General features: G+C 48.9%; 3 protein-coding genes across 9 annotated transcripts; 1 reads left to right on the top strand and 2 right to left on the bottom strand.

Moving 5' to 3' along the window:
- Positions 1-4463: 4463 nt before the first annotated feature.
- Positions 4464-6864, bottom strand: LOC101691098 (antileukoproteinase). The gene is made up of 4 exons (XM_004746359.3): positions 6733-6864; positions 5905-6066; positions 5257-5406; positions 4464-4670 (listed from the first exon to the last, which is right to left on the bottom strand). The coding sequence occupies exons 1-3, from the start codon at positions 6812-6814 to the stop codon at positions 5258-5260; spliced, it is 393 nt and encodes a 130-aa protein (XP_004746416.1). The 5' UTR covers positions 6815-6864; the 3' UTR covers positions 4464-4670; position 5257.
- Positions 6865-39712: 32848 nt separating this feature from the next.
- Positions 39713-52365, bottom strand: MATN4 (matrilin 4). 6 transcript variants are annotated; one of them, XM_013053262.2, is made up of 11 exons: positions 52236-52365; positions 49529-49642; positions 48062-48631; positions 47212-47334; positions 45176-45298; positions 44960-45082; positions 44628-44630; positions 43250-43663; positions 42956-43108; positions 40154-40261; positions 39713-40056 (listed from the first exon to the last, which is right to left on the bottom strand). In XM_013053262.2, the coding sequence occupies exons 2-11, from the start codon at positions 49605-49607 to the stop codon at positions 39998-40000; spliced, it is 1755 nt and encodes a 584-aa protein (XP_012908716.1). In that variant the 5' UTR covers positions 49608-49642; positions 52236-52365; the 3' UTR covers positions 39713-39997. The 6 variants fall into 6 exon arrangements, with proteins under 6 accessions (XP_012908716.1, XP_012908717.1, XP_044938095.1 ...); XM_013053263.2 differs by lacking the exon at positions 52236-52365 and adding an exon at positions 50238-50392; XM_045082160.1 differs by lacking the exon at positions 52236-52365 and adding an exon at positions 49948-49969.
- On the top strand, positions 50498-61409 carry RBPJL (recombination signal binding protein for immunoglobulin kappa J region like). Of its 2 annotated transcripts, XM_004746358.3 has the most exons (12): positions 50498-50711; positions 52204-52312; positions 53643-53768; positions 55146-55216; positions 55387-55502; positions 55752-55926; positions 58039-58176; positions 58548-58657; positions 58957-59109; positions 60510-60665; positions 60786-60889; positions 60977-61409. In XM_004746358.3, exons 1-12 carry the CDS (start codon positions 50651-50653, stop codon positions 61248-61250), a joined length of 1593 nt encoding a protein of 530 aa, XP_004746415.1. In that variant the 5' UTR covers positions 50498-50650; the 3' UTR covers positions 61251-61409. The 2 variants fall into 2 exon arrangements, with proteins under 2 accessions (XP_004746415.1, XP_012908720.1); XM_013053266.2 differs by lacking the exon at positions 52204-52312 and having other exon boundaries at positions 50499-50711.
- The last annotated feature ends 756 nt before the right edge of the window (positions 61410-62165 follow it).

Genomic DNA, 62165 nt, shown 5'->3' with positions numbered 1-62165 from the left:
GGCCCAGGCCCTTCAGGAATGAAGGTTTGGGTCCCCCATCAGGTGATGGAGAACTACAGTCCGTTGAGGTGCTCGTGGAAGGCAAAGGAATATACAGTGGGTGGTAGAAGAGGGTAATTATAAATATCAGCTACAACCACATGACCAGTTACAGAAATGAGGACTGGAATTATTATGACATTTCCTCCTTATGTTGCTCTGAATACATGCATGCGTGTGTTCTTTCTTCCATCTCTCTTATTGCCTTATCATGCAACAGAAGCTGTAGAGACTTTATATCATAGTATTTGTTCATTTTACATTATAGTTACTGGATATCAAGGAGGAGATCAAACATTACTCAAGAACTTTACCTCCTCTCTTGGAAAGAGTTAGTGTGGTTTGGGTTGTAAAAATTATAACTGTCACTTTGGGCAGAATTATGACCTTGTTATTGTCTTTCTTTGGAACGTGAATATGGTTTAAGGAGATTCAAATGGCTGTCAGGTTGACATGGGCTGGGCCTGCCAATTCCTCATCATAAAGGAATGAAAGAAAAGAAAGAGAGAGAGGTGGGGGGAGAGGGAGAGAGAGAGAGAAAGGAAGGAAGGAAAGCAGGCAGGCAGGCGGAAGAAAAGAAAGAAAGAGAGAGAGTCAGGAGAACCATATGTTAACAATTACTATTAAACTCAGTAAAAGTTGTTACTGTGAACTTTAAAAAAAAAAGTCAATTTCAGTATTAGTTTGAGTTTTGCCTTTAATGATTATAAAAATTCCTCCTTATTGGGGCATCTGGGTGGTTCAGTTGGTTTAGCGTCTGACTTCAGCTCAGGTCATGATCTCAGGGGCCGGGGATCAAGCCTCACTTTGAGCTCCCTGCTGACAGGCGAGTCTGCTTCTCCCTCTCCCTCTGCCCCTCCCCACCCCTCATGCTCTTTGTCTCTGTCTCAAATAAATAAAATCTTTAAAAAAAAATTCCTCCTTGTTATACGACAAATTTCCATAAATGCACAGATTTCCTGTCGGACATTCTGTTCTGTTCCATTAGACTATTTGTTTATTTTTGTACCAACATCATATTCCATTAATTATCATAATTAATATAATAAAAAAAAACTTCGATACCTGATCTGGATAACTCTTATTATTGTACTTTTTAAAAAGTGTTCTTGGTTCTTCTGCAAACTTTCTATTAATATAATAATTAGAGGAACACTTTCTCAAGCTGTTTTTGAAAAATCATGTTGGGGGTTTTATTATGGTTACATTGAATTTATAAACGGTGTTTTTAATGAGCTGTAATCTTGGCCTTCTTGAGTCTTCTCAAACATAAACATTGTCTCTCTGTTTATTTAGTTCTTATTTTAGACCTTCAGCAAATTTCTTCTTTAATCCACAAAGGTCTGGCATAATTTTAGGGTTCCTTCCTGGGTGTATTGTAGGATTTGTTTCTCTGATTATCTCTACCTTCTATTATTTCTGATTCATTATGAATAATGTGTAGAAATGCTGTAAAATTGTGTAGACCCAGCAACTCTGATGAAACTTAACTTCATCAACTTTATCGAACGTGTTCACTTGTTATATAGGAAATGATACTATCTGCAAATAATGACAATTTGGTATCTTTCTTTCCACTCTTATGCACCTTATTCCCTGATCTCATTTCGCTGTCTCATACACCCTTGAAAAAAAAGCAGTGATTCTTAGTCTATTTCTGACTTCAGTGATCATATCTCTGACAATTCAACTTGATGTAGGTTTTGCTATAGTTTCAGGTAGATTTTCTGTTGTTGTTGTTTTTTAATTTTTTTTTAATTTATTTATCAGAGAGAGAGAGGGGGAGAGAGTGAGCACAGGCAGACAGAATGGCAGGCAGAGGCAGAGGGAGAAGCAGGCTCCCTGCTGAGCAAGGAGCCCGATGTGGGACTCGATCCCAGGATGCTGGGACCATGACCTGAGCCGAAGGCAGCTGCTTAACCAACTGAGCCACCCAGGCGTCCCTTGTTGTTGTTTTTTAAATTAAATTCTATCCTTTGGTTTCTATCCTTAATTTTAATAAAGAATTCGTGTTGGGAGCACCTGGGGGGCTCAGTCGGTTAAGGGTCTACCTTTGGCTCAGATCATGATCCCAGGGTCCTGAGATCAAGCCCTCTGGAGTAGGGCTCCTTGCTCGGCGGGAAGCCTGCTTCTTCCTCTCTGTCTGCCCTTCCCTTGCTTGTGTTCTCTCTGTCTCAAAAAGATACATTAAATCTTTAAAAAGTTTCACGCTGACCTTCTATGAAAGCTCATTAAGGCTTCATGAATTCTAATTTTAACATTTTACTTAGGGTGTCGTCAGCTTTGTTCAGAGAGGACGACTTCACCTTACAGCGATCTTTTCCCGTCCTGTCCGTTATTTGGTGCCAGTGGCAGACTTTGCTGGCCTCACTGTAACAGGTGTCAGGGGCTGCATACAAATTGCCCCCAAACTTAGCGCCTTACAATCATGAACATCATCTCCCAGCTCGAGGGTCAGGAAGCCAGGAGTAGCTTCCCTGGATGGTTCTGCATCGTGGCCTGTCACCAGGTTATAATCAAGCTGTGTGCAGGGACTGTGCTCCTTTCAAGACTAGGCTGGGCCTGGAATTCTGCCTCCAAAGTCCTTCCGTGTTTGTTGGTGGGGTTCAGTTCCTCACAGGCTGTTGGCGGACCCGTAATCTCCTCACCTGACGGGCCACTCTGCAGATGGCTGAGGGTCCTCCTGACACGGCAGCTGAGTTCTGCCAGAGCAGGTGATCCGAGAGAGGGCCAGGATCCCCAGGTGGAGGGTGTCATCCTTGACTCTTCTCATCTCATCAGGACATAGCTACCTGTCACTCTGCGGTAGCTTCTTGGTCCCGTAGACCCACTGTGCAAAACCGCGGGTGGGCCACACAAGGGCGGGGATCCCAAAAGGTGAGGGTCACGGGGAGGCAGCTCAGAGGATGGCTACCCTATCACCAAATAAATAAAATGCGCTCCCTCTTTTCCCTCTTCCCTCAAACGGTTAATTTAATCCATCCTGGTGCTGCTCTTGTAATATGGTTGAATGTAGTGTGTGGAATGTTTTCTTTAGATCAGTGATATTTTCCAGGAAGGGACTGAATGACGGTTGTGTTTTGTCCTTTTTCTGTGCCACTATCCAATCGAGTTCTCTGCTTCCTTGGGAGTCCGAAGAACGCAGAGAAACGGGGAGCCCGGTTCCCTGCTTGCTCTGGGCTCTGGGAGCCCAGCTCGTACTACTCTGTCTGCCCCATTGACTCAAGACCAGCATCACCCTCGTGTGGTTACTGGCCAGCAGCATGTCATGATGCAACCCACCCCTGCAATCCCCTCATCATGGGGAAGGGCAGCCGCGTGCATGCACTGCCCCCCCACCCCCGCCGCCGCCACTCGGCCGCCTAAGATTGGCCTTGGACCTGGAATACTTCCTTACCAAGAGATGAAGAGCTCACAGGCCTGTGTGGGAGTATCTTTCCCCCCTTCAAGCTTCTCTGTATGTTCCTCTGTTCTGTGCAGATGTGTGTGCCCAGTGGCATCTGAGCAACCCCATTGCTTGCTCTGTTCTCCTCGAGGTGGGAATGGGACCCCCTACTGTGGCCTGAGAGGGATGTGGTTGTGGTGGGGGGGTTGGCAAATTGCCCTGCATTAGCTCCTGGGAGAGACTTGCGGGCCATGGGAAATGGAGGCCCAAGGTAGAAGATGATCTTTCTGGGTTTTTTTCTATGTAATAAAGCATTGTTTGGGGGTGTCTGGGTGGCTCGGTGGGTTAAAGCCTCTGCCTTCAGCTCAGGACATGATCTCAGGGTCCTGGGATCAAGGCCTGCATTGGGCTCTCTGCTCAGCGGGGAGCCTACTTCCTCTCTCTCTGCCTGCCTCTCTGCCTACTTGTGATCTCTGTCTGTCAAATAAATACATAAAATCTTAAAAAAGAATAAAGCATTGTTTTACCCAGTGCTTGACTGCACTGCACTTTCCCTGGGGCCCCCGATACCAAGATGCCATGGGCAGACGTGTTTGGAGTCCTCTTTCAGGACTGATCATCAGTGCATGTGGTTCAGCTCAACACCTACTTTAAGACAGAAGAAATCGTGTCTTGGGAGAGAGAAGAGAAGTAAGAAGCTCCAAATCCCCACGGAAGGGCCAGTATCCACCACTTTTCAAGCCTGCTGTGGCCTAGCAACATTGCTACTCATTTCATACACACTGTATATATATCCCAGTGCTCCAAACACGGGGCCACTTTGTGGGTTAAGAAATGAAGATGTGTGAGATTGAGTCATTTGTCCAAAAATGCAGGGTCTGTATGTTCAGACTCATGATGGAGATTCATGTCTGTCCAGCCCCGAAGCCTCTTCCTCCTACTTTGTATCTGTAGGAGGGGGGCCATAGCCACACATTCCCTCATTACCTCCCACCCAATTCACAGCACCAGCAAACCACAGAAGCAGATGGACAAAAAGAAATGTGCACATTAATTTATTCACTAATCAACGGGCACTCCCTGAAAGCCTACTGTGTGTCAAGCCTTTCCCCAGTGGAGATACTGTGGTAGAACTAAGTCTTGACCACGGAGGGCTGCCCCATTTCTCCAAGACCAGGAGCAGAAAGCAGAATTCCCAGACCACAGAATAGGAATCCAGAGACTCTTCTAAATAGCAGGAATCAGGCTACGAGAGAAAATCAGGTCGGGGCTTCAATACAGGAACCAGCCAAATTATCTCCCCATTCTTCCCCCCAAGAAATCCCCCAACACAGAGAAAATAGCAAGGTAGTGGTTTAATCGAAAAAGTCTTGGTATCAGAAGACTGAGTTCAAGTCTCAATTTTACTGTAGCACTCTAAACTCAGAGCATTGAGCTAGATTGTCCTCGAAATCCATGGCTCCTACGGGTTTTGACCCAAGACAACATGCTGGAGATGATCTTAATAAGACATACTTAGTGCACATGGTGCTTTACAAAGTACTTTAAATTTCATTATGTCCATTTTATAGGTAAGGAAACTGAGACTCAAAGAGCCATATGCTCAGGACCTCACCCAGAGAGGTTGGAATAAAACCAAAGCCATGAGTGATCCTGCAGAAATCCTGGCCCTGGGGCCTGGGGAACAGTGCCCTTGAACCACAAGGGGGCCAGGCAGAGGCTGTTTTGGGAAAGGGATCAGGAGTCCCCCTGCTCATATGCCACAGCTGCCAGAGGCTTGGGACAGAGAGGACTGGTGGGTGGGAGAAGGGTGGACCCAGGCCCCTCCTTACCTTACACAGGGGACACGCAGACTTTCCCGCACATGCCCCTACAACACTTGAAGTCACTCACACACTGGTGGTCTGTCTCACAGTGGTTGGGGGGGTTGAGCATCAGACACTGGCCAGTGACCACGGGACACCTGCCAGGCTTCACCCTAACTGGCAAGAGCAGAGTCACAGGTCAAAGACTTTGTGCCTTCTGTACCACCCCTACTTTCTGGACCCAGCCCCAGCCCCAGCCCAGCCCACCCAGGGAGAATCATCTTTTCTCTATCCCCATGGCTATGTCTTCCTTCCCAAGGCCTCTGTATCCGCTCAAGGCAGGATCCAGGTCTTCTCTCACATTAGGCACCCTTTCCACACAGGTGATCGGTTGTCTAGTCCTGACTGGACAGATGGCTGCCATCTGCCTGCTTATCTGAATGACCAGGTGACTACTGCCCAAAAAACTGACCTCCGGACACACTGGCTGCTTCACCAACCTGGTGAGTAAATTCCTGTCTGGGTCAGTGTGACTCCCTGGCCAGATGACAAACTTGACTAGACAATTCCTAGAAAGGAGGAGACCTGGCAGGGCCAGCACCCAGTCCTGTCCCCCCCACAACATGCTGCATTCTCAGGCTCGCTCCCTCCCCATCAGCCCTTCCCCCTCCTCACTCCGGTTGAAGATGTTAATGGGGTCTTTGCATCTGAATCCGCAAATATCAGAGCAGCATATCTGCCTCTCTGGACACTGCCAGTCACTCTGGCATTCAGGTTCCTCATATCCAGAAAGGCACCGAGAAGATGGTATAAAAGGGCAGGTTCCAGCTTTCAACGCTGTTGAAGAGAATACCACAAGTTAAGGAAGGAGCTGGGTGCTAAGTAGCCATCATGACTCCTGGAACAAAGCACCACTCCTCAGGGGAGACCCTCCCCCAGGTGACTGCCCAAAAAACCCAGAGGGAAATGCCTGTCTGACCTCCATCAAGAGTAGACGGGCTTGAGTAAACCACACACATGGGCAGATCCTGGAAAAGGGCAGAGGGCTCCCAGCCAAGGTTTCCTAACTCAGGGAAAACAAGGCTCCACAAATTCAAAGAGACAGTCTGGGAGTGAGGGAGATGGAGAGAGACAAACAAAGTAAACAGAGCCAACAGGACAGGACAGAGCTAGAGCCAGAGGCAGAGACACAGAGACGGAAGGATGGAAACAGAGAGACGAGGACAGACAGACGACGGCAGATTCACAGGGTGGAGAGAGAGAGAGCAGTAGGACCAGAGGGAGTGGGGCTTGGGCTGACCGGATTCTGGTAAAAGAGCACATCCCAATGCTTGGAAGCCCACAGAGAGACCTTGGAGCCCAGATGGACATGAACCCAGCCTCAGGGAGGTCTCTTGAAACTAAGCTGAGAGATCAGAGCCTCTAGAAGGAGACACCCCCCTCCACCAGGAGCCCTCACTTCTGCCCTGCAACCAACATTGTACCAGGGTGGCTTTAACTCACCTGTTCCAACACCTTCTGCAGGCCCAGGTGCCAGGGTTCCCAGGACAAGAAGCACGAGAGGGAAGAGGCTGTTGGACTGCATGATGAGAGGAGGTGTGGCCCTGAAGGTCAATGCCAAACCTCATTATTTATACTTGCCACCAATGGGTGTGGCCCCAGCAGAATTTCCTTGTTCCCTCCCAGCTGTGATTGCACACACAGGAATGCTAATGCTAATATCAGGGAGACAGCGGCTCTTTCCTGTCCCAGGCAAGACTGGAAGGCTTGACAGTAACTGCCAGGGAAGAAGTGGAAGAGGCTGGCCTGGAAGATGTCACCAGGCTGATAAGGGGCCATCTCAGTAGTGGGCTAGTATCCAAAAATCTATAAAGAACTTATCAAAGTCAGCACCCAAAAACCAAAAAATCCAGTCAAGAAATGGGCAGAAGATATGAACAGACATTTCTCCAAGGTAGACATCCAAATGGCCAACAGACACATGAAAAAGTGCTCAACATCAGTTGGCATCAGGAAACACAAATCAAAGCCACAATGAGATACCACCTCACACCAGTCAGAATGGTTAAAATTAACAAGTCAGGAAACTACAGATGTTGGTGAGGATGCCGAGAAAGGGGAACCCTCCTACACTGTTGGTGGGAATGCAAGCTGATGCAGCCACTCTGGAAAACAGTGTGGAGGTTCCTCAGGAATAGAATTACCCTACAACCCAGCAATTGTAATATTAGGTATTTATTCAAAGAATACAAATATAGTGATTCAAAGGAGCATAAGCACCCCAATGTTTATAGCAGCAATGTCCACAATAGCCAAACAATGGAAAGAGCCCAGATGTCCATTGACAGATGAATGAATAAAGAAGATGGGGTGTGTGTGTGTGTGTGTGTGAGAGAGAGAGAGAGAGAGAGAGAGAGAGAGAGTGTGTGTGTGTGTGTGTGTGTAATGGAATATTACTTGGCCATCAAAAAGAATGAAGTCTTACCATTTGCAACCATGTGGGTAGAACTAGAGGGTATTATGCTAAGTGAAAAAAGTCAGTCAGAGAAAGACAAATTATCAGATGATTTCACTTGTATGTGGAATTTAAGAAACAAAACAGATGAGCATAAGGGAATGGAAGGAAAAATAAGATGAAAACAGAGAAAGACAAACTGTAAGAGACTCAACTCTAGGAAACAAACAGAGTTGCTGGAGGGGAGGTGGGTGGGGAGATGGTGGGTGGGGAGCTGGGGTCACTGGGTGACGGGCATTAAGGAGGGCTTGTGACGGAATGAGCACTGCGTGTTCTATGCAACTGTTGAATCACTAAATTCGACTTCTGAAACTAATGATACAGTATATGTTAATTAAGTTGAATTAAAATTTAAAAAAAAAAAAAAAGGAGACCATCTCATGTGTCCATGTGAACTGTGAATGTCGTGGAGGCCCCAAGCCCATTAGCCTGGTAGGAGGAGAGAGCAAGAAGAGGCCAGGTGCACAGAAGCTCTTCAGATGCAGAGCTGAAATCCCAGATGTGAACTCTCTGCTAAGACCTTGTGCAAGGCCCCCCTAATTCTCACATTCCTGGACTCTCGGGGATTGTGCAACTCACTACTGATTGCTCAAGGCAATTTCCTTCTCAAAAGTTCAGATGACATATCGACATATCAGCCAGCCAGCAGAGAGTTATTTCCCTGAAACATTGACACCATCCTATCTGCAGCGCCTAGTCCATACCTGACGCATGGAAAGTGCTCGCTAACCAACTGTCAAACAGGAGCGCCTGGCCAGCTCAGTCGGTGGAGCATGCGATTCCTGATCTCGGGGTCGTGAGTTCAAGCCCCAGGATGGGTATAGAAGTTACTTTGAAAAAATTAAAAATTAAATTAAATTTTTAAAAAAACAGTTATCAAATAAAAGGGGGCAGAAGAAGAACTCTGCCCACAGCAAACCTCTTTGGAGCTCAGTTTTCCCAACTGCGTAATGGGAGGATACTAACAAATCAGCCCCTCTCAGGGAGTTGTGAGATTAAGCGTGTGGAAGAACTGGATAAAGGACAATTGAATTATATCCCTTACAACTGAAGAACATTGAAACAAATCTGAGAGAAAGGTGCAAAGAGCTCCCTGGCCTCCAGAACCAACATGCATTTGCAGTGTGTAACTGGAGAGGTCAGACGGATGCTTCTACCTACCCCAAAATCCCCTATAGAACTCCCGCATTTAAAAAAAAAATTAATGTTAAGTTCATATGTGACTTATTATAAAATAAGTTTACTCCGTGTGTTACCCCATCTGCGGAGTTGCTTCTAATAATCAAGAAAGCGACCACCAAGTGTCAGATTCAACCCACACTTGTCTAACTGCATAGCCCAAGCCCTTATATCGTGTGACTTCTAGATGCTTGGGATTTCCCCATTCATTCCTCAAAGTGTGGAAATTCAAATAGAGGTGAAAGATTCTGGCGTTACCATGCACCAACGGCTTCAGAGGAGCTGATTTTTTAAGTGTTCTCCAGCAGTCAACTGTCAGCAGATCTGGCTGGACAGAAGTCCCTCAATGGTTTACATTCTGGTGGGGAGAGGGAAGGAAGAAAATTAGCATGCACTGGGTAACTAGTCAACACTAGGTGTCCACTCTTAGCTCGAGCCCAGTAGAGCAAGTAAGAGAGAGATGGAGGGTCTGACTTCCACCCATGGTAATACCAATGTCAGCTCAGACATCCTGGCTTAGGTTCAGGATCTGGGCTCTCGCTTCTGCCCACCCTGGGGGAGAATTTGATTCCTCTCACATGGGGATATGGGAGTGGGAGAAGCTGTCACACTTCTCACTCTCTGTTGCTTCCTCTCTTCCTCAATGCCACACTCAAGAGAGCGTCTGGAGTCTTCTAAGTATTTGTGTCTTAAACGGTGAAGGGGGAATGGTCCAGCTGGAATTCTCCATTTGTGATTGATCGTAAAAGCCAACTCTCTTCCGGTCAGAAAGGAGTCCTGTGATCCATTAGCAATGTCTGCCATGAGCGCCATAAAAGAAGAAAGACATTGTGTGATCATTTCTGTCCTTCATACAATTGGTTCTTAGTCTTTAAATCATAGACTGTTAAAATGAAAAGGGATCTCAGAGCTCCTCTAGACCGGGGGTCAGCAACAGCAGCCACCAGAGTAAATCCAGGCAGCTGCCTGTTTTTCTAAATAAAGTTTTATTGGAACACAGTCATACATTCATTCATTTATGTATTTCTGTGGCTACTTCCCCACTACAAGTGGCAGAGTTGAGTAGTTACAGCAGAGACCTACACTTCCTACAAAGCCTAAAATATTTACTCTCTGGTCCTGCACAGAAAACGTTTGCTGTGCCCTGATCTAGACCAAACATCCAGGTTGCAACAAGGGTCCGAGGCCCTCAGAAGCAGGTACAAGCCCAGAGTTGCATAAGGACTTAGTCACACAGCACCAGACCAAGATTTACTGAAGCTGGTTACTCCCATGCTGATCCCCAGAACCTGTTTGGTGGCGAACACTTCCCCTCCTAGCCCGATCTCAGCCTGGCACTGATTCACTAAACCTGTGTCACACACCCTCTGTTGCCTTCTCCTAAATTCTACAGATTTGTTCATTCATTAAATTCATTCACAGGAGAATTGTTTAACGCATTTTTACTGCACAGCAGGTGCTGTGCTAGGCTCTGAGGCCACAGTGAAGAAGACACACGGACTCCGTACTGAACGGTCACTAAGAACCTAAACAGAGTGGTGCCTGGGTGGCTCAGAGGGTTAAGCCTCTGCTTTCTCAGGGTCATGATCTCAGGGTCCTGGGATGGAGCCCCACACTGGGCTCTCTGCTCGCCAGGGAGCCTGCTTCCCCCTTTCTCTCTACCTGCCTGCTGTGATCGATCTCTCTCTCTCTCTCTCTCTCTCTGTCAAATAAATAAATAAAATCTTTAAAAAACAAAAAAGAACCTAAGCAGAGTCAGAGCCTCGGACTGGAAGAAAGTCACTGAACCTCTCTGAGCCCGCTTCCTCGGGGTAGTACTGGTTTCTTCTACATCACATGGCTGCTGTGGGGGTACTTGGCAAGCACTCAGCACAGCATCTAGTCCACTCGAAAGGGCAGACCTGGTTCTCATTATGGTCAGTACACTGGGCACACAGGGAGCTGGTGGGTTTGAACGACAGCCCCTCACCTTGGCCGGGACCCTGCCTACTCTGCCCCATTAAATGCCCAACTGAGCCTTCAGGACAAGGCTGCTTCTAGGACACCTGGCGGACTGGGCAAATATTTCTCGAGGGCCCTCTGTCTATATAAACAATGTGATTAAAAAATATATTATAAGGGCACCTGGCTGGCTCAGTTGGTAAAGCACATGACTCTCAATCTCGCGGTTGTGAGTTCAAGCCCACATTGGGTGTAGAGATTACTTAAAAATTGGGAGGGAGACAAACCATAAGTGACTCTTAATCTCACAAAAAAAAACTGAGGGTTGCTGGGGGGAGGGGGGTTGGGAGAAGGGGGGTGGGGTTATGGACATTGGGGAAGGTATGTGCTTTGGTGAGTGTTGTGAAGTGTGTAAACCTGGTGATTCACAGACCTGTACCCCTGGGGATAAAAATATATTATATGTTTATAAAAAATTAAAATTAAAAAAAATTTTTTTAAAGCTTAAACATCTATATGTATTTGTAATATTAATTGATTATATATATAGTGTATAATATTAATTAAAATATATTTGTAATATATGTATTTATAATGTATTTGTAATATATATTTATATTTTAATATAATTAGTAATAAATTAAAATTTAATTTTAAATATATTTAATTGTATTTTTCATATATATAATTATATAATTTGTTTTATATATGATATGATTTATGATATATATAAATTATATAAATATAATTTATTTTGTCATATATACATATTATAAAAATCATATATATATTACAAAATACAATATAATATATATTACAAAATTCACTGTGCCTGTGACAGGCACCGTGATTTATCCAGAAAGATTTGGAATAATGAGAGAGGACGCCAGTGTATTTGCCTGTTGTCCAGGGAGAGCATGAGAAGTGTCCTCTCAGGGTCCAGACATCATTCCTTCCTCCACGGGTCCAGAAACCAGCTCTTCATGTTCCTTATGGTCAGAGGTGACTAGCTTCAGATCTCCTAGCACAAGAAAAATGGCAACCCTGTTGTGACTCGGAGCACCAGGCTTTATATCCTCTGTATTAAAACAATGTAGACCTTTGTGATGATTAATTTGCCCTGTTATCTGGTCGAACACCAGTTAGGTATTGCTCTGAAGGCATTTTTTAAGTGTGATTCGACCTTTAAATCAGTAGACTTTGAGCCCAGCAGATTCCCCTTCATAGTGTGAGTGGGCCTCATCTAATCAGTTGAAGGCCTTAAGGGCAAAAACTGGTTTCCAGAAGAAAAGAAGGCTCCTTAAGAGTGAAACCCTGAAAGCCTGCCTGACTCCCCAGCCTGCTGCTCTGTGGAGTTCAGGGGCGAGAGGGCAGCCTGAGCTCTTACTTGATTGTCCAGCCTGCCCCGGGGGGTTCATACTTGTCCAGCCTCAGGATTGCATAAGCCCATTCCCTGAAATAAAATGTCCCATTCTCTCTCTCTCTTTCTCTCTTCCTCCCGCTGTCTGTCTATCTCTCATCTATCATATAATAGTATCATGTATATTATGTATAGACTATGTAATATTATCTATGCTAATATATGCGTATATTATATTGCTTCCGTCTCACCACGGAGCCCTGGCCAGTCCCAGCCCCTTCCCTCTGCATTCCCAAAATCATCTCTTCAATGCCAGTTGCACCACTGTCCTCAGACCGCATCATCCATTCTGCCACAGCTCACTACTGGCTTCCAACTGGTGCTTTGAGGGTTGGTCTTTGATGTTACCACCAGGGCAGCCCGTGGGAAGGGGACCTTGTGACTGGTGGGTCGAGCCTTGTGACTAGACATGCTAGTGCAACAGGGACCCGGGACACCTGTGAGGCTCTGCACCCTTCCTGTCCCTGAGGGGGAACAAGATGATGCAACAAATAAAACCCACCATGACCAATCACAGGAGAAAGGGAAATGAAGAGTGTTTTGTACTGTTAGGGGTATTTTAATGCCTTCAATGGCACTTCCCACCCCCACGCCCCATCTGCCACCTTTAAACAAAGGGCCTATATGCTTCCTTTGCCCTGGGTCCTACAGTTTAAGCTGCCAATTGTGCAGAGGCTCATTGGGGAAGTGAGTGGAGCAGTCCATTTGCATAAGAAATGTCTCTTCCTCACCCCACTTGGCTCAAGTCTGATGCAGGTGGGTGGGTGGGAGTGCGAGAGAAGCACAGGTCAATTAGAGGTAAAAACAACAACAAAACCCCCACCCCATCCACCAGAAGGACCTCTAGGGCTGTGGTTCCGCAGGGTGACTACCAAGGATGCCAGCGATCAGGGCAGGCATAGAGAGTGGGAAAGACCAAAGGGGAGAAAGAAGAACCAGAACCCATGCAGGTCTCAGGGCAGGCTGGAGCTGCCTCCCCAGCACCACCCCCCCCCTCCACAGCACTGCCAGCACTGGCTGGCCCCAGGCAGCGGAGGAACCACGGACAATTCTGAGGGAGACACTCTAAAGCACAGGGCCCAGGAGGTGTGAGGCCCTGAGCAGGAGGCCCTTGTTACCTGTGTCCGAGGGAGCTACATTTCTGAGCTCCCCATACCGATCCAAACAACGTCCTTGCCTTTTGCTAAAATTCATGATCTTTCTTGGTGTCAAAGCCAAAAACCAAAACCATTTCAGAATCCAGAACTTAGGAGACAGGGTTGTCGTGGCTCATTCCTGTACAGATGAGGCAGCCACTGGCTCGCGCTCTCTCTCATAGTTCCTCCCTCTGTCCCAAGCTGATCGGTGACTCTGTAAGAAGCAATGTCACCCTGCTTCCTTCCAGGTCATAAACACACAGGGGCCTCAGCCCATGTTCTGACCTTTGCAGTTGCCTTTATAACTTAACTTGAAATACTCCTCCAAACAAAAACACACCCTACGCAGTGGGGACTGAAGGGGAATGGAGAGGCAGAAGCCAGGAGGGCTGGAGAAGCAGCCAGATGGGGTGGTGAGAGTATCAGGGAAGAATACCGCCAAGCTGGGACAGGAAGAGCAGACTGAGAAGGAATTAGAATGAGGGCAGAGCTGGTCATTCCAGTCACCTCTGGAGATCCATGGCTGATGGAGCTGGTAGCTGGATCTCCCCACCCCTCAGAAAGGAAAAGATGGCCGCTTCCTTCGTAGCGTTTCTTCACCCAAGAACATTTGAGTTTTACAAGGTTTGAATTTCCTTCCCCAGCCTCTCATTGGATTCCTGATACAGCTGGGGAAAATGAACTGTTCTTTTGGGCTCGGATCTGAGTGGGTGGAGAGCTCCCAGTTTAAGCAGAATCCAGGCAAAGTTGGAAAATGGCCATCCGTCCAAGAGGGATGGAAACCACCAACAAGAATAGATCTCAAGGGTCTTCCTGCCCAGCCAGGGAAGAGGAGGTGGCTGTATAGATCAGGGCTCTACAACTTATTCCTCCAGAGGTTGATTGTCTCCCCAGGAGAAGACACCATTTTCTGTGAGGTCAATGAATCAGAGGCTATGGTTTGCCCTGAGGAAATACTTCCGGATCTGGGAAGACAGAAAAGAAAATGGGTGTCGGACATGAAGTAATGGCGAGCAGGATTACCTGTGGAAGGTACGGAGGGAAAGAAACACTGAATTTTTCAACATGGGAGCAGAGCTAGAAGCAGCCTGGGAAAACATTTCCCATCACTAGACTCCAACTCCTTGCATGTGGAGCGTAGTATGGTCTCTTGCAAACGTTCCAGACTCCGAAGTCAGTCAGAGCGGGGAATGATCGTGGCTTCCCCACTTAAAGAGCATCTGTATTGCTCTGGGCTGTTGCCAGTCACCATCCCAAACCTTTGCTGGGAAACATTTTTGGAGGGAGTCCCAGTGTTAAGTGTTTTGCATGCTTTATCACGTTTAATTTTCCCGTGGTATGGAGTAGGTATGGATGCCATCCCATTTTACAGATGAGGACAAGGAGTCTCTGGGAAGTTCTCCCTGCAGCCTGCCAGGTGGTGGCAGGGTCCTGGGGGGCTACAGCTGGAGGCTTATGGTCTCTTAACTCCCAGACTGAGGGTTTGGGCAGCCCCCTGGCCACAGGCCTGGGGTACCAGGATCCTGAGACCACGGGTCATCGATTAAAAGAAGTTTGATGACCTAAAGCATATCTCCTCTTCACAGTATTCCTCCTGACGCAGACGAGGAGTACACTGCTTTCCTGCAGGTTCCTTGTGGCACCTGAATATTGTTGGCCCTGACTGCCCTTGCCTCGAAGTTTGGGATGACAAGCTCCCTTCCTGGAAAGGCACCACTGAAACTCTCCAGGCTTCACCTTAACTGGGGAGAACAAAGCCACAGGCTAGAAACCAGAAGCCCTAACACCCACCAAGCACTCCAGTTCCTATCTGGTGGTGATAATGTCCACCACCCACCATAGTCCCAGGGCGGGCACAATGCACTCCCAGAAGCAGGATGGGCCACCAGTCAGCACTAGATCGCATCTGGCCATCAGGTTGCCTGGAACACTGAGGGACTAGGTGGCTGGGTGGTGGGTTTGCTGACGACCAACTGACCACGGGATGACAAACTGAGTTTGGCAAAGCCAGGAAAGAAAGTGCAGCTCCTTCCCTACCCCCAAGTCTATCTTGCATGCTCTAAGAGTGCCTTCAGGCTCTGGACTTCCTGGTCCCTCTTTGTTCACTCAGAATCTAATCACCTAAGCCTCGAATGTCAGAGGGTCCTCATACTTACAGTCACAAATATGAGGCTGACATGCCTGTCTCTCCAGCAGTTCTAGCACCTCAGGAAGTTGAGGGCATAGCATTGGGGGAAGAAGAAGCCAGTTCTGAAAAGGCAGACCCAAGATTCAGGGGATCGTTGAGGCTAAATCACTGTTCTTGACCCTAAACATTAGGACATACTTCCCAAAATGAGAGGAAGATGACAGCCGAGCTCAAAGTCAAGGAAAGGACGAACCACTTGGGCACTCAGGACACCGGGGAAGGAGGAGGGAAATTCAGCCAGTGAGCTGGCTAAAAGAGAAACAGCTTCGGAGGACAAGTTCAGAGCTCACAGCCAGGGGTTTCCCTCCAGGGCACTTCAGAGACTCACAGAGCTGGAGAAACAGAGAGTAACAGAGATGGGAGAAAGTCAGAGAACAGTGTTATGGTGCAAGAACAGAACAACACACAGCAAGAGTCAGTGGCAAAGACAACAAGTCAGACAATGATCATGAGAGAAGAAGAAAGAGCAAACCAGTGAATGATCCAGACTGAAAAGGAGATAGATCTGAAATCAGGGACAGGGTGAAGAGATAATGAGAAAGAGAGAGATGGATTTCAAGGCAGTTAGACATAGGCAGATAAGAAGAGCCACAGAGTGGGAGAAGAAACAGAAGCTTCTGGAAGCTCCAGAACGCCACCAGTAGAAGCAGGTGGTCCACTGCACCTGCAGGGTCTTTGGGTCATGGGGAATGGGCCACCTGTCCTCTAGCCAGAGCCTCTTCCATGACTTCGCAAACATTATTGGCAACTTCCACAGACTTGGATGCCAGAATTTCAAGGATGGGAATCACTACAAGGGTTTCATTGTGGGGGTAGACGCAGTCGTTGGGATGGCCCATTCCCAGCCTAGTGACCTCTACTTTCCTTACTTCCCCTTCCAGAACTGTCTAGACTTTTCTGAGATGATGTTACATAGCTGGGAAGTTCAGCCAGACACACACAGCTCCGGTTCAGACCAATGATAATGGCTTATTTGTTCCAGGGAGGACCCTGAGGACTCAAAGAACAGTATGGGAGGCGGGGGAGAGAAATGGAAAACATCTGAATGGGGGATATCACTGGAAAAACTGAATAAACCACCAACAGGTGTTATTTTGAGGTACAGCGTGATCAAGGGCTCAAATGATAGTTGCCTGAAGATTCTCTCCACTCCACTCCCCCTCACTGTGAGGGTCCCTCCTGGTATTTGTCAAATGGCTGTCACGCTCCTTCCATCTTCTCAAATCCAGGTCCAGGAAGAAAGCCTAAACACTTCTTCTGGGTAACCCAAACAACTAGAATTGGCTAGAATTAAACCTTTGAACCAATAACTGGGGCCAGGGACATGATATACTGATTGATGTAGGCCAAGGTCACTGTGCTCATCACTGGGTGAAACCCCTAATGCAAGGTGATTTTCGGGAGTGGGAGAGGGAGTGATTCTCCAGCGGAGATTAGGGCACAGACACCAGAAGGGTGAAAGGATGCCCCATGGTGAAGACAACGGTGTTCTCTAAGGTCTCTAAGGTCTGTCCCTTATGGCTACTAAAATCAGCGTTGCCATAAATTTGCATTCAAACACTTCCCAAACCACCAATACTCACATAAAGTGCGCTCAATCTCTCTCCCAAGAAAGACAACAAAATGTCTCTTCTAGCACTCCATTCATCTCCAGCTCCGGAATCTGGATGAGAGCAGTTCTCTCAGTGAAGTCCACGTAAGGCCCTCTATAGACTTTACAGATGAAGTCAATGTAATCATTCTAAACAAGTGTGACCACTTGGAATGTACCCAACATAGAAAGATAGGATGGGAATAGAATAACCATCCTGAAAACTCCCGTTGGCCGTAGAGAAACGCAGGAAGCAACACACAGGTGGCTGCTGGCCTGTAGTCCATGTTGTGTATCCCAGAAGGCAGAGATGTGAGGGCTTCCTTCTGGTGGCACAGTGACTTTCTTGTTCAGTGAATCTGGCTGATCCAGCTCTGCCATCTGGGAGCCTCTCTCTTGCCCAGTGCCTTCCACGGCCATAACTCCGGGAAGCATTGCAGACGATGCCATTTTGGGGGAGGGGTCTGCACCTTTCGGGGGAATTCACTTCATAAGGGTGCAGTAGAAATAATCAGAGAAAGACAAATGTCAGATGATTTTACTCGTATGTGGAATTTAAGAAAGAAAACGGATGAACAGAGGGGAAGGGTAAATAAAATAAGGCAAGAACAGTGAAGGAGGCAAACCAAAAGACATTCTTAACTCTAAGGAACAAAACTCAGGATGGGGGGATGGGGTGACTGGGTGATGGACCTTAAGGAGGGCACATGATGTAATGAGCACTGGGTGTTATATGCAACCAATGAATCAATAAATTCTACCCCTGAAACTAATACTATACTATATATTAATTAAATTGAATTTAAGCAAAAGCTTTTTTAAAAAATAGGGCACAGTAAACTATGCATTTTGGCCTGAGCAATCAGTGACCATTGCTGGTGAGGGTGGGGTTTCTAATTCAGTTGACTCTTGGTCCATTTGCTTCGAATAAGAGCACAGGTTGGTAACCATAGTCAGAAGTCTCATCAAATCATGTTTGCCTTTTATGTGTTCTGCTCAGTCGTAAATGTGCGCTTTTAATCTGAAGATGCATGTCTTTAAGCATCTAATTAATTCTGAGATTTTTCTTCCATTTATCTATTTGGATGTTGCCTCTCTGCCATCCTCTCCATTTTCCTACTGGAGCTTCCATTGGCTAACTATCAGACCTTCTATTTTTATTCTCCAGTCATGTTTTATTTTCAGAATTACTATTTGGAAAATGTATTATATATAAATTTGTATTATATATCTATATATCTTATACAGAAAGATTAGATAGATAGATGATAGATAGATAGAGGTCTGGTTTCCATCTGGGAAATCTAAATGATGTGTATTTTTCTGCTACCTTATTAGTAAATTAAGCAGAACAACATTTTTTTAAATTTCTTTTCAGCGTAACAGTATTCATTGTTTTTGCACCGCACCCAGTGCTCCATGCAATACGTGCCCTCCCCAATACCCACCACCTGGCTCCCCCAACCTCCCACCTCCTGCCCCTTCAAAACCCTCAGGTTGTTTTTCAGAGTCCATAATCTCTCATGGTTCACCTCCCCTTCCAATTTCCCTCAGCTCCCTTCTCCTCGCCATCTTCCCATGTCCTCCATGTTATTTGTTATGCTCCACAAATAAGTGAAACCATATGATAATTGACTCTCTCTGCTTGACTTATTTCACCCAGCATAATCTCCTCCAGTCCTGTCCATCTTGACACAAAGGTTGGGTATTCATCCTTTCTGATGGAGGCATAATACTCCATAGTGTATATGGACCATATCTTCCTTATCCATTCGTCCATTGAAGGACATCTTTGTTCTTTCCACAGTTTGGCGACCTCGGCCATTGCTGCTATAAACATTGGGGTTGGAGAGAATGTGGAGAAAGGGGAACCCTCTTACACTGTTGGTGGGAATGCAAGTTGGTGCAGCCACTTTGGAGAACAGTGTGGAGATTCCTCAAGAAATTAAAAGTAGAGCTTCCCTATCACCCTGCAATTGCACTACTGGGTATTTACCCCAAAGATACAGAACAACATTTTGAGCCATTATTAGGTATCTTCGTGTCCTGAACATTCAGGATCGTTGTTTATTTTACAAAAAGTCAAAAGAGAACTAGTTTCAGTCAACAAGTACCTAACAATAACGGTCATATTTGGTGTGATTTTTCCTCCTGTGAATGAGAATCAAATTATTGATCAGTGGGGCTTTGATGTGAAGTTAATTTTAGGATCCTCTCCAATCAGATAGCTAAGCAAGAACAATTCCTTACAAAAAGAAGACATACAGGGGCACCTGGGTGGCTCAGTGGGTTAAAGCCTCTGCCTTCGGCTCAGGTTGTGATCCCGGGGTCCTGGGATCGAGCCCCGCGTTGGGCTCTCTGCTTGGCAAGCAGCCTGCTTTTCCCTCTCTCTCTGCCTGACTGTACTTGTGATCTCTGTTTGTCAAATAAATAAATAAATAAAATCTTTAAAAAAAAAAAGAAGACATACAAGTTATAGATTGGTGGAGGTAGAAAAGGAAGGAGATCAGCATGGCTAACTAATCTCGCTTTCACACAGGAAATGCAGATTGATATCTCTATTCTAGTTTCTGCCATTTTTTATAGATTGTTGGGGTAGTCATGACCTTGGCTTGATTTCTGGTTCTCGCCATAACCACCCAGGAGGAAAGGGTCAGAGGCTCTCTAACTCTTCCTGTGGACCTGCCACCCTTTCCCTCTCTGTATCCTCAAATAAATTCATGCACACATGAGGTTTGGAGTTTGGAATTGTCTAATATTTGCTTCTGAATAGTAGCTCTGTTGGTGCACACAATCTTAAGCGAGTCTGTCACTGAGTGGTTGGTAATGGCTCTTGAACATTGAGAAGAACTCATAAGACAGCATTGTGCTTGATTAGTGATCAGTGGACACAGAGGATGGACAGGACCTGATATCTATCATCTGTAAGCTCCCAGAAAACATCCCCCAAATGACCAACTTCCAACTCCTTCTGTTTGATTCCAGGGACTTTCGTTAAAATATCACAGACTTTGGAGTTAGACTGACCTGCTTAAATCCTGATCCCCAACCCCCTAATAAATATGCTCCTTTGGATAATTACAGGTAGTTGTTCCTGTTCCATGCCAGGCCCAGCATCTAGTGCTTTGCCTGACTGATCACTTTCAAACCTCATGACATTGTACTGAGTAGGTGCCCCAGTCATTCGATTTTACAAACAGCAAAAATAAGGCTCAGAGTTGGCCTCCCGTATAATGTCAGGAGGAGGGAACACTTTGTATGAGGCTGATGGCGGGCTGCCTAAGACTGGTGTTATCTGTCCAAACCTGGAAGTCAGAGGAGGGAACCCCTAGGAGGGTCACCTCTGTAGTTTGTGCCCTTGATGACAGATCCCGTGCACAGCGAATGGACCCCAGAAAGAAGAATCAAGTAGCATAAATTTGTCCTTAGTGTCATCTTTTTAAAAAAGATGTATATTTTTTAAATTTTGATTTGGTCAATTTCGTCCCCCCTTCCATTATGGATTGTATTTTTTATGGCTAATTTTAAGCAGACCATCCTCACCAGAGAACAATCCCCTATATTTTCTTTAAACCTTTTAAAATGTTCTGATTTCCACATTTTGACATGAATTCATCTGGAGGGACACCTGAGTGGCTCAGCCAGCTAAGCCGTCTACCCTTGGCTGAGGTCAAGATCTCAGGTCCTGGTATTGAGCCCTGTGTTGGGCTCTCTACTTAGTGGGAGTCTACTTCTCCCTCGACTTGTGTTCTTGCTTGCTCTCTCTCAAATAAATAAATAAAATCTTTTTTTAAGAAAAATGAATCCATCTGGAACTTATTTTTTGTGAAAGATTTGTACTAGAGATCTTCCTTCAGTTTGTTCCAATATGGAATGCCAATTGTTCCCCCCATCTCACTGATCTCCTGTTAATTTATAAAAACCACATCTGTTTTGTACCAAATTTTCACTGCTAGACAGATGTGCTTCTGCACTCTGTTAGGGGTTCTCACTCAGTCTGTCCACACTCAAGCCAGTCCTTTGGTCCTCTTACTAATTAACACGTATGTTTAACATATCCTGGTGTTTTGCAGTGTATTTCTTTCCTGTTTCACTTATTCAGAATTGTTTTGGCCCTTCCTGTGCTTTTACTCTACTACATAAATTCTAGAATCAATATTTCAAGGTCCTTAAAAAATCTGTTGAGATTTTCATTCCTGTTGCATCAAAGCTCTAAGTGACTGGGGGCAGCCAAAATATTTACCACAGTAAGTCTTCCCAAAAATATAAACAATGAGCATTAGTCTATCCAAGCCCTCTTCAAGTTATTTGATAAAATTTTATTATCTAAAAAAGAAAAAAAAAGCCATTTTATTATCTTCATATAATTTTTGCAAACTTTGTTTTGGTTTATTTTCAGGTAGTTATCAATTTTTATGATTATTATGAATATAGGATCTTTTCATCTTTTCACATATTTAATTGTTTCTGGTATGTAAGTATGCAATTAATTTTTTGTATACTGACATGTCATCGCACATTCAGTGTATTTTCTCACAAGTTTTAATGTGGTTTCCATCCTCTTTGTCCATCTTGCCCGTCTCCCACCCCACCCCCAGCAACCACATAGATAAGCCTCTTCATTTTTATGTCTTGGTCTAAGACCAAGTTTTTACTGCATTGGTCTAAGTTCACTGATAGGATTTTGAAGGAAAGCAGCCATAGAGGGCATCTTGACCTTGTACTGTCTTTAAAGATGCTGCTTCTCTAATTTCACCATTGAATATAACATTTGCTGTGGGTATTTGGTAAATACCCGTTACCACACTAAACATGTTCACTTTTGTTCCTAGTGTACTGTGTATTCTTATCATGAATGAACATAGAACCATATAGAATGATTTTCATAAATCGATGTAAAAGACTCAATTGGCTTCTCTTCTTTAAACTTTTAATTTGCTGGATCACACGAATAGATTTTCTGTTCTTGAACTACCCTTGCATTCCTAGGATGTGCCCTATTTATTTATGAGGGATTTCTTTTTAGCACACTCAATACCCTAACACTAGTTATACTTGTCACTTCAAAATAATTTCAAATGCATAGAAAAAACTGAAAGAACAGAAAAAAGAGCTGTCATGTTCCTTTCACTCAAATCCACGACATGTTAACGTTTTTTGCCACATTTGTTTTATTATTCTCTTTCCTCCGTGTGTGAGTGAGAAATTAATGTTCTGTACTGCCCTTTGAGAGTAAATTGTGTACATCAGATTTAGTCATGAATACTTCAGGAATTATCCTCCATGAATAAGGACATTCTTCTACATAACCACAAGACAGTCATCAACTTCAGGGAACTCCATATCAACGATTTCCTGACATTTTAATTAAGATTTTCCCACCATATCTTCATAAGAAAAAAACAAGTCTGTAATTTTCTTCTCAAACTTTAATTATAATAACAAACATACAATATCAGAAATAAAAGCCACAATGTTTTTATCCAGGCTTTCTTTGTTCTGGTCTCTGAAGTAGCTGGGGCTAGAGATTGTCTCTTTCTTATAAGTTTGGTAAAAAAAAATGAACGCACCACCTAACATTTCCATATTTAATCACCAAATTGAAATATCTCAACCTATTTCATTTTACAAAGAGAGGAATTTAATTACCATTTCAAATTCTTTAATGATTATAGCTTTATTCAGTTGTGAATTTCTTCCTGAACCCAAAGGACAAGAAAGAGGAAAGACTGGTCATATCCGGTCCCCACTAGAGCAGTTCAGTGCAGAACCCTGTTACAACTCTTGAAAAATGAAATCAAAGAACATCACACCCTTGTGTGTGCTACCTTAATTTCTGAATAAAGCCCAATAGAAAGTCCTAAACCTGATCATCAGTAGCAATTAGTAACACTTTCAGTCAGAGGTGGAGTGTGCCTGGGTTTGGAGAAGAACCAGGAGCTCATGCTAAAGGCAAATAAATATGTACTATTATTGACCACGGTCACTGTGTCATCTGTGTCATTTGTGTCATCTCACAAACATAACATCTTTAGTACCCACCACCACAGAAGAAAGCACATATTCTTGCCCATTTTACATACCTGGAAAGGGAGGCTCAGACAGGTGAGGTCATGGGCTCAGCGTTCAGTGCTGATAATGCATGACTGTGATTCAAGCTATGAGCGGTCTGACTCAGAGCCCTCTGTTCTTCCCACTCCTCATGCTGAGAGAGCGAGACCACAAATCCCATTACCTCTCCCAATTTTCCCTCTCCTCCCATCATCCCCCAGGTCCAGGCCAGACTTCTGCCCCAGACAGAAATTGAAAGTGTAAAACACACACTGTTTCACAGTGTGTGCGTTACCCATCATGTGCCAGGCTCTGAGTGGAGCACTCGGGACATAGGGATGAATGGAATCCACAGCTTTCCTTGAAGGATGTGCTCACACTAGGCACAAACCCTCTACTTTTCCATCCAGGGAGGAGAAAGAGAATCTTTGGGCCATAGGACTACACACTATACACCCATTCATTCATTCACCAAGTACATGTTAAAACGAACCATGTGCCAGGGACTTTCCTAGGCATGGGGAATTCAGAAGTAATGAAAACTAAGCCCTGTCCTCTTGAACCTTGTAGAAAAGGAGAAGATTATATCCTATGGAGAGCAGTTTATACTCCATGAGGGAGCTTCTACTCTCTCCTGTTGGTGGTGAGAATCAAGTTTGGGGGATGCAAAACACAGCACAGGGGATGGGCTGTGTTTTCTTCCCACCCTTGAGGTTCAGTGGGATGGATGGAGGCTCAACACTGAAAGACTATTGGCTTGGGTTGGAGAGGGCAAAGGCTAAGCCCATCTTCAACGGACTCCCTGTGTGAAGAGACTGCTCTGGGCCTCAGCCCCTCGACCCACAGAACATTGAGATCCCATCAGTGATCTCACTAATAGTGGCAAACTCCAGAGACCTTTGGAAAACCTGTAAAGGTGTTTTTGGGTTTCGAAATAATTGTGGAGGCATACTCACCTCTAGTGGGTAAGGGCTGAAGATGGCAGACATCATACGTTGCACGACGATTTTCCACACCTAGCAAGGGTCAACATCTTGCATGACTTTCAAAATGTCCCAGAGCTGTGAGTCATGCTGCTGTGAATATTTGTGTATAAGTATTTGTTCAAATACTGTTTTCAGTTCTCTTGGGTCTATAGCCAGGGCAAAATTGCTAGGTCATATGGTAATTCTATGTTTACCTGTTTGAGGAAGGACTGAACTCTTTTCTACAACATTGGTACATCTGTACAATGGAATATTATTAAGCCATAAAAAAGGAATGAGGTCCTGATCCTTGCTACAATGTAGATGAACCTTGAAAACACTTACGCTAAGTGAAAAGCCAGACACAAAAGATCACCTACTTTTATGACTCCATTGTATGAAACTGCCAGAATAAGTAAATCTACAGAGACATAAAGCAGACTAGTTGGTCCCACCGGCTTGGGGAAGCGGGGAATGGGAAGCAACTGGTTAACGTGGGGTCAGGTTTCCTTTTGGGGTGGTGTCTCAGGGTAAAACAGAGGTGATGGTTGCACAACACTGTGACTGCAGAAATGTCACTGAATTGTGCACTTGAAGATGGTCAACAGTAAGTTTAAGTTATATGAATTTTACTTTCATTGTAAAAGGTGTTTTTTTTTTAAAGATTTTATTTATTTATTTATTTATTTGACAGACAGAGATCACAAGTAGGCAGAGAGGCAGGCAGAGAGAGAGGAGGAAGCAGACTCCCTGCTGAGCAGAGAGCCCGACGCAGGGCTCAATCCCAGGACCCTGAGATCATGACCTGAGCCGAAGGCAGAGGCTTTAACCCACTGAGCTATAAAAGGTTTTGGTTTTTTTTTTTTTAAGTCTTGCTGGACATTTTGAAGGTGAAACATCTGTTTATATGAGCCTAGTACTAATCTCACATTATGTATAAACACAAAATATTCTTTGTCCAGCTTTAATAACCAGTGTTTTGTTTTGTTTTGTTTTTCTAGAGGAACGCAACCATCATCTAAGTTCAGGGAAGTTTATCTTTTGTTCAGAACTTTATCAAGAGCTGTTGATCATTTACAACATGATATCCCAAGACAGACATTTCCATAATCTTTGAGTTGTAACTAAAACCATCTGCTTTCGTGGACATCACATCCCGATGTAACATGAGGTCCTAACAATTTCACCACATCTCTGAGTAGCCCTGGCGGGACATTTAAATATTGAAACGTCTATCATTTTACTATAAATTTTACTTTCCTTCCACTTCGTTTCTATCATTGTGGTTAGTACATAATAGTGACCTGTTTCTGGTATCACACATGCAGATTAAGGGGATATAACAAAAGACTTGTTACTAAAAGGGTGTGGGACATTGGGTCCATAGGGTTGGAAAGCACTGATTTAGATTACCTCCAGAGGGTGAAACAAGTTTAGGTTTGACTCTAGGCAGCAAGCCCACACCCATTCCCAACCCACTCAGAGACCCCAGCAAACCACTGCTTTGCGGAGAGGAGAGGCTAAGGCAGAATCTGTGGACTGACACACTCACCAACCATTTGGACCTCTTTCTTTTATTTTTTAAGATTTTATTTATTTATTAGAGTAAGATACAGCAAGAGAGGGAACACAAGCAGAGGGAGTGGGAGAAGCAGGCTTCCCGCTTCCCAATGTGGGGAATCCCCAGGGATCCCAGGACCCTGGGATCATGACCTGAGCCAAAGGCAGATGCTTAATGGCTGAGCCATGCAAGCATCCTGATTTTGACCTCTTTCTTTCTGGCATACATCTCAAAAGCACAGAGGGTGGAAAGTTAAAAGCTACATTTCCAGGAGGCCTGGATGGCTTGGTCAGTTAAGCAGCTTCCTTCAGCTCAGGTCATGATCCCAGGGTCCTGGCCATCGAGTCCCGCATTGGGCTTCTTGCTCGACAAGAAACTTCCTTCTCTCTCCACCTCTGCCTGCCACTCTGCCTGCTTGTGCGTGCGTGCTCTCTCTCTCTCTCTCTCTCTCTAATAAACAAATAAATAAATTTTAAAAAGCCACATTTCCATGAACCCCCAGATCTGGGGTTCTGGCTGTGATTTGGGTTTCACCAACCAGATGCACTCTTTAAAACCCTGAACCAAAACTTAGTCTGGAAGGACACGGAGCGCCGCGCACAGACCATGGTCAGCAGCGTGGTTCTCCGGTTGGTAGTTTCCCCAACTGCGCCAAGGCAGCGTGACTCAGAAGAGGAATTTTCCCAGAAACTCAGTCTACAGCCTCTGCCAGCCCTCTGAGAGATTTTCTAGGATACCAGTTTCTGCTAATAAATCATTCTTTGCTTGAACTAGCTAGAGTGGTTCCTGGTTTTGCAACCAGCCCTTAACCAATACTGACAATAAGAGAGATATAGGGCTTGCCTGAGGTCAAATGCCAGTCAAAGGCAGAGCTGAGGTTCAAATCCAAGGCTCTTGGGTGCCTGGGTGGCTCAGTGGGTTAAAGCCTCTGCCTTTGGGTCATGATCCTAGGGTCCTGGGATCGACTCCCGCATCGGGCTCTCTGCTCAGCAGGGAGCCTGCTTCTCCATCTCTCTCTGCCTGCCTCTCTGCCTACTTGTGATCTCTGTCTGTCAAATAAATAAATAAAAATCTTTAAAAAAAAAATCCAAGGCTCTTTAGGATGTGGTCTCCATCTCCCCAGCCCCAAGCAGCCCTCACTTCTAGAACCCTGATCAGAGGGGACTGGGGTAGAGGCACTTCTTGGGGAGATCCTGTTGGTAAGGGAGGGACTCCTGCCCTAGGGTATGAGGATGGCCAAACACATGACCGCCAACCTGGACAAATGATATCAACAGCAACTTACCAGTCACATACGCTCACAGCTTGAGGGAGGACACCACACACTGGCACGCGACGGTTGTACTAGAAAACAGGGCAAACCACCAAAGGTTGTGGGAGGATGGGTTTGTAGTATCAAGAGGGTGGGTGTCTCCTGGTTTCCATGTCCATAATTTCAGGGAACTGAAAAGGGCTACTCAGGAGTAAGCAGGAACTCTTCCCTGGTTCTTTGATAAAGGGTTTGTTTAGCTCATAGACTTTGTTGGTGGGTGCAGAGTGGGAGTGAGGAGAGGCTGAGGTTTGAACATTCCAGGTTTCCCCCAATCTTACCCATTGTCAAGGCAACACATAATATTGAGTCTTTTTTTTTTAAGATTTTTTATTTATTAATTTGACAGAGAGAAATCACAAGTAGATGGAGAGGCAGCCAGAGAGAGAGAGAGGGAAGCAGGCTCCCTGCTGAGCAGAGGGCCTGATGCGGGACTCGATCCCAGGACCCTGAGATCATGACCTGAGCTGAAGGCAGTGGCTTAACCCACTGAGCCACCCAGGTGCCCCATAATATTGAGTCTTAATTTGACACCTTATACCACATCTCCTTGTGCGAAATTGTTGAGGTGATGGAAGAAAGTGTTGAAGATAGAAATACCAAACAGGTGCTCCCCAAAGAGGTAAATGGGCAGATGATCTCTTAGCCATGGCCCAGGGCACCAAAGGCTGTGGTCATACGTGGGTTGCCTGAGACCAGACCCCTCTGGGTCTTTCACTATGGGAACGCATGTCTGTGCTACACACCCATGTAGTGCTGGCCTTTCATCTCCCAGCTGTGGCGGGGAAGGGGGGGTCCAAGCATCACATGCTCACCTCTGGGTACTTCCAGGCTTCCTGGAAGTCAACAGGAAAGAGCAAGGCCACGGGTCATCCCCATCACGGGTGGGTCCCCACCTGGGCTGTCGGTGCAGTAGGTCCTGAGGATTGCCTTCCAGAATAAGCAATGCACCTGTTGGCCAACGTTGGAATTTCCCTGCTGATACATTTTTACAACTGTAGTCAGTTTCTGCTCCACTGGCTTCCAGTCAATGCTGTGGACTTGTAACCAAAGCCAAGTACTGGTTGCATGGAAGTTCATTTATCCATTCTGCCCCATACTTGATGTGTTTTCAGTGTGAACACTCACACCTTTGCTTCTGGAAAATCCTCTCCTTTTGCTTCTTTGCATTATCTCTTCTGGCTTTTCTTTCTCTCTCCAACTTGAGCTGTGTGTGGATTTTTTCGTATTTTTCCTTTCTTTTTCCCATATCCATCAGTTCTTGATTCATATCCACCAATTTTTATTCTATAATCTCTTACTCTCTTTTTGGGAATGTTACTCCTTTAATCTCTCAAGGGTCTTAAAATTCTTATTTCAAAATTATTTGGAGGACCAGACTGTTATTTGCATTTTGCCTTTCGTGAATTCATCCCCTAGTTGTTAAATTTGTTGGCTATTTTCTCAAGAGATCCTTCATCAAAATGCCTTGTATAAGTCTGATCTTCGAACACTCCCAATAAAACTGTTTTTCTGAGCACCTGGGTGGCTCAGTTGGTTAAGCAACTGCCTTCGGCTCGGGTCATAATCCTGGAGTCCCAGGATCGAGTCCCACATCGGGGTTCCAGCTCCATGGGGAGTCTGCTTCTCCCTCTGACCTTCTCCCCTCTCATGTTCTCTCTCTCTCTCTCTCAAATAAATAAATAAAATCTTTTTAAAAAATAAATAAAATAAAACTGTTGTTCTCTCTATTGGCTTAAAAACAAATTAATAGAGGGGTGCTTGTGTGGCTCAGTCAGTTAAGTGTCTGACTTCAGCTGAGGTCATGACCTCAGGGTCCTGGGGTGGGAACCCACATGGGGCTCTGTGCTCGGTGGGCAGGCTGCTTCTCCCTCTGCCTCTCTCCTGCCCCTTTCCCCACTCGTGCTCACTCTCTCTCTCTCTCTTCTCTCAAATAAATAAATAAAATATTTAAAAATAAATTAATAGAGTATAAGAACTAAGCAATCATGCAAGATCCTTGCCCAAGTTTCAGAAATATAAATCTTACATGTAGCAACAACTAGAACATGAAATGATTACAGGGTATCCATGAGAAGTTCCTCTGGGCAAACACTGGGCCAGCTGGCTGATTTGGTTAGTGTTGAGGAACAGAGAGGGCTGTGCCCATAGAACCTGCCTCACAGGCAGTAGTGGAATGAATACAATCCTCATCACAGGTTAGGAAAAGGAACAGAGCCCCTCCCTCCTTAAAAATAAAGTCATAAAGGGGTACCTGGGTGGCTCGGTCAGTTAAGCATCTGACTCTTGATTTCGGCTCAGATCACAATCGCTCAGTTGTGAGATTGAGCCCCGAATCCAGCTCTGGGCTCAGGAGGGAGTCTGCATAAGTTTCTCTCCTCTCTCCCTCTCCCTCTGCCCTTCCTTCCCCTGCTCTTTCGCTCTCTCTCCCTCTTAACAAATAATATAGTGATGACTGAACCCTGGGGAACAGACTCGGGGAAAAACAGGAGAACTATTTGATTAGTCTCTGGGTAAGTTGGTTTCCTAAACCTTCAGCCCTATGGATTGTATTAAATTAACCAAAATTAACCTTAGCTCAAGAATGGAGGGTCTCCGTTGATTCTGCCAATGCCAAAAACAACTTGCTTTCCCATTAGTATTTTTAAAAAGATTTTATCTATTTACTTGACAGAATGACAGCGAGAGAGGGAACACAAGCAGAGGGAGTGGGAGAGGGAGAAGCAGGTTTCCTGCTGAGCAGAGAGCCCGATGTGGGGGGGCTTGATCCTAGGACCCCGGGATCATGACCCGAGCCAAAGGCAGACACCTAAAGACTGAGCCACCCAGGCGCCCCTCCTAGTATCATTTTTATGCACATATGCTCCCATTTTAGTGTGTGAACTTGCCTGGAGTGGAAAGTTTCTGTTTCCCTTCTCTGTGCCTCTCCTTCCTGGTTTTGTGGTTACTTTCTCCTATCTCCCATGGTTCCTCCAGGCCAGAAGCAAGTTTTGTATCCCCAGCTCAGAGCTAGCCTGACCTGGCTATAATTAGTTCTAAATCCTAAAGCCATAGCACGTTACCAGTGGAAGGGGTCTCAAAGATCATCTAGGTCAAACCAGCCACGTCTCCAAGAAAGAAAGCAGACTCTGAGATAAGGGACCTCGCCCAAGTCACCTGCCAGGTGGACGTCACTCCTGGAGCCTGGTCTATACTACCATACCTCTCTTGACCGGCTCTAGCTCCTGGAATCCAACCGAGGCTTCTCCACCCAGCTTCCAACACCTCCTCTAGATCTTCTTTCTTCATTCAGTCCCTCAAAAATGCTGCCTGAGTGCCTGGCACTGTGCGTGCTAGGGAGGCAACAGTGAAAAAGAAACACATAGATGCAAAGTGGCTCTGAGGTAGACTGTGGGTGCGAATGGCCTGGACTCCAACCCTGACTCTGCCACTTGTTCCCTGCATGATTTCAGCAGATCAAGAGACCTCTATTATTTTGGGGAACCTACATAAAATAGGTTCATCCTTCATCCCTTATTTATGGCCATTGTTGGAAGTAAGTGATGGGACAGACATAAGGCATCCAGCTCCATGTCTGGCAGGCAGGGAGTCGAAAACAGTAGCTCTCATTTTTATTATAGCTTCCTTCCTGCGTGTCTGGAGCTCGGAAGGAGGGATCAGGCACTTCTGTCACCTTAGATCTTGTCTCTGGGGCAGCCTGGCTCAGGCCAGGTGACCATCAGCCCCGTCTGGTCCCATCCTCTATCGAAGACCACAGTTCTCTCTCCACAGCCTAGCAGATGCCATCTTTACCCTTGATCGGAGTCCCTCTGCCTCCTGCCCCATCCTCTTGAAACTGGCAGCTCAGAGACCCGGATCTTTGAGACCTTGTCCCTGACTTGCTGCACAGTCTTGATGTAGGCGCAGCCTATCTCTCTGAGCCACAGCTTCCTCACCTGTACAAAGAGGTCACTGGGTCAGGTAAAGGTGAGGACCCCTGCTAGCACTGACACCCCTCAGAGTATAGGAATTCTCATGCTCTCTGCACCCTCCTGGGCCCAACCTCAGGATGGTCATTCTCCCAAGAGAGGAGAGCCCTCATACTCATGGGTCTACATTAGCTAGCTCCAGGGAGGTCTCTCAGAGGCAAGATGAGAAAAGGGATCCTCCTCAAATGGGGACATGCTAGCTAACTTCTGACTCCAGAACGGCCCTGAGGCTCAACACATTTGTGAAGGCTTCTTTATCTGAGGCCCAAGGATCCCTAATGGGATCTATGAACCCCAGGAAATGGTATGCAGATAACCTCTGACTTTTCAGAGGAGTGAGTCCATACCTCTATATCTCTCATCACAATCCCAAAATGGTTGGGACTCTGGGTTAAGACCCAGTGGAAACTCAGTGCATGCCTCTACCCCTTAACCTTGAATTTCCTTGTCTGTGTTGAAAGGCAGGACCTAGACTCTGGGGCAAAGGCAGCAAAGGTCCAGCTCTGTGGTAGAAGAGTGAACAGACTGGGAGAGCTTGAATGCCCTCCCCACCAATAACCCTGTCCAGCAACGATTTGTGAATATGGCAGAGATGCACCAGGGCATTTCCGGCAATCCCTCCAGGGCTCAGAAGAAGACATCCCACGTATCAGATTGCTAAATCAGATTCCTCTCTAGAGGAAATGATTTTGGTCCCTGACAAGACTGAGAAGAGATCACTCAAGATTAAGATGTATATTCAATAAAATGCACAAACGTCAAATGACTGTTTGATGAGTTCTGATAAATGTGCACAGGTAAGCAGTGTCCCAATAAGATACAGGATATTTCAGCCACCCAGAGAGTTCCTTTATAATCAATTTCACCACCCTCCCTGGTCCCAGCCCTAGAAAGCCAACGATCTGCCTTCTTTCGCTATAGATCAGTGTTGCCTGCTCTGGCATGTCAGGTATATGGAATCATATTTATGGACTCTTCTGTGTCCAGCTCCTTTGGCTCAATGTAATGTTTTCGAGATTTATCCATGTTGTCCCCCGTGTGTGCAGTTTGTTCCTTTTCACTGCTACACAGTATTCCATCATGTGAATATACCACGATCTGTGTATCCGTTCTCCTGTGGATGGGTATTTGCATGGGTTCCAGTGTCAGGCTGTTATAAGCTGACTGCTATGAACGTTCTTTTCAAATCTTCCCATAAATATTTGCTTCATATTTTGTTTTTTAAGATTTTACTTATTTATTTGACGGACAGGGAAAGGGAGAGAGAGAACACAAGCAGGGGGAGGGGCAGAGGGAGAGGGAGAAGCTGAGCAAGGAGCCTGGTGTGAGGGCTCCATCCCAGGACCCTGGGATCATGACCTGAGCCAAAGGCAGACGCTTAATGACTGAGCCACCCAGGCGCCTCTGCTTTATATTCTTTTGGGTAAACACTTATGAATGGAATTTCTGGTCTGAGTAAGCGTATATTGAACTTCTATAAACAGCCAGGCTTCCTAAGGGCTTGTACCATTTTGTATTCTCTCCAGAAGAGTGTGAGAATTCTGGTCACTCCGGGGCACCTGGATGGCTCAGTTGATAAAGCATTGGACTCTTGATATCAGCTCAGGTCACAATCTCAGGGCTGTGAGCCCTCTGCATTGAGCATGGAGACTGCTTGAGATTCTCTCCTCTCCCTCTGCTCCTTCCTTCTTTCCCCTACCCTCCACCAATACTCTCTCTTAAAAAAAAAAAAAAATTCTAGGTGTTTCACATCCTCACCAACACTTGATATTGTCAGGGGTTTCTTTTGTTGTTGTTGTTAGATATTTTAGTACGTATGAAATGGTACCTCATTGTTGTTTCAATTGCCATTTTTCTGCTAATGACATTGAGTATCTTTAATGTGCTACTGGCCATTAATATATGTTCTTTTGTGAAATGTCAGTTCAGGTCTTTGTGGTTTTGTGTGTGTTTAGTCTTTGATTGAGTTGTAGATGATCTTTACATATCTTAATGCTTTGTGTGCACTCTTTGTCAGATTTAAGTGTTCTTGTCAGGTATGTGTCTTGTAAATACCATTTTCTATCTACCTGTATCGGACCATCCTTCCTAATGGGTGGGGCATGCTGTACGTAGATATGCATGTCCAGCTTTGGGAAAAATGTCCCAGGTAGAGCAGGAAGTGAAAAGGACCGTTTCAGCTAATGTGTGGAGCGTGATTCCATTTTTTAAGAAGTTTAAAGGAGATGCCAAGTGAAGTGTGTGTGCATTGTTGGTAACTGTACAGTGTGAAATACCATTTTTTATCATGTTTTCTAAAAATTCAGAATTTTCTTTTACTTTTTTTTAAGCTATGTCATTAGTACACCGAACAATTCATTGTTGTTCTGAGGAAAGGGCATATGTCATGAATTGAATGTCTCCAAATCTGGATTGAATACCAGAGGAAAAACACCTTTCTTTTTTAGTTTTGAAGAACTTCCTCTTTGTTCCCAGAAGGAAAGATTCCTTGGTGTTGACAGACATAAGCCACCTTGGCACAAATGCCTTGTGGTGTGGAAAAACTAAAATTCATTTTTTATGTCCTCTTCTCCCTGTCTGCCCTCCACAGAGTCTTGACCCAGTCAGGTAATCTGGACATTCCAGTGTCACCATGGAGATCATACTTCCAGAAAGTTCTTTTTTTTTTTTTTTTTTTGGCTTGTGGATCTTCAGATGGATCATTCTGCCATTTTCCTTTCATTTCCTGCAGGTCAGTGTTGGCTTGTGAAATGTTACCGAATAACATGCCAAATGTGAAGGGTCAGCCCTCACTCGGGATTTTCCCTGTTCAGTGCATTCCGTGAAGACTTCATTGGGTTTCACAGTGGTTCTGGCTGTGGCAGTCCATTGAAGAAGGGAGTTTGAAAGTTGTTGTCTACTGTTGACGATCGTCTGCCCTGTCTTTCCTGAAATACCATGATTGCTTATGAAAAGTATCTTTAATAAAGCTGCATACAGTTTGGCTTAGAAAAAAGACAAAAATAAACCAAAAGAAGTTTATAAAAATACATACTGAAATCATTTATACAGTGCTTCCTGGAGGCCGAGCACTGAAAAGTTTACTTGAATTAATTTATTTAATCCTCAAGACAACTCTGTGAGGGTCGTACTATTATTAACTCCATCTTCTGAATAAGGAAACGAAGACAACTGGTCCAACACATTCGGCAAACAAGAAACAAAGTTAGGATTCCAAACCAACCAGACTGACTGACTTCAGGGCCCTGCACTGGCTGCCTCTGTGAGCACAGGAAACGTCTGGAAAGAATCACAAGGAACTGTTGTCCTGCGGTTACCTCTGGGGAATGGGATTAGGAGAGCGAGGGGATTTTTTTTTCCCCTTGATACTCTGCGGTATTCAAGTTTTATTTTAGCAATGAGCCTGAATTATTTTTATAATTACAAAAAATGTTTTTAACACAGAGCATTTATTTGCCAGGGGTTTTTGTTTGTTGGTTTGGTTTTTTCTTAATCTGAGTATGTGGAGCTAAAAATGGAGCCAGTCCTGCAGGGAGGAGTCTCAGGAGGCCGGTGAGCACAGACACCTGCCATCAAGGAGCTCTGTGGGGGGGGGCGGGCGGGGTTGCTGGGGATACTGTGGGGGCACTCTGTTGGGGGGAGCTGTGAACGAGGCGGAGGAAGAGGAATCGAATGCCATCCCTCCTGGGCCGCTGTTCACAAACCTGGGGGGTTTGTGGAAACACAGATTGCTGGGCCCACTCCCAGAGGGGTGAAGTGGTAGATCTAAGGCAGGACCTGAGAATATGCATTCCTACAAGCTCCAAGGTGTCGCTCCACACTCAGGACCAGAGCTCTAGTCTTCTCGCTTGGACAGCATTTTAAGTTTAGGAAGCATTCAAACATCATTTCGTCCTATTGGATCCTCCCCATGCTCTGAGAGAGAAGCCGGCAGGCAAGAGAGGGGCCCCGGAGGAGCCCGAGAGGTGTGAAGGAGCTGGGCCTCCAGGAGCACATCCAGCAGTCCGCCCAGCCCCGCTCCCTTTGCAGGGCGTCTCTCCAGCCATGTTCCACTCCCACCCCACTGGCCTGCCCGCCAGGTTCCAGCCTGTGGGGGGGGGGGACCTTCTTTCCTTGGCTCTGGGGTCACCGGGCTGGTTTGCAGCCTCGAATTTGCACTCTCCCCAGAACACTGCAAGTCTGGCCTCCTTCTCCTCACTGGGACCTCAGCTCAAAGATCGCCACCTGGAGCAGTCTCCCTTCCCGAGCCCTCCTGAAGTTCTCCCCCTCTCTCCCTCCCTACACTGCCAAATACGGTAGCCAAAAACCACGTGGGGCTGTTTAACTTGTAATTCATTAATGAAGGAATCATTAAGACAATATTTAAAATTCAATTCCTCAGCCACACAAGCCCCATTGCAAGGGCTCAGTAGCCCCATGTTTGGCTACTAATATTGGACAGCGCAGATATATACATGCTGCCGAAGCGAGCACTTGACAATGCCACAGAAATTCTCCTGGACAGCACTGCTCCGACCTTTATTTTATTATCTTCTTAGTATCAATCACTATTTGAAACTTTATCCATTTACTTGTTTGTTGTCCGCCTTCCCCTACTAAAACAGAAATGGAAGACGAGGAGTACGATTCTCTTTCTTACCACCGCACCCCCATTGCCTGGTATAATAGTTAACGTATCTCTGAACTGGATGTTCAAGAAATACTCACTGGGAAGGTATTTTTCAAGCACCTGCCAAGAATAGCGACAGAGGTCACCCTGAGATCCTCTTGTTCATCTGGGAGAAAATGGACCTGACTGTCCTCTGTGTGTTGTATGGTGGCATTCTTACTTTCCTCGGCCAGCCCCTTCCACGAATCCCCACCCCTGCCTAGCTACCAGGGAAAAAACTTCACCTGCCTTGTGCCCCCTGCTGGGGCAGGGGAGTTCCAGGGTAGCTGCGGAAGGTTTTATTCAGGAAAAAGACTCTTCTGGGACCTGGGAAGGGCAGAGCAGGGCCTGGGGGCAGGTGGAGATGGCACTGGCCAGAGCAGAGCAAAGAGCAGGGAGCAGTGACTCATGGCGTGGACCTGCGGGGTTTTTGTTTTTTTTTTTTAATTTATTTATTTGACAGAGAGAGATCACAGTAGACAGAGAGGCAGGCAGAGAGAGAGAGAGGGAAGCAGGCTCCCTGCTGAGCAGAGAGCCCAATGCGGGACTCGATCCCAGGACCCTGAGATCATGACCTGAGCCGAAGGCAGTGGCTTAACCCACTGAGCCACCCAGGTGCCCCGGACCTGCGGGTTTTAAATGTGCTCGATGTACCCTTCAACAAAGAACCACCACCTTGCCCCCTCTTCCCTTCCATACCTTGGGCTTTGCTTTTGTCCGGCTTGTGGGTTTCCCAGTAAAAGTTTCTTTGAAAAAGTTCAACTTGGTCCCTGATGGCTTGAAGGGTAGAAATACAAGTGGGGCACACTCTGGGATCAGGGACACCTGGGTTCAAACCCTAGCTCTGAAGTTCTGTGACCTTGACAACTGGGCTCTTCTGAACCTGTTTTTCCTTCTGTAGGTTGAGGGGTTTAAACAAGACAATGCAGGTGCAAAGCATAGCATGGTCCCTGGCACGTTGGTGTTCTGTGATTGATAATTTTCTTCTCTCCCTCTTCTTGCTACTTTGGGTCCAAAGATCCAGAAGAGTAGATAGCCCTTGAAGAGAGCAGCTTTGCCAACCAGAGAAACTGAGAAGAGCTTTGAGCCAGAATAGGATAGAAATGCCAAAAATCATGGGGAACCAGAGAGGCAGAGAATGCAGAGAGAGGTGGCATTCAGAAAGGGGATGGGGGGACTGGCTGAGGCTGCAGCCTTTCCTGCCCTCCTTGGCTTTCCCATCTGAGACCATGTCTCGTGCGCGTTACCAAGGATAAGAAACAGCTCCATGGCCAACCTCTGCAGAAGATACTGTCCTTTTTAAACATTCAGATCTGGAAGGAACCAAGAGGGCTGCAGGCTCTGAGTTCCCTGCAGGACACCTGGGCTCAAGAGCCCCCCCCCCCAACACACACACATAATTGCCTTGTACCCAGTCCTACCAGATTCTGAGAACCACATATCCTCCCTGGTCGCCTGGAATCAAGGAAGACTCCCTGACTTTTCTCAGCCTAAGCTTGCTTGGCAGTGTTTCTCTCCCTCCAGTGTTACTTGGATTCTTATTTTCTGTTCTTGGGTTGATGGATATTTGTTTTGCTGAACCAATGAGCCCTTTGTAAGTCTTCGATCCTTTAAAGGAGGCAGGTGCAAACAAAGAAGCAAGGGCTAGTTATCCATCTGTGGGACATTTGTTCTTATCCAAAGGGTAGAGGGGAGAAGAGGAAAGGGAAATGAGAGAGGGCGAGTTGGGAGATGGGCAAGGGAACCAACAGCTGTCAACACCGACACTCAGCTGGTGAGTAGTCGGGCCGGTCTATGGCCAATGCCTGAGGAACAGAAGCAGCTTCTTAGGCTGGGGTTGTGGGTCTTCCAGAGAGAGGAAGAGGTCTTAGAGGAAAGGAGGAACTTATGGAAGGGCAGGCTCGGTTCATCAGGCCAAGAGCCAGGTGCCAAGCGCCAATTAGGGCTCTGAGACCCAACTCCAAGTCAGAGCTCCGGGCGCCATCCAGTGGCCACTAGGGAGACTACAGGGGGAAAGAGCCGGGGAGGAAAGAAAAGCCAGAGAAGGCGGTCCTGGCCGGTGCTGGGCTGGAGGAAAGGAGGGAGCCACCCTGTGCCCTCAGTGCTCCCCTCATCTGTTGAGGACTCGCTTCTAATCAAAATCCCCAGGTTCCTGCCTCATCCGGCTTGGGCTCTCTCACTGCGTGACTTTGGGCAAGCAATCCCGTCCTCTAGATCTGGTGTGCCAATGAGCACATGCCTGGCACTGTGCCACTTCAGCTCACCTGTGGGGAAGATCTCAGTCATCCTACTCCCCCATACTCCAGTCACCCCTGACCCACCGGCGTGTGCCATGCAGAAACTCCAGCCATGAATTTGGTCTGGGTTCCGGGCCTCCTCCTCCAGGATCTCTTTCAGCTTACCTGCCCTTACACACCTGCTCCATGTTCTCACCTGAAGGTCCCTCCTTCTGCTGCAGGGATAGTCGGGGGCACCTCACTGCCTCAGGGGTGAGCTACCTGTCCCCACCATGGGATTTTCTCAATTATGTTTCTCCCCCCCTTCAAGCCTAGCAATGTGCAGGGCATCGACGTGCTTCAGAGGTCTGCTCTGAGGTCAATGTGTGGGGCTTCAGACCCGTGTGTAGGCAGAATAACAACCACGCCTCCCCCGCCAAAGATGTCCACACTCTAGTCTCTGGAACATGTGACTATGTCACCTGATGTGGCAAAGGGATTTCGCAGCAGTGATGAAGTCAAAGATTGAGATGGAGAGAGTGTGGATTATCTGGGTATAATCACAAGGGTCCTTGTAAAATGGAAACAGGAGGGTCAGAGTCCCAGAAGGAGGTGTGATGCCAGAAGGTGAGGTGACACCAGGCCACAAAACAAGGAAATCGGGAGCTCCTAGAAGCTGGAAAAGGCAAGAAAACAGAAGTTTTCGGAAGCAATGCAGCCCTGCCTGCCTGTTTTACACTTCTGAACTCCGGAACTATAAGGTAATTAATGTGTGTTGTGTAAAGCCACTGAATTTGTGACAATTTGTCACGGCAACCACAGGAAACTAATATACCTTGGTTCTGCTTCTTAGTAGTTCTGTGACCTTGGGAAACTTACTTAAGTTCTCTATGCTTCAGTTTCCTCCCTATCAAATGGGGATAATAAAGGCGATAATTCCTATCTCATAAGGTTGTCTGAGGATAAAATGGAAACATCTGCAAATCACTTGGAGTAATGCCCAAGACAAAATATGTTAACTCTTGTTAAGATTAATAGCTACCATTAATTGAGGGCCTAACGTACCAGGCACAGTTCAGATGCCTTGGAATAATTTCCTCCATTCTCACCATCATGCCTGGGGGTAACAATTTCAAGCCCCATTTTACAGATAAGGAAATAAACCCAGAGTAAATGGCCAAAATCTGGAGAACTGGAGTATTTTAGTCTTAGCAATTTCTTATATGCACCTGGGCTCTCTCCTGATAGAGGGTTGGCTTTTGTTTTTGTTTATGGGGTGCGGGGGAGGGGTGAAGAGGGCGGGTCACAGCCTGAGCAGCTGCTCTGGCTAGAAATCCTGGCTGATACCTTCTCTTCTTCCTTCGTAGTGGAGGAAGGAGGTATCCAAGCGACACTCACCCTAACTGCCCATCCCGTCCATTTAGGAGTTCAGCGACTCCCCAACCCAGTTCTAGCAGTTTTTCAGCCCAATCTGGAGTCACCAGTAGAGAAGCACGGCCAGAGAAAGAAGCGCTCCATCCGCTGGGGGATGGAGGGGCGCAGTCCTGCTCAAACCCCAAGGGTGCGCGCTGAGCCCCTCCGCCCTCCCCGCAGCCCACATAAGGAGCCGTCTGTTCGCCGCTGAATAAACAAGGGGGAAAGCAGCGCTCAGCCCCCTGCCCCCGAGCCCGACCCCCGCACAATGCGCCTTTCTCCAAGAAGCCGCCGCCCCGGCGCCGCCGGAGCGCGCTCCGTCTGTCCTCCCCTCCCCCTGGCGGCCCAGCAAGACCCACAAACCGACCCCGTGGAAACAAAACAACAACAACAAAAAAATTTTTTTAAAGAAAAAACATAAAGGAAATCCAACAAAGAACTGAGCGCAGCACGCAGCGAGGGCGTGCGGACGTAGCGCCCCCTCGGTCCCCCGCAGTCCGGCTTCTGGTCCAGGCGAGGCCAGCTCCAGCGCAGCGCCGGGGAGCCCGCCAGCGCCCCCTTCTCGAGAGCCCAAGTCCTGGGGGCCCCCCCCCGGTGCCCCGACGGCGCCCCGAAGGCACAGTCCGCGGGGCCGCGCTCCTGCCCGGCTCCCAGCCACCGGCGGCCCTCACTTCTGGGTGGCCAGCTGGTTCTCCAGATTCTCCAGGCGCGCCGTCAGCTGGGCCAGTGAGCGGTTAAGGAAGCCGCTGGGGGTCTCGGGGGTTCCTACACCCCCGCGCTCCAGCCCGGCCCCCCTCCCCTCCCCTCCGCCCTCAAAGGATATGGTTCTGCGTCAGCTTCTCGAGCGCCCCCAGCGTGCGGCCCTGGAACTCCACGAGGTTTTCGCATTCACAGGGACTTTGAAGCTCTGTGCCCGCGCTGATGCCCTCCTCTGCCAGCAGGGCACAGAAAGTCAGGGGAATGAGAATCTGCAGGAGGACGAGCCGGCCCTGGCAAGGGCCTCGGATACACCTGCACCCGCCTGTGGCTGAGTATGTGGGCTTCGGATTCAAACAGACCTGGGGTGAATACCAGCTAGGCAGGCGTGAATACTGCAAAACTCACGCAACCTTTCTAAGCCTGAGTTTCCTTGTGTGTAAAAATGGGTACAGTGGGAAACCTATTTATTGGTGGTGCTGAGGATTCTATGGTGTGTGACTGTGTGTGTGTGTGTGTGTGCGCGCGCGCGCGCGCACGCGCGCGTGTGTGAACATCTTTGAAGAGTATCTCTCAAACCTTTGTGCTCTGTGCAATCACCAGATCTTGTTAAAATACCGATTCTGATTCTGAATGGTCAAAGTGCTGAGACTCCACATTTCTAATTAGCTACCGAGGGATGCTGGTGCTGCTGGTCTGGGGACCACACTTTGAGTAGGGAGAGTCCAAATGACAGTGGCACTTTCCAAATGAAACTTCATGCGGTGATGGGAATCGTCTGTCTCTGGTCTGCCCAGTGCATACCCACAAAACACGTGCAGCTATTTAACATTTGAAATGTGGCTAATGTGATTAAAGAACTAAAATTTTGAACTTTTAAAAGTAATTTAAGTGGGCACGTGTTTCCACCTTATTAGAGAGAGAAGATCTAGTGTATTGCCTAGTTCAAGTATATACATTATTGTGTATTTCAATTAGACCAGTAATTCTCCAAGTGTGGTCCCTGGACCAGCACCATCAGTATCACCTAGAAAGTTATTAGAAATGCAAGTTATCAGACTCCACCTCAGACCTACCGAGTCATAAATTCTAGGGTTGGAGTCCAGCAAATGGTGTTTTAAACCCTCCACACTGATGTTTAAAAAACACTGATCCAGGGGTCCCTGCGTGGCTCAGTCGGTTATTTTAAGCATCTGCCTTCGCCTCAAGTCATGATCTCAGGATCGAACTCTGCATCAGGCTCCCTGATCATCAAGGACTGTTTCTCCCCCTGTGTCTACCTCTCACTCGTGCTCTCTCTCTCCCTCAAATAAGTAAATAAATAATCTTTAAAAAAATAAAAATAAAAACCACTGACCCAAACAAGCAAACAAAAACCAGTGATGCAACTCTATTTCCGCACACACTTCAACATTCCTGAAATCAAAATATGTGCCTTACAATTAAATCTGGCACCTGTTTTTTTTTTTTTTTTTTTTTTTTTTTTAGCGATATATAAAATAATGGGAAGTCATAATGGGCGGTATCTTAGATTCACCAAAATTTTGTAAATGGGTGCCCTTTCTCATATAACAGCACAATACCTTCACAAAAGAGTTGTTCTTATGATTTAAGAGCAATTTCTTAGTCTAGTTGGACTCTTAGCAGATTGCTGTATCAATGGTACTGATAAGGTCCTGCAAAGATGCCTGTCTTCACAGCTGGGGAAACCAGGGGCCAAAGAAAGGGGAAGATCTGCCCAGGATCACACAGCCAATTGGTGAAGAGCCTTACCACGGACCCCAGATTTCTCTTAGAATTTTAGAGCTGGAAGCAAGCTTGGGCAGCCAGGGCACCCCTGTTGCAGGAGAGGGAAGTTATGGTAGGGGTGGAGGTTAAGTAACTTGCCCAAAGTCACACTGCAGGGGACATAAGCGTCAGGACTGGAAGGGCCCTGACAGAGCAGCTAATCCAGTGCTTCCACAATACTCTAGCGAATTCTTAGAGTTAGCCTGGAGAGAGAGAGGAAGAGGGACAGAGGGAGGTAGGTGTGTATGTGTATTATGTATATGCACAGACATACACCTGGGTGTTTACATGTGTATACTTTATGTATATGTATATGCATATGTATTTTATAAATGTATGTATGTGTATGTACATATATATTTTTAAAGTTGTTTTTTTTTTTTAAACTACAGATTCTCTAGGCCAGCCCAACTAGGCCAGCTACTGAACCTAGCTCTGGAGGGGCCTGGTAATGTGAAAGAGTCACATCTGGCCTGGGTTAGAGTCTGAAGACTCTGTGGTAAAAATTACCCCCGAGAAGTTCCCTATATGATCTGTGAAGTACAGTACACAGGTTCAACAGCCCGCTTCTCCTCCACATAGAGAGTTGGTCCTTTTTTCTTCAACTGAGCACCAGATGAAGTAGAGGGACTGAATTTATGGGCGATATTGTAAAAAAAATTAAAAATTAAAAAATAAAAAATACATGTCTTTGCAGACTTGGAACACTCAGTCCTGTCACTTTTCCGGCTCCCTGTAGTTGAATTCCAACACGTCATAAAAGAACATGTGAGGTGACTCTGCTAGCAAGGACTCTGGCATGCCTTGGAAAAAGTTTCCTCAGACTACTGTGAACACCCACTAATGTGAGGGGCAGGAAGCCAGCCCTGTCTAGTGCTTAGCTCTGACGTCCTTGGGAATCACCCAAGGGTCTGGTTAAAGTACAGAATCTGATTCTTTCGGTCTGGAGAGCTCTGGAAATGCTGCGGTTCTAACAAGCCACCAGGTGACAAGTCTGCCGCTGGTCCAGGGACCACACTTGGAGTAACAGGGGTCTAACTAGTGAGTCCGACCCCTAGCTATAACTCTACCAAGGGAACAGGGCTGGATAGGAGAGAGGAAGCTAGGAGGCTGGGCACTGAGAGAAGTCAGATGCGCTCACCCGGGCAGATGCTGCCTCTGAGGTTGTCCAGCAGGTGCGTCATGGTGCCAAAGTCAGGGGAGTAGGACACGTGCAGCTCTGCGGGCTCCGAGGCGATCTGCCGGAGCTCCTCCTCCACCGCCTTGCCCACGCCCACAGCGTACATGACGATGCCTACAGGGTCGGGGTTTGCGGGGCGGGGTGGGGTGGGGGGGATGGAGAGACACGGGGGGCGCCCCAGGCCTCAGTTAAGACCGCCTTCCAGCCTTCCACATCCCACCTAACCCCAGGCCAGTGCGTCCCGCGCAAGCCCACCTTCCTCCTTGGCCCTTGCGGCCCACACCGAGATGTCATCTTGGGAGCGGCCGTCGGTGAAGACCAGACCCACGCGAGGCACGTTGAGGGCGCGGGGCCGTGCGCCCTGCGCCTCGGAGAAGCTGTGCTCCACCATGTGACGCAGCGCCAGCCCCGTCATGGTGCCGCGCTCCATGTATTCCACGGCCAGGACCGCCTGCTTGACTTCGGCCGCGGTGCCGTAGCGGCCCAGCGGGAACTCGGTGCGCACGCGGCTCGAGAACTGCACCAGCCCCACGCGCGTGCCCTCGGGGGACACGTCCAGGAAGTCCACGATCTGGTTCACGAAGCGCTTCACCAGCTCGAAATTCTGCGGGCGCACGCTCTTGGAGCCATCGACGAGCAGAACCAGGTCGACGTGGCCTTCCCGGCACCCTGTAAGGTGAGAAGAGCTTCAACGGGGGGCCCGATCCTGTGCTGGCAGCTGCCCTCTACCCACCTGGTCATTCACATTTATTACATAACAGGTACCATGTGCGAAGTCCTTCCTGTGCCAGGCACTATACTAGATAATAATGGTAATAATAATAAATTAATAAAACTTTATGACAATAATAAATTTATCAAAATAATATACATTGAAAAACATATGTTGTTAATATATAAACAATCACAACAATAAATAAAAACAAAAACATTATTATTCGACAGCTTACTGTGTGCCAGGAATTGGGCTAGGTGCTTCATATATTTTTTTTCTCAATCCTCCCAATAATCTTAGGTATTATCCCCACTTTATATAACCTTAGGTTCTGAAGGATAATTTGCTCCAGACTCCATAGCTAATAGTGACTGAGCAGGATTTGAAGCCAGCTCGGTCTGATCCCAAAACCCATGCTCCTAAATCACTCTACAAAGTTACCTCCCCTGTTCTGAACTGGAGACTTCGCTAGGCCCTGAAGGGGGTAACAACAACAAATTAACATAACTGGGATCCAAAGGAAATCAGGCCAGAACAGAGCAGTCAGACATGCCCTATGCTACAGCCAAGGAAAGTGCTAGAAGAGGGGCATTTAGGGAGCCCAAGGTAGGAATAATTCTCTCTTCCTGGAGTTGGGCAAGAAGGTTGCATGGAGGTGGTAACATCTGATTTGTTCTTCCAGGAGGAACAGGTGTGCTAGGAGACCTGCTGACCAGGTTGAGATGAGGCGAGGCAGTGGTTTCAAAATTTTGATCGCACCCCACAGTCTCAATAATAGTACAACAGGATACCCTTCGGATGCGCACGTATAATTAAATTTCATGAAACAATAGTTATTCTTTCCACATGCAGTAAGCTGTTTTCTCCTTTAAAAAAATTTAATTTGATTTCATTATTCACTAAGGTGTCTGCACCCACCATCTGAAAAACTCAGGGATAAGGCATCAGCATCCAGGGGCAGGCACTGGCAAGCCCAGAAGACTCTCGAGCGAGGAGGAAATAGGAGCAAATGTGTATTTTTGATATTAACCATGACAGCAGGGTAGAGGATTGAGGGGAAAGAGATGGAGGCCGGATACAGCACGCCCTCCACCCCCCACCCCACCATCACCAACACTCACACATTCCCAGCACACCCTTGAGCCACAGAATCAAGGATGCTCATAATGTGGGCGGGGAGAGGGGGGTGGGGGAAGGCGGGGGGGGGGGGGGGGGGGGGCAGACAGAACACCCTCCCACTCATCACTCACGGTTGCAGCTCTTGCCATCTGCCTGGAGTTGCTGGCCCTCAGGGCACAGGCAGCGGTAAGAGAGGCCCTCACTCACACACTGGAACTCGCATCCATGGTCTACACCATTGCAGAGGTCCCGGGCTTCAAGGAGAGATGAGTCAGGATGGATCAAGGTGGACTCCGCCAGCCAAGATCCCTTGCCCCTCTGCACAAACGCAAGAGACCCCTCCTCACCCTGACAGCTCCTCCCATCGGGCAGCAAGTCGTGGCCCTCTCTGCAGTAGCACTGTGGCCCACCAAAGGTGCTAACACACTCATGCTGGCAGCTGTGGTTCCCAAAGCTGCAGTGGTCAACGACTGGTGGGAAGGAAGAGCAAGAACAAGGTGTCGCTTCTGACTGGAGCCATCACGGACCTCAGTCCAGGATGCAAGGGGTGGGGCTTGCTCACTCCCTGGTCCTGCTGGAGTACAAAGCCAGCTCGGCAGCGACAGAAATAGGACCCTGGGAGCTGATGCAGTGATGCTCACAGCCGTGGGTCCTTTGAACGCACAGGTCAACGGCTGAGGAAGAGGTGAGGTCAGCACGTGCCCTGGAAGGGGCTGCACTTCTCAGCCCCAACAGAATGGTCATTGGAGGAGCTTTTCAAAAAAATACCTATGCCTGGACCCCAACCCCCCAAGATCCTGACTTAATTAGTCTGGGGTGGTACCCAGGCATCTCCGATTTCCTAGTGGGCCAGGTGGCTCTCCTGACTCAAAACCCAGCTGCCTCCTAATGTGCCCCTTACTAAGCCAGGCATAAGAACCAGAATTGACAATTGCAGAAGACAGAGCCCCTGCCCTCAAGATGCTCACTGATGCAGAGGTGGACCAGGCTTTGCCACTACCTACTGAGCCTCCATTTCTCCATCTGCAAAATGGGAATATAATGGAAGAGAACAATTGCTATTTACAACTTCCTTCTAAGGAGGGTGAACTATTATTGCCTGCTGAGTATCTTGATGGTTGAGATGTGCAAAGATAGCCCAGAGCTGAGCTGGAAAATAGGAACTGGGGAGATACAGATTGTCGGGCATGAAAAAAGTGAGAATTTGGGGTTCCTAGAAAAAAGATGGGAGTGGAGAGAGGATGAACAAGAGAGAGAGAGAGTGAGCATGAGTTCCTGCATGGACTGAGGTTGCCAGTGAAAAATCACTTCTAATGGGGCAACAGGACTTTGGGGATCAAGGGTGTCTAATATTTAATTATTAATAGTGGGTGTTTGTTTCATGTGTGTATGTTTGAATTTACTTAGATGTAACTCACACCTCTGTCCACCCCCATCTTTAGTAAAATGGACATATGCACAACTTACATGTACACACACGTGTCCTTGTGTGCACGAGTGTGCAAATCAAAGAAGAGGCTGATTTACATGCATAAAACAAGAAAAGCATGTGCGGGTTGAGAAATTGAGTGAGGACCCAGAAGTTCAGAACGAGAGGTGACCATAGAATGTAAGCACTTGGGGAATTCCCAGAGATGTTGGGGAATGATTCAAATGTTCAAAAGTCATCACATGAGGCTTCACGGCAGCCTTTTCTAAGTTCTGGAAATAAGAAGACCCCAGCTGACATCTGCATTATTGGGAACACATGACTTCTTTTCCCCAGTTGTCATGAGACTGAGAGTTGATATATGGAAAGCTTCAAGTGCATTGTCTAATACTAAATCGGTACTCTGTGAATGGTAGCTGCCATCATGATCAAAGGAGTGGACACATACACACAAAAAAGCAAATTCCATTTGTCTAAGGAAGGCATAGTGTGCCATAGCTTTTCAGAAGACAAAAATGAAGAACCAAGCCTTGAAGCATTTGCAGAAAGAAGTAGCAAGGGCAGCTCAGAAAGAGCTGAGATGCAGAAGCAGAAATGAACAGTGTATATAGAGGTGTAGGGAGGAGTATGGAGACCCTAACTGAAGACCGCACCAGGGAGTGTCTAAGTAACAGAAACAGTAAGAAGATATCCATGTGAGAATTCACAAACAAGTTTGGGAGGCCAGGAGGAGACAAGGCTGAAATAAAGGAAAGAATGATGTAAAAAGCACACTTAACTGTGTGGGTCAAGATTTCATCAAGGAATTGTGTGGCTGCAGGCAATACTGTCCCTTTCTTGGACCCATAAAGTAAGGGCACTGAACTTCTACTTCCAAAAGCCCTTCCAGACTCATTGGTCTAATCCTGGAGCAATAGGGAGCCACAGAAGACTCGGGGCAGGGGCAGCTCTCACCCAAACAGCTCTTGTTATCTGCAGCTAGCTGGTAGCCAGGGTTGCAGGCACAGTGGAACGTGCCCGGGGTGCTGACACATTGGTGCTGGCAGCCATGTCCCCCCTCAGCACACAGATCCTTTCCTGAGGACACACAACAGTAGAATTAGCGAGGGACAGATGGGCAGAACCCTCCAACAAGAAAAGGCTGGGTGGGGTCAGAGGAAGGCACCAAACACAAGTACAACTTTAGAGGGGACAAGTCTCATTTGAGAGGGCCAGGCCAGATGGGAGGGCTTAGAGAAAGAACAGGGCCTGTGTAGCTCCCCTGAATAGGCTCAGAAGGGGTCACCGGGCTAAATGCGTCAGTGACAGAGGGCAGGAATGCTCAGGGACAAGACAGAGGAGGTGGAGGGGTACTAAATCAAGGTGGGTGAATTAATTCAAGGCGTGACTAGGCCAGACCTGCAGCATTGTGGGAGGAACTAAAGTGTCAGTGGGCGGGGCCATGCCCATGTGGGCGGGACTTGGCTCTTTCGGGTGGGCGATTGTTCTCAGCTTCGAAAGGCGGTGCTTTTTGTGTCGAGGGCGATTTTGGAGTTTGACCTTAGGCCTGTGGTAAACCACAATAGCTCATCCGGGTGAGCAGGCACACTAAATGTTGTTTCTTGTGGGCGAAGCCTAAGCAAAAGTGGGCAGAGCTGGAATTTGAAACAGCCTGCGGCAGCCCGGCGCCTAGCCACCATCTGGTGGGCGGAGCTAACGCAGGAGTGGGCGGTGCCTCCCGGGACGGAATGTTATTTACATGGAGGGAAGGCGCATCCAAGCGGCTGGGGAGTGCGCGCCTCGTTCCAGGGCTCCCCTAACTCACCACACAGCCGGCCCTGGAACTGCAGGCCAAACTCCTGGATAAGATCGAAGGACTCAACGAGGAAGACGTGCTCGTCCAGCGGGGGAGACGCCATGGCCCGCAGGGAGCCCACGTCGGCGCGCTGCACACCCACCGCGTAGATCTCGATGCCCCGGGCGCGCGCCTGCGCCGCCACCTCAGCCACGCGATCCTGGGGCCGCCCGTCGGTCACGATGACAGCGACGCGCGGTACGCGCGCCTCCGGCGGGCGCGCGCCCTCGGCCACACTGAAGGCCACGTTCATGGCGTACTGGATTGCCAGCCCGGTCATGGTGCCCTGAGCTAGCGGCACCAGCGCGCGGATGGCGCGCTCCATGTCCTCGCGTCGCGAGAAGGCGCCGAGTGGGAAGACGCTCTGCACTTGACTCGAGTACTGGATCACGCCGACGCGCGTGGCATTGGGCCCCACGTCCAGGCCGCGGAGGAGGCCCACCAGGAACTGCCGCATGGTCTCGAACTCAAAGGGGCGCACGCTGCGCGAGCTGTCAATCACGAACACCAAATCCAGGGGTCCCGTCCGACACCTGGGACCTTCGAGAAGATCAGGAAGGACTTTCCTAGGTCTGCAAAACCTCATCTTGGAGGAGATCCCCAAGAAACCCAGGGCGAAGTGGTGCCATCCCAGGGGTCACAGCGCTTAGCGCAGAATTAACCTAGCAGATGCGAGTTAGATACATTCACTTAGCATTTGCTAAGGGCCTGGGCCAGATTTCCCCCAATTCTCTATCCTACAGCTCTTAGGGATGTTCTGAAGAGGTATTCTACAATTCGGGAGTAGGTGAAGGGATATGGCAATCTCAAATGTCTATAGGGATCAGGCAGGTAACATAAATGAGTGAACTGGTTGGGTTAGGCTGGCGGACACCCGTATCCCTCCTACGGCCAAACGTGGACCCCAAGTTAACAGATCCTTGGATTTTTCAAGAGAAGTCCCAAATCGGGATTTGTATGTGAAGTCTCCTGATTTTTTAATTAACTTTTTAAAATTAGGGGCGCCTGAGTGGCTCAGTGGGTTAAATAAAGCCTCTGCCTTCGGCTTTGGTCATGATCCCAGGGTGCTGGAATCGAGCCCCACATTGGGCTCTCTGCTCAGCAGGGAGCCTGCTTCTTCCTCCTCTCTCTGCCTGCCTCTCTGCATACTTGTGATCTCCGTCTGTCAAATAAAGAAATAAAATCTTTTAAAAATTAAATTAAATTAAATTAAACACCAATGGGCAGTTTTGCGTGAGCACAACTTTGTCACCTCTAAGCCACATCCTACAGGTAAGGAAACCTGAGTCCCAGAGAGGGGAAGCTGTGAACTAGAACCCAGCCCCTTTATGATTTCAGAACCTTTGCTTTTTCTCTCCCCAGCAGACCTAGCTGGCTGCAGAGGGAAAACAGTTTTTGCTCCCTTCCCCCTGTTGGTGAGGGCTGAGCCCCACTCACCTGCAAACTGGAGCTGGGTTTCCCAGGGCTGGAGAAAAAGCAGCAACATGAGCAGTGGCGAGCACAGAAGGCCCCTCATGGCGCTTGAGTGGCAGGGAACAGAAGTGTTGGAGCCTGGAGGGTACAAAGAAAAAAAGCAAAGCAATGTTTACGGAACTCTTATTCTGGGTGATGGGCACTTGGAGGGGGAGAAGAATTATGGATTTTTTTAAACTAATCTCTCTACCTTTGTGTATGTTTGAAGTTTGTCATAATAAAAAAATATTGCATTTACAGTGCTGGGCAATACAAGGAATTCTAGTCTGCCGAATTGCAGAATAGTAAATAAATAGAAAGTAGATTTTAAAAATAAAACATTTAAAAAGAAAAGACCCTCAAAAAATTAACAAAAACAAAAATAAATGAAAAAGAAAAAAGACCTTTCTGAATACCGAGCACAGTGTTAAATGCTTCTTATGCACTCGGACATTTAATCCTCTTGGCAATTCTATATACGGTTCCCATTGTACAGATAAGGAAACAGTCACAGAAAAGGTAAACTCCGGCACCCAAAGTCGCTTGGCAAGAAAGTGGTTCACCACGGTACAGTCCTATGCTGAAGCGGTTCCCCAAACCAGCGGCGTGTTCCACTCCGCGCGCCCTCCTCCCGGGAGAACCTCTGCAGACGAAAGCCAGCCACTCCCCCTCCTCGCCCCCTTCCCCTCCTCACCTACGGCACTTCTGCGTGGCCGTCCTTCCAACACACGCACGCGCGCGCACACACGAATGTACACACTCAAACATGCATCGCCAAGCCTCAGGCCGCCGGGGAGAGCCGCGCCCTTTCACGGGTCAGTGAGGGTTGGGGATCCGCAGCACCGATCCGGGCCAAACCCCGCCACCAAGTTTGGCGCCTCCGCTTCCCTCCTGCTTTCAGGAGAGGCCGCCAGGGGGCGTCTTCCTGGGTCTGGCTGCGTTGGCTAGGTGGCCGTGGGAAGCCCACATCTGCCTAGCAGGTGCCCCTGCCCAGAGCAAACAGTGGCGGGGAGCCCGGAGGCCTTGGAGATAAGCCCGGGGCAGGATATATCCCGCACAAGGGCCAAGAAGCAGGGGCGCGCAGAGTTCCGGGGACAGCTGCATTGGATGAGCCCGGAGGGCGGTGAGTGGGGCCCGAGTGTGGCCATGGACCCTGTACGGGCAACAGGTGAGCGCTCACTCTTCCACTGCCCTTGGCGACGGCCCTTGATAATCCCGAAGGATTTCCGTGTACAGATGGGGAAACTGAGGCCCAAGAAGACTGCCCGCCAAGCTGTAAAGGAACCTGCGACTAGAACCCGGGACTCCTGGCTTCCCTTCTCCCTTCTGGGCTGCCTGGCTGCCTAGCAACCTGACTCCTCGGAGTCATTAAACCTCTCTTCCTTACATCTCCTCCTACTGCTCTGTACCCCACTCCTACTGCTCTGTACCCCGCCTCACCCCCGCCCCATGCTGAAGCTGCCTTAGCCATTTTTCTTTTTTTTTTTAAGACTTTATTTATTTATTTGACAGACAGAGATCACAAGTAGGCAGGAGGCAGGCCGAGAGAGAGAGAGAGAGAGAGAGAGAGAGAAGAGGAAGCAGGCTACCTGCAGAGCAGACAGCCAGACAGCCTAATGTGGGGCTCAATCCCAGGACTCTGGAATCATGGCCTGAGCCGAAGGCAGAGGTTTTAACCCACTGAGCCACCCAGGCACCCCTGCCTTAGCCGTTTTTCTGTTGCTCGTTTCTTGGCAGAGGGGATCAGCTGCCTTAACCCAACCGCAGCCCCTCTACCTCCCTCCCCCAATTCCGTGAATGGGCCTATTCTGAGCAAGGTCGGGTGCCTACAGCTCGCTCACTCCAGGCGGCCTTTCCGACGCAGATCCTCTCCGCCCTCGCCTTTCAGGCCTAGTAGAAGAACAAAAATCCCTCTGGCAGGGCCCGTGGTGGGAGGTTGAGTAAGCCAGATGTGTCAGCTGCCGCTGGAAACTGGAGGGTGCGGAAGGCCTTCCCTAGCTTGGGCCATAGCCAGGGCCAGCACCTCTGGGGCGTGAGGGGCCCAAGAGAAGGGACCTTTGTCACCTCCCGTTCTTCCCCACCTGCAGAAGCCTCGGGGGTCCAAATCTTGATTAAGATTCCCCCTTATCCTGCTCTTGGCCTGAGCCCACATGTCGCCCCACCACCACCACCACCCCAGAAATCCTAGAGAGTTAAAATAGCGACTGCCTCAAAGCCCATCACCTTCCCAACCCTCTCATTCCACGGAGGGGGAAGTAAGGTCCAGAGACTAGTGTCTTGCCCAAAGCCACACAGCAGTGGAGTGACAGGTCTGACACTAGAGCCCTGCGCTTCTCTGAGGGGTTAATCCTAAAGTTGGGAAGATTCAGAAATGCCTGAGGGTGCGGACACCAGGCTCGAAAGGGAGGAGAGGTCTGTGAATAACCCCCCAAGAGTTGGCTGAAGAATAAACACCGCTGGGACGTTCTTGGCGGTTCCTCGAGGGAGGCGATTGGGTGGAAGTCCCCCTACCCATGGTGGCCTTGTTGGTGGAGGTTGAACTTGGTTAAGGACCCCACAGAAATGACGAAGGGCACTACAAGTCAGATGGGGGCTCCGTCAGTGGTACAGCGCGGTAAAACACGGTCGCCCGGTCTGGCTTGACGCCTGCTCCCCCGCAGACCCCTCAGCGCCCCCAGGCCCTTTGACTCACCTGAGCCTTCCGGACAGCTCGGAGGCGCGGCCGCAGAGCGGAGCCCACGGGCGGAGCCTCCCGGGCAATTGGACCAGGTAACGGCGCAGGCAGCGTGCCCGAGGTGGGGACTGCCAGGCGGCTGGAGCGAGCCGAGGCGGCGGCCGCATTTAACCCGGGGCTGGCGGTGGGGAGGGGGAGCGCGGGCAGCGACCCCTCCCACCCGCAGCGAGCGCTCCCCTTTCCTCCGAGGGCTGGGGCGGGGCCAGCGCGGCGCCCCTGAGCCTGCCACCCCGGGAGCCGGCGGCGCGAGCTGCGGGGTCGGAATTCGGCTCCCAGCGGGAGGCTGGGCGGCTCCGTTCTCGGCCGCCGGAATGTGTCGGAAGCCTCTGAGGCCCTTCCCGGAGTAGAGCCCCAAGGGGCGGAGCGGGGCCTGGCTCCCGCGGCCGGCTGCCGAGCCCCGCTTTCGAGGGCGCGGCCGGGCTCCTGCCCTCCGCTGCCCCCTCCAGGAGGAAGGGGAAGCCCCGGACTCCGGTCCTGCGCAAGGGTGAAGGGTTCAGAAGGGCGGCCGCAGGGTGCATGGCTCCCCAGGCCCCATCCGCTGGTGGTCCCTCAAATCTCTGCCCCCGCAGACTCCCCCATCGTATCTCTGCGATTGCTCAAGCCTTGGGCCAGCCCACCACCCTCGCTCCCCAAAACCCCCAGGCCGCTGGACTCTGGCTGGCCCAGTCCCTTGATCGTGGAGGTCCTGTAATTAAGGGAAGGAAGGCTACGACAATAACAGGCCCCTCCTCTTGGGAGAAAGGGGGTTAGGAGGGGTGCTTTGACCCCTGAAGGACTCAAATGTTCCCCCCCAAAATCCTGGGGACACTTTGGGGGATGGGGGGCTTCCATGTTTCCAAGCTTCTGAGGACAAGCAAGAGAGCACTCTGGGCCCCGGGGGTCCAGCAAAACTCTTCTCCCTCGCATCAAGATGTCACTGGGGTGGGCCCCCTCAAAGTGGAAGGAAACCATGCACCCTCCCATACTCAGTCTCCATCCCAAGGTGGGCACAGCGTGGCCTTTGTGCCGCTGGGGCTTCTACGCAGTGCTTCAGGCTGCACGGGGCACGGGCATAGCGCCAGACCTGCGGAGTGGTGCCTGGGTGGTCCTGGTGGGCGGTGGGTTCCGTTTGGCCTCATTGAGTACCTGGCAACCTAAGAATTTAACCCATGACTTACACCCAAACTTACACCCAAATCCCCTCTCTTGCCTAACGCTTCCCCTCCCTGATCCCCAGTGAAGAGGGCGTGGGGTGGGGGGTCAGAAGCAGAACTAAATTAGTCCTTTGCCCCCATGCATTGCATTGAATTCAGCCTGCTTGCTGGGGTCCATGCCCGCTCTCCCCTAACAATCGCTGCTGCCCCGCCGGCCTGCCCCCACTCCCAGGTCCTCCCCAGAGCGCGTGATGGTCCTGAGGGAAGGCGTGCGCCAGTGCCTGCAGCAACAGGGTGCGCAGACTGTGCGGATCCTGCACGCCAAGGTAGCCCAGAAGTCCTATGGAAATGAGAAGCGGTAGGTGCCTCAGCAGCCCCTCCAAGCGGCCACCTTCCACTCTATGCTTGCCTCCCAGTTTGGTGCCTTTTAGAACCCTGGGGAGGACTCGGGGCTCAACTTTTGGCCAATCACTAGCCTTTTTCATCAGCCCCTACTAGCTCCCACTTTGGAACCTCCTGTGATTCCACAGTCCCCACTCACTCATCCATCCATCCATTCATTCCTTCTGTCATTCACCAAGGACTTAGTGGGCATTTATCAGGTGCCAGACTCGCTGGACAGCACTGGGCCCAGCACCTAACATCTCCAGGTGCCAGGTACAGCCCCTGCTCTCAAGGCATCTTCACTGTAGTGGGCAAGAGACAGACCACAAACTCCCCACAGATCAGTGATCAAGATCCTTCCAGATCGTGAGAAAAGCTAGAAGAGTGATAGAATAGCATAATGTAGCAGAAACTGAAGCGGGGGCGGGGGAGGGGGACACTTGAGCTAGAAATGTCAAGATGGTGGGCAGGCCTTTTAAGCAGGTGACAGCTGACCTGAGACGAACGTAAAAAAGACTCAGACTGGAGAAAATCCAGGAGAAGTGTGCTCCCATTAATGAGAAAAGAAAATGCACACACCTTGAAGCTGTACCAGCTTGGCCTATTCTGGTGCAAAAGAAGTCAGAGGGGCTGGAAATAGAAAAGGAGAGGGATGTTACAGGGATTAAAGTCAGAGAGGTAAAGCAGGGGCCACATTATGTGAGGAGTTTGAATTTAAACCACCGAAGGGTTTTAGAAAGAAAAGCATCATGATTGACTAGGGCTTTTAAAGAAAGGAAAAGACGGTGCCACTGCTTTGTGCAAAGCAGGTTGGGGTGGGGGGTGGAAGGGGAGAGAGCCTCGGAGGGCTGATGCTGCAGTCCAGGCAAAACTGACAGCTGTTGGGATTCAGGTGGAGGTGGTAAGAGACCCTTGGATTCTGGGTGTGTGTGTGTGTGTGTTTAAGATTTTATTTATTTATTTGACAGGCAGAGATCACAAGTAGGCAGAGAGGCAGACAGAGAGTGAGGAGGAAGCAGGCTCCCTGCTGAGCAGAGAGCCTGATGCAGAGCTCCATCCCAGGACCCTGAGATCTTGACCTGAGCCAAAGGCAGAGGCTTTAACTCACTGAGCCACCCAGGCGCCCCTCTGGATATGTTTTGAATGTGGAGGAGACAGGGCTGATTAATGGGTTGAGTGGAAGAAGTGATAAAAGAAAGTTCAGATGTTAATGGGGTCCACGGTCATGGAGAAGCCCCGGGAGGGCGGTGGGAAAATTGGAGGAACCATTTATGCTGCCTTTGAGAAGTCTAGAGAAGGTCAAGTGGGGGACGGACGTGCGAGTCCTGCGCTTGTTTGCATGTCTCCGCAGGTTCTTCTGCCCCCCGCCCTGTGTCTACCTCGCAGGTCCCGGCTGGAGAGTGAAGCCAGTGCAGGGCCAAGGTGAGGACGGACTCCTGAGCTGCCCGGCGCCTCCCCCTGCTGGGGGACTGCACAGCGGGGCCTGGGAGCCGGGCGGGTCGCAGGCGCAGTGTCGCCGCGCCCTCTGGCGGCGAGGACTCAGCTTGCCTGCCACCTGAGTCCTTCCTGAGCCCGCTCGCGTCCCTTTCCAGCCCACCAGGCAGGGGAAACCGGGCCCACGGTCTGCGGTTACATGGGACTGGACGGCACGTCCGGCAGCGCCGCCGAGACGCAAAAGTTGAATTTCGAAGAGCAGCCGGACTCCAGGGTGAGAGCGCACGGGACAAGGGCCGATTCCTGCTCCCATCCCTGCCCCTCCCTCGGCGAGGAGGGGTCCTTTGCACCCATCACCCTCCCCGAAGAAGCCAAGAGATAGGTAGAGAGGCGGGAGAACCGGGGTTCTGCCCCGAGGGTGAGCCCGGGAGCTGGGATCGTGGGGCTTCATGTCACGTCTGATGGGGCAGACCTGGTGGCGGAGAGCTGGGACAAGACGGTCCCGCGCCCGCACACCCCGTAGGAATTCGGTTGCGCCAAGACCCTGTACATCTCGGACGCAGACAAGAGGAAGCACTTCCGACTGGTGCTGCGTCTGGTGCACAGAGGGGGCCGAGAGCTGGGCACCTTCCACAGCCGCCTCATCAAGGTCATCTCGAAGCCCTCGCAGAAGAAGCAGTCGCTGAAAAACACCGACCGTGAGCCGTGCGGGGCGTGAGCGCCGGGCAGGGCGGGGATAGGCCACCAGGTCTGGAGCGGCGGAACTGGGGAGGACGGAGGCCTAGACTGGAGGGGTGGGGCCAGAGCGGGGGAGGTGGAGCCTGGGCAGAAAGAGGGGCGGGGTCTGAGGGAGCAGGTGCGGCGGAGGTCCGAGAAAGAGAAACTAGGGGACTAGGGGAGCAAGAGCAGAGAGGAAAGGGGACAGAGCCCAGACCCTGGGAAAGGGGGCGGGAGCGGGCGTCCAGAGCAGACAAAAATGGCCGGCAGGTACTGAGCTAAAGACAAATTAATTAAAGGTGAACTTTTTTTTTTAATTTTTTTATAAGATTTTTTATTTATTTATTTGACAGAGAGAGATCACAAGTAGACAGAAAGTCAAGCAGGGGGGGGGGGGAAGCAAGCTCCCTGCTGAGCAGAGAGCCCGATGCGGGACTCGATCCCAGGACACTGAGATCATGACCTGAGCTGAAGGCAGTGGATTAACCCACTGAGCCACCCAGGCGCCCCAAGACAAATTAATTAAAAGTGACGGAAATTTAGTCAAAAGTACCAATTCAGTGCCTGATGTAGGCCTGGCTCTGTGCTAGCTGCCGCGTCCCTGTAAAGAAAGGACAAGTGTCTGTTCTGGAGGAACCCACCGCCTAGCAGGGGAGAAGGACACACATCGCTTCTCAAAGAGACAGTTTGAAATAAGCACTGCCCTAGATGCCAAGTGACAAATCCCAGGGCTGGGGGCTTTGAGAGGGGGGTCGGGCTGAATAACAATGACGACATCACCTCTACCCTGGCAGGGAGGTGGGGGAAGACCTAGGGAAAGGTGGAGCTCTCCTGGACAACATTAAGACGAATCATCCTATTTGATATTCATCGTGTCCCTCTGAAGTGGGTACTATCATTGTTCCTATGTCAGGGATGAGGAAAAGGAGCTCTGGGACATTCATCCATTCATGTAATGAACTCCTATGAACTCCTAGGGCCTATCACAATTCAGGTGACAATCCAGGTGACTCGGCTAAGATTGCCCAGCTAGGAAGAGACCGAGCCAGGATTTGAACTTGAGTCAGTGTGCCTCCAGAGCCCAGCTCCTGTCCCTCCATCATATTTACTTTCTGTCTATTAAAAAACCCCGTAGAACCTCTCAGACCCAGGCAAGGCTCTGTCCGGCCCTTGGTATCAGGTAGGTGCTATCGTGTGGTGGTTAGGAGTGCAGATTCTGAAGCTGGATGGGTGGGTTTGAATCCTGACTCCGCTAAGCACCAGCCAGCCTTGCGATGTGGAGAAGGTAGCTCTCTTGAATGGAGATAATGTCTGCCCCAGAGCTCCGTTGAGAGAATCAAGTGAGCTAGCATGTATAAAGCATTTAAAACAGTACCTGACACACAGCAAATGTTAGCTATCATCATTATCCAATGGATGGGAACTTGGACTAAGTATAAATTGAGCACCTACGGTATGCCTAGCAGGCGAGAGAGGGAGATGACCCAGTGCTTTCTCCTCAGGTGGTCAGAGCTCAATCAGAAAACAAAACCATGGCTCTAAGCATGAGTGATAAGCAGGAAGAGATCAGTGCTAAGCCCTGGAAAGATCACACTGCTGTCTCACACCACATGGTCTTTGCTTACGCAGGCCCTCAGCAACCCTTACCTACTTCCTGCTCCCCAGCTGAGAGTATAACCTCCTCCAGGATGCCCTCCTTCACCCAGCCTTACCACATCATTTTGAAATTTTATATATATATGTCCCTCCTCTCTGAGAACGTGAACTCCTCCAGAGCAAAACTGGGTCTAATTCACCCTTTGGTGCCCAGTACCCAGCACAGTGCCCGCCCGAAAGAAGGCACTTGCTGAACAGTTGGTAATATTACTTGCTGAGCTGGGATACCCCTGCAGCAAAAAAGGAACAGGCAAAAGTACAAAAGCACAAAAGCAGGACTACCACAGGTGCTAGGTAAATGACCATAAAATCAGCCCAGTGTGTCTAGGCCAGGGAGCATATAAGGGGACTGACACAGGGGACAGGGGACCAGAAATTGTCTGGCAAGTACAAGGAACCAAGCCAGGCTTGGGTGCTGATTTCACCTCCCCTCACAGTGTGCATATCCTCGGGCTCAAAGGTCTCTCTCTTCAACCGCCTGCGCTCCCAGACCGTGTCTACGCGCTACCTCTCTGTGGAGGACGGGGCTTTTGTGGCCAGCGCACGCCAGTGGGCTGCTTTCACACTCCACCTGGGTAACCACAGCAGCAGGCCCGGGGCTGGGCACTTCGCATGCATGAGTTCACTCCACCTTCCCTATAACCCCTTGAGAAAAGTATACTTTGCCCATGGAATGAAGGCTTGCCCCAAATTCCCAGTGAGTCTGTGACTGGTCCAAGCCATTCTGGCTCCAATGTCCAGCCCTCTCCTCTCCTCTCCTCTCAAGCAGGAGGGGCAAGGAGCAAACATTTTTAAAGATAGCCACAGAGGACCCCTCCAGGACTGCATGCCGACCCCACCCATAAGACCCATGTGTGAAGTGGGCTGGAGCTAGAGGCGAGGAGGGCAGGGTTGGGGGCAAAATCTTGAAACCTTATTTTCTTCCCTTCCCTTTTTTTCACCCCAGCTGATGAACACTGTTCTCAGGGGGACTTTCCGCCTCGAGAAGGCTACGTCCGCTATGGCTCCCTAGTGCAACTTGTCTGTACTGTCACAGGCATCACACTACCTCCAATGGTATGAGAACAAAGGGCATTCCTGGGGGGAGAGGGAAGGATCCCCACAGGTGCATATGGAAGGTGTGACCCACAAGGGCAGGGCTAGAGGCTGAGAGCCCAAGGCCTAAAGACACCTGTTCTCACTCTGCATAATCCGGGCTTTGTGGAGCGGGATGGAGGTAAAGGGTGGGCGGGGCGTGGAGCAGGGTAGGAGGAGCCTACCAGTGACCGCATGGCTATTGGATAGCGGGAAGCTAGCTGGGAGGGCAGCCTCTGGCCATCCAAGCACCTTACTGCCCTGCTCCCCTTCCGTTGTAGATCATCCGCAAAGTAGCCAAACAGTGCGCCCTCCTTGACGTGGACGAGCCCATCTCCCAACTGCACAAGTGTGCATTCCAGTTTCCTGGTGATCCTCCCGGAGGGGTGGGCACTTACTTATGCCTGGCCACAGACAAGGTGGTGCAATTCCAGGTGAGGGGTAGGGTACTGGCACCAAGCATCCTAGAAAGCCAGAACACAGAAAACCATAGGTCATAAGATCATCACCATCACGGCTGCTGCTTACTGAGCAACACTACCTCCCATGGAATGTTGGAACCGCAGACTATCAAGACAGAATCCAAGAATGAAGAAAAAATAGTAATGATATCATCGAGTCATGCTTCTTCCCAGAGAATATTAAGAGTCATAGAATGTTTAGAGATAAGGTTATAGAACGAAACTTAAATTCACAATAAGGAATAGTATTGAGTATTATTGTGCAGAGAGCATCAGAATCATAAAATGTTAAGCCATAGAATTATAGAATGATCACTTCTCGGCCTTTTGGCTAAGATCAAATGTAGAATTATAGAATGTGGAAAATTACTATTATTATTACTGCTAATATTATTATTATTAAGCAGTATAACTCCCAAAATAATATTGTCATAGAATGTTGAAATAAAATAATTATGTAGAAAATAACATTATTATTGAGCAATAATCCCTCCCAAAGAATTTTCTTAAAATGTAGAATGGTGTGGGGGGTCTCCTGGGTGGCTCAGTGGTTAAGCATCTGCCTTCGGCTCAGGTCATGATCCCAGGGTCCTGGGATCAAGCACCGCATCGGGCTCCCTGCTCAGCGGGAAGCCTGCTTCCCCCTCTCCACTCCTCCTGCTTGTGTCCCCTCTCACTGTCTGTCAAATAAATAAAATATATTTTTTAAAAATGTAGAATAGGGGCGCCTGGGTGGCTCAGTGGGTTGAGCCTCTACCTTTGGCTCAGGTCATGATCTCAGGGTCCTGGGATCGAGTCCCGCATCGGGCTCTCTGCTCAGTGGGGAGCTTGCTTCCCCTTCTCTCTCTGCCTGCTTCTCTGTCTACTTGAGATATTTCTCTCACTCCCTCTGTCAAATAAATAAATAAATAAATAAATAAAATGTAGAGTAGAATTGCACAATGTTAAAAAATAACATTCTAAAATCCTAAGAAAATGGGGCACCTGGGTGGCTCAGTGGGTTAAGCCTCTGCCTTCAGCTCAGGTCATGATCTCAAGGTCCTCGCAGAGAACTCCACATCGGGCTCTCTGCTCAGCAGGAAGCCTGCTTCCCCCTCTCTCCGCCTGCCTCTCTGCCTGCTTGTGATCTCTCTGTGTGTCAAATAAATAAATAAAATCTTTTAAAAATAAAATAAGCAAGTAGAAAAGAAAATAGACTATTAGAAACTAGCTAGTTCAGCGAACTTATTTGCCTCTGGGAACATCAGGGTCTTGTCCAAGCTCACAGGGTAGGTAAAGCTCAGAGCCTAGGACTGGACCCCAGAATGCAAAGGCTCAGGCACTATGCTGGCTCCCCCAATGCGGGTGACCACCATTCCCTCGTCTCCTCGCAGGCCTCCCCCTGCCCCAAGGAGGCAAACAGGGCGCTGCTCAACGACAGCTCTTGCTGGACCATCATCGGCACCGAGGCGGTGGAGTTCTCCTTCAGCACCAGCATGGCGTGGACGCGGGAGCCGGTCACTCCGGTGCCCCTCCTCAGCACCCTGGAGGTGACTCTGGGCGCTGGCGGCCGTGGGCGGGCGGGGATCTGACTCCGGGTGCGGCGGAGGCGCTGGCGAGGGAGAGCAGCAGGCTCTCGGCCACCGCACCCCGCTCCCTTCCTCCCCCAGCTGAGCGGTGGGGGCGACGTGGCCACGCTGGAACTCCACGGTGAGAACTTCCACTCGGGGCTCAAGGTCTGGTTCGGGGACGTGGAGGCGGAAACCATGTACAGGTACAGCGGGCGCCTCCCTTGGGCCGCGGAGGACGGGGGTGCGCGTCATCGGAATTCCTGAGGCCTTAACCTCGGTGCCACCCCCAGGAGCCCGCGGTCCCTGGTGTGCGTTGTGCCCGACATAGCCGCCTTCGGCAGCGACTGGCGCTGGCTGCGCACACCCATCACTGTGCCCGTGAGCCTGGTGCGCGCCGACGGCCTCTTCTACCCCAGCGCCTTCTCCTTCACCTACACCCCGGAGTACAGCGCGAGGCCCGGCCCCCCGGGCGCCCCGGAGCCCGCCCCCGACGCCGACGCGCTGCTGGAGAGCATCCACCACGAGTTCACGCGCACCAACTTCCACCTCTTCATCCAGACTTAGGTCCCCACCCACAGCCGGCCTGGGCCGGTGTTCTGGCTCCCTGGCCCTGGCCCCTGCTCCTTTGCTGCCAAGTGAAGGCCAAAGCCTGGGTCTGGGGACGCTCTGGCCATTGAAACTGTCACTCATTCATCTTTATCTATACAACAAGACATGACCTGAGTGATGCTGTGTGTCTGCGTCCAGACGCGAGTGTGGCTCTTCCTGTGTTTGTCCGACTCTCTCTTTAAATCAAGCAACCAATCTCTCTCTCTCTCTCCTGGAGTAACTATGCACGGCTCCCTACTTGTGTGTCCCTATCGCTCCAACTTTGTCTCTCTCTCTCTTCCTCCAAGTCTCACTAGGATTTCACACACTCTTAGAGGTCAGGTCTGGGGTGTTTACCCCCCAAGCGGTTGCGTCTCCTCTTGAAGAGAAGACACGTAGTGTCATCCACGCAGGCATGGAGCGTGGGCTCCTGAAATACTCCCTGGAGCATCGTTTCCTACCTGGAGTGCTAGAGCTGCCCTGGAATGCCAACTGCCTCGAGCCCCGGGGCCTGCCCACAGCACTGGCTCTTACCTGGGTCACTAGGAACTGCCTGGACCTCTGGGGTCCGCTTGGAGCAGTAGGTCACTCCTAGAGCACCGGGTCTCCCCTGGAGCACTGGGCTCCCCCAGCACACGCAGTCCCACCTGGCGCAGGTGCTTGCTGGACCACCAGGTCCGATCCTGAACACTGGATCCCATGGGAAGCACCAAGCCCCTCCTGGAGCGTGAGGGTCCTGCCCTTGAGTGCCGGCTTCCACCCTGGAACCCAAAGATCTGCCCCTCCTCGAACTGGCGATGGCTGGACCAGGCACAGTACCCTTGCCTGTGTCTGCTCTCTGGCCTCTGCCTTCAGTGCCTGGGACAGTGGTCAGGTCTTGCCATCTTAACT

Source organism: Mustela putorius, unplaced genomic scaffold (assembly GCF_011764305.1).
Source record: "Mustela putorius furo isolate JIRA1106 unplaced genomic scaffold, ASM1176430v1.1 tig00000592_pilon_pilon_pilon, whole genome shotgun sequence".
Lineage (NCBI taxonomy): Eukaryota > Metazoa > Chordata > Mammalia > Carnivora > Mustelidae > Mustela > Mustela putorius.
Note: the sequence above shows the minus strand (reverse complement) of the source record. Positions and strands in the feature narration are given on the sequence as shown.

Bases quoted from the DNA above. Each gene is read 5' to 3' on its own strand.
- LOC101691098 (XM_004746359.3), bottom strand. From the start codon at position 6,814: ATGCAGTCCAACAGCCTCTTCCCTCTCGTGCTTCTTGTCCTGGGAACC. The intron at 6,067-6,732 runs GTGAGTTAAAGC...TCTCTTCAACAG, and splicing joins TGCAGAAGGTGTTGGAACAG to CGTTGAAAGCTGGAACCTGC. The intron at 5,407-5,904 runs GTGAGGAGGGGG...TGCTCTTGCCAG, and splicing joins CATTAACATCTTCAACCGGA to TTAGGGTGAAGCCTGGCAGG.
- MATN4 (XM_013053262.2), bottom strand. From the start codon at position 49,607: ATGAGGGGCCTTCTGTGCTCGCCACTGCTCATGTTGCTGCTTTTTCTC. The intron at 47,335-48,061 runs GTGAGTTAGGGG...GTGTGTCCTCAG, and splicing joins GTTCCAGGGCCGGCTGTGTG to GAAAGGATCTGTGTGCTGAG. The intron at 40,057-40,153 runs ATATCCTTTGAG...TTAACCGCTCAC, and splicing joins CGAGAAGCTGACGCAGAACC to TGGCCCAGCTGACGGCGCGC.
- RBPJL (XM_004746358.3), top strand. From the start codon at position 50,651: ATGAGCCCGGAGGGCGGTGAGTGGGGCCCGAGTGTGGCCATGGACCCT. The intron at 50,712-52,203 runs GTGAGCGCTCAC...GCTCCCCCGCAG, and splicing joins GGACCCTGTACGGGCAACAG to ACCCCTCAGCGCCCCCAGGC. The intron at 55,927-58,038 runs GTGAGCCGTGCG...CTCCCCTCACAG, and splicing joins GTCGCTGAAAAACACCGACC to TGTGCATATCCTCGGGCTCA.